This window comes from Papaver somniferum, unplaced genomic scaffold, assembly GCF_003573695.1.
Source record: "Papaver somniferum cultivar HN1 unplaced genomic scaffold, ASM357369v1 unplaced-scaffold_118, whole genome shotgun sequence".
NCBI lineage: Eukaryota > Viridiplantae > Streptophyta > Magnoliopsida > Ranunculales > Papaveraceae > Papaver > Papaver somniferum.
Window position 1 is genome coordinate 4,188,192 of NW_020620825.1, and position 72,089 is coordinate 4,260,280.

General features: G+C 37.8%; 1 protein-coding gene across 1 annotated transcript; it reads left to right on the forward strand.

The window, feature by feature from the left end:
* Positions 1 to 22,836: 22,836 nt before the first annotated feature.
* Positions 22,837 to 32,578, forward strand: LOC113330446 (phospholipase A-2-activating protein-like). The gene is made up of 22 exons (XM_026577256.1): positions 22,837 to 23,014; positions 23,111 to 23,445; positions 23,968 to 24,071; positions 24,139 to 24,207; positions 24,347 to 24,407; positions 24,538 to 24,677; positions 24,869 to 25,058; positions 25,610 to 25,671; positions 25,789 to 25,877; positions 26,001 to 26,073; positions 26,195 to 26,254; positions 29,290 to 29,436; positions 29,545 to 29,583; positions 29,773 to 29,810; positions 30,045 to 30,131; positions 30,366 to 30,531; positions 30,943 to 31,020; positions 31,352 to 31,488; positions 31,588 to 31,661; positions 31,824 to 31,893; positions 32,006 to 32,068; positions 32,159 to 32,578. The coding sequence occupies exons 1-22, from the start codon at positions 22,940 to 22,942 to the stop codon at positions 32,285 to 32,287; spliced, it is 2,286 nt and encodes a 761-aa protein (XP_026433041.1). The 5' UTR covers positions 22,837 to 22,939; the 3' UTR covers positions 32,288 to 32,578.
* Positions 32,579 to 72,089: the final 39,511 nt, after the last annotated feature.

Genomic DNA, 72,089 nt, shown 5'->3' on the forward strand with positions numbered 1-72,089 from the left:
GATGAGCTTTTGTTTACAAAGATTAAGTCTATTATATGTCATTGTGCACATGGTGATTAGAAATAAAATGAATCTTTGTTTATTTCACAGTATTGTTCTTCCCTGATCCATATTTCTTATGTGAATACTGTGTGGCTCCGTAAGTTCTCTTATGTGAACATTTCCGATTGAATTAATCATGGATTTTCTTGTGGTTAATTTAATTGAGATTTTTTGATACAAATTCATATTCTTATGTAGTTTGTTAACGTCAAAAGAAATCCTTATTTTCTTGTGAAAGTAAGGTCGCTCTTGTTGTTCTTTCGGGAATGGCATTTCATGGGGGAGAGTTCTTAATTGAACTTGTGGTTAATTGCCAAATCTTTTGTGGGGAGTGCGGTTGTGGAATATTATAAGGGTTATCTTGTATCTTTATAAACTCCTCGACGAATGCATTTAGTTTCGGCTATATGATTGCATCTAAAAAGTTGATATGTAATTTTTTTTGGTCATGAAGTGTCTCTATGGAAATTTCATTAGGATTCCACTAGTTTTCATACCTTTGCCAATTTTATTGACAAAAAAGGGGAGAATTAATGCGTAGTTCACACTACAAACACATATGGTTTTCGGATCATTATGTAAGGGGGAGTGGCTTTCATGTGAGATGAAGTATTGACTAAGGGGGAATGATACATATCACCATAATATTGTTGTCAAAGTTGTGATACAATTGAACTTTGATGCCGTGTAATAATACTATGACATTGTATAACAATGATTGAGAGTTTTTGTTTCCTCAAAGTTGTGATACAATTTAACCAAACTCTATAGGATTGATATCAAGTATATTCGGAATTAACGTTTGTGTATTTTACTTCTAATTATAATAAATCAATTATAGTTTCGGAAATAGAAAAGTAAAAAACACAACAAGATTTTGTTAACGAGGAAACCGCAAATGCAGAAAAACCCCGGGACCTTGTACAGAATAGAATACTCTCAGAATTAAGCCGCTATACAAAATCAAACCAACTTCGTATAGTTGAGACCAAGCAACTAAACCTATAGTTCACCTAGTTCCCTCATTATCCCTGCGCCTCCAACTTGTAATAAGTCACACACTTGTAACAATTCCTTTGGTTCGTATTCGAGACAGTAAAAGAACAACAAATCTGTTCGGAAACAACTCTTTTCAAACAACGTGATATGAGTTTGACAAAGGCTCTTCCTGTTCAACTAATAAACTCCTTTGTCGGGTCCGAGATCTATCTAAAAATTACAACTACCAAAGTAGTTGGGTTTAGATTTTTCAATCAATACTCTTAGTCACAAAGAAAATATATTGATGCCGATCTACACAACTAATCAATCAAGGTTATCACAAAGATAAACCAATTATAGTTGAATCCCTCCAGCCGATCAAGTTTTGTGCACACCAAATATTATGAACCCAAATGTCTTCTTTGTATTTAATCTTCTTAGATCTTCAATAAACACCTGCACACAAATAACTTGAATCTCTTGTGATCAATCACACACAGAAAGAAGTCTTTTGACGATGGATTATCACAAGACGTCTTTAGATCTAAAAACAGTCCAAATATCCCCGTCGACACTTCGATCTAGTTTGAGTGAATCTTATATCAGAAAAGAAGATTCTCAAGCATAAACAAAGTAGGTGCAATCAAAGTTCAACAACCGTTAGTCAATCAAATCAATCGAAAACTAATAATAAACTGTAATTATCTAGTTTCCCACCAACGGTACTCGTACAACTTCTCAATCCCAAAGAAGTCTTTAAAACGAGCAGTCATAAGAGATTTCGCCTAATTAGGGTACTTTCCTCTCTGAATAGACGGCTCCACCAGTAACAACACAACTAGGTAGTTTTGCTGGCTCTTAAGATTAGTTTGCTCGAAATGCAAACTTCAATATTTATAGACCAAGGAAGTTTGGACACCAAGGAATTTCCAAAACCTAATATTCTCAAAGATATGCAATAAAGCCAAAATCGGTTTTCATAATTCCTGGAAATGCACTGTCCAAATATTGACTGAAATCTCAGTAGAAAATCTCCAATTAGTAAATGCACATTGCCAATTTTTTATTTTCTAAAGATATGCATTTAATTGCTAGAAATTAAAAGCATATAAAAATTAAAAACCTTAATTAAAAGATTCTCAGTTTATTTCGATCCGGGATTCTCCTTTAGTTATTAAGGAATATCTTTGAACAATAAAAGATAAGAATTACTGCACATGTTCAAAGTATGTCGACATCTTTACTTTGTAAATCCTTTTTCATATTTACAATCTTGGAACCGATTTGCCACACTTCCAAATAAGTTTAGAATTGGTTGATCTGACTTCCAAGAACTATGTGATTGATTATCATATCAAATCACCATTAAATGGTTTCGCGGTTCTACCAAAACACAAAAGCTTCGGTTCTACCTCCATGTGGATACTAGGATCAGCCACACTAGCTTTCCAAAAATTGGTTGACTAGGTACTAGGATCGGTTACCACATTATTATGGTATTTACTTGTGATCGGTTGCCCAAGTCATAGGATCGGTTACCAATTACTAAGACTTGTTGTACCTCTTACAAGGATCGATTCCATATACCTGTGATCGGTTGCACCTCTTACTAGGATCGGTTACCCAATGTCTAGAGTTGGTTATAGCAATTACAAAATATCGATCGTACCATCTCATGTGATTACTTAAGATTGGTTTTACTAATAAAAGTCATACCAATAAAAAAGTCAGGCATTGTGAATAGTTTTACCAAGATACATAAACAAGTTATGAGCAGTTATACTAAACACACATATTGGTAATCCAAAGATTTGCAATGAATAACAATACCTATAAGCCTAGATATTTCCCTTTGATTCACAAAACAAGTTTATGAATTGTACTTCCTTTAAAAGAATGTAAAACATTGTTTCCAAGAACGGAATCTTTACCCATACCCATACATAATCATAATAGCATTGATACGATTATGTCAATGTCTTATACACGAAGTTCAAAAGATAGACGTTATACTTCGTATTGTAATTCCTTAATACTGTGTCTAACTATAGTATTATCATTCACAGCTTCGCAGTTATGTTTTCAATATGCACGACTTGAAAGATACGTTAGGAATGAAATAGTTCAAGTCAAATATTTCTAACCTCAAGAGGAAGAATGATGTCTTCGTTGTAGCTCTTTACTTCTTCACATTCTTCAAGTCTTCACGTAATACTTGTAAGTCTCATATCCTAGTAACTTTCTAGCTAACCTATACGAAGTTGACTCTAGCATATAATCAAGCGACTCTTTAAATGAATTTTGGTTCACTAAAATATAACAAACAAACTTGACATACCAAAGCTTGGTGGATTCAACCGAGCTATGCTCTAACAATCTCCCCCTTTGTCAATTTTAGTGACAAAACTCTTACAACATTGCCTTATTTTTTATTTTTGTTTATGAGGTCTTTCTCCCGGTCTCCAATCTATGAATATGAGTCACTCTGTTCACCAGTTACCGTAGTTGAGCACGTCTTTTCGACAAATCATACTGTTAATACCCGATTTCTTGTTAGGTTCTACCCGTCCTAGCTCACCAAATGACCTCACCTTTTCTAATAATAGTAAGAGAGAGAGTTGCCTTTCCATTATACCTTGTCCTTCTTTATATAGACTTTCCAAAAGCCCCTTCCTTTTATGACATCATGCCATGTGTCCTAAACTTCTTTAATTACTGTTAATGCCATTCCTTCTCTAATAAGACCCCCTTCTTTCCTATTAATTCCTCCCTTCTCCTTTTCATCTAATGGATACTTTCTTAGTAGACTTGGCTTTAGTCCCCAAGTCCCCATGTCTTCATATTGGGCTTGCCTCCCTTTTAGGGGCACACTAGCCCGGCTAAGGGGTAATATTTTTCATGTATCAACGTTAGTCCCCTGACTATTGGGTCGATTGTTAAATGACCCGATAGTCAAATCACTTTGTGTTCTCGATCACCACGCATCGTGAGCATCCAACCGGTTACTATGTCATTTATGATGACACTTCCTCTATAAAGGTATCATTCCTTCTACCCTATCATCCGTTTTGAGCACCTTATTTTCCATTTTTGCTTCTTCACGTCGGATACTTTGCTTTAGATGGATCATTCCCTTCATGGATACGTTTTGACCTTAGCGCCTGTCCATAAGCTGGTATCAATGTTCAAGGAGGCGGAATTGGGGCGCTTGTTGTTAGTGAAGGTCGAAGTTGAGGCGCTTCGCATACACAAACTAGCAAACAGGGACTCCATGCCCGCCCAGTTCACGGATCGTCATGCAGTCCATCAGGCGGCTCAGAGGGCCATACACATGACATATGCCATTCATCATGCCTTAGATGACGCCGTCACATCTCGATATGCTGCTGACTCGCTTCTCATGGAGTCCTCACTAATGACAACAACTATAGATCATGTCGTCGCTGATTTTCGTTCGTGTATCCCTAATCAAGTAACTTCGCAACTTCCTGGGTACAATCTGTCCCTAATGGCTGTCTCAGCGCTTGTAAACCTGCTCTATCCCAAAGATGAGATCGCGCGTCTACTAACATTAAGAGCAGATATGGAGGTATTGTGGGTCCTCAGGAGAATTCGCTTAGACAAAGCTCGTAAAGAGTGTGACGAACATGAAGGCACTCTCGCGCTCGCTCGTAAAGCCGGGGCTGAGGGTGAAGTTATTCAGGACATCCATCATTTAATGCATGAAGCTGATCAGGATCTTCGCTTGGCTATTTCCCAGTGTGATGACGAACGTTTGATGGTGGAAGCTTTGGATGTGGATATTGCTCGTTGTCGGGCGTTAATGGCTGATTAGGTTGCATGTCTCTCTGCAGGGTTGTATTTTCATTTTTGACGCTTGGTTTCCCTTTTATGTTTGTTCTGAATCAGTATAAATAGTTTTTGCTTTTTAAGTTGGAGTGTTATTTTCTTCCCTTTCTCTCTTCTTCTCTTATTTTTTTTTGAAATGTGCTCACTCTCTCCCTCTCATGTTTCTCTTTATTGTTTTGTTTTGTCTTTTTTTTTTTTTTTTTTTTGTGAGAAGGGTGTACGTACTCCCTCCCTCTTTTATGAGGGGGTTACCACTGATAAAAGAGGGTTAACACCCTAGTAAAACGCGCCTAATCCCCCCTATTTTTGTTGAAAGGATGCTGGGTGGGGTAAGCGTTAGTGAAACGCGCCTACTCCCCCTCTTTTATTTTTAAAAGGGTGTTAGGTGGGGTGGGCGTTGGTGAAACGCGCCTACTCCCCCCTATTTTTATGAAGGGGGTGTTGGGTGGGGTGGGCGTTAGTGAAACACGCCTACTCCCCCTCTTTTTATTGAGAGGGTGTTGGGTGGGGTAGGCATTGGTGAAACGCATCTACTCTCCCCCCTTTGGGCATTAGTCGATCGGGTGCCTTTGGATGTCCCGGGACCTCTGTGAATGTCAATCAATCGGGCGCCTTTGGCTGTTCCGAGATCTTTTGTGAGTTTGTCGGTCGATCAGGCGCTTTTGGGTGCCTGAGACCTTTTGTGAATTTCTCAGTCAATCAGGCGCTTTTGGCTACCTGAGACCTTTTGTGAATTTGTCGGTTGATCAGGCGCCTTTAGCTTCCTGAGACAGTTTGTGAATATCAGTCGATCAGGCGCCTTTGGCTGCCTGAGACCTTTTGTGAACTTGTCAGGCAATCAGGCGCCTTTGGCTACCTGAGACCTTTTCTGAATTTGTCAGTCGATCAGGCGCTTTTGGCCACCTAAGACATTTTATGGATTTGTCAGTCGATCAGGCGCCTTTGGCTACCTGAGATATTTTGTGAATTTGTCAGTCAATCAGGTGCCTTTGGCTACCTGAGACCTTTTGTGAATTTGTCAGTCAATCAGGCGCCTTTGGCTGCCCTGAGACCTTTTGCGGGTGCACCGTTTTCACAAACTTACTTTTATTGCTCTAGATGGGTGTTCACGTAATGTGACTTATGCGTAGAATTTTTTCACCCACTTGCCATTGATAGGCGTTTGGACTTTGGTTCCGTTCATACGCCTGATCTTATAGTATCCGCTTTCTGACACTTTCCTTATCATGAACGGGCCTTCCCAGTTCGCAGCGAACTTCCCAGCACTGGCGTTACTTTGTACATGCGGGGCGATTTTAAAACTAGCTCATCTACCTTGAATGTTCTTTCCTTTACGCTCTGGTTGTAGTAACTAGCTGCACGCTTTCTATAAGCTTCTGCGAATCTCTCTGCTCGTGTTCTCCTTTCCTCTAATGTGTATAAGTGAGCGAAGCGACTTATTTCGTCGGGTGTAGTATGGCTAGCCATTGCTATTCTTGCAGACGGGATCGCTATCTATGCAGGTAGTATTGCCTCTTACCTATAAACTAGTGAATAAGGTGATGCTCTTGTGAAGTTGCGTTTTGAAATCCTGTATGCCCAGAGTGCCAATGACAGCTGGTCGTGTCATTCTCTGTGATGATCATGCACTATTCTGCTAAGGATGCGGATGAGCGTTTTGTTTGTTGCTTCCGCATGCCCATTCCCTTTGGGATGATAAGGGGTTGACGTGTGAAGCCTTGTGTTGTATTGGCGGAGCAAGTCGATCACGTCTTTATTCACGAACGACTTAGCGTTGTCTGCTCTAATTATCATGGGCACACCGAACTTGCAAATGATGTGCTCCTTGATGAACGCGGCTATTGTGGCTCCTGAGTAATCTTTGAGGGGTATTGCTTCGACCCACTTGGGCGCATAATCCGTTGCTGTTATTATGTATTTATGACGCTTTGAGGAAGTTGGGTTGATTGGTCCTATGAGATCAAGTCCCCAACTATGGAACGTCCAGGGCGTTACTATGCTATGTAGCATGGCATGAGGTGCTTGGATCAAATTTCCATCGTGCAATTTAAGGACTTAAGCTGAACCCCTGGATTGGTTCTGTAAAACTAAAATATTCTCCTAATGTTGATGCATGGTAGTCCCTGAAGGACTCGTGTTGCATATTGTTATGACTAGTTTTTGGTCATGGTATTTGAATCCTTGAAGGATTATGGTTTTAACCCAGGCAGCCTCTTGACCTTGTGAGTTACGTCAAGCTTGAAATTAAGTCATAATCACCATTTCGAAGAATAGAATTTTGTGAACAATCCTTGTGTATGTTTCATGTTCTTGGTAAAAGGTTAAGATCCAGGTAAATTAATGATATCATTTTTTGCTTATTTAAAATGTCCTTAATAATGATAAAATCCACGCTTGAACTAAATTATGAGATCTCAGTAAAATCGAATATTTCTCGGTCTAAAACTTGTTCGTATAGACTGTTAGAGTATCCAATTTTTGACACCCGTGATACTTATTGTGTTATTATATGAACATTATTATTATGTGATCTTTGAAAGTGGAAGTGATCGATCTGTCTGATACGTACATGGAAATAATTTGTTTATGGTTCAGAAGTATCATATACAAATATAATGTATGCATTATCTTGTGGTCTCAACTTTTATATTGCAGGTACATTTTTAAAGGTTAAAATTGATTCCACGGTAAATATGAGTTTACAAAAGACTTTTCACGGTTATGCCTGAAGTTAAAGCGGAAAACTATTGTGCAATATATGGATGATCTAAATGCTCGGTGTACACTCGACGTAGAGATCCGGCAGTCAATCCTCCATAAACTGCAACCAGTAAAGCAATTTTCATAATTGCATAATGTTTGCACCACCAACCGCTTTACGAAAGTTATGCTTCGGGGTGGGGGAGGGAGGGGTAAACTTGTACAACATTCACCGGGCATGAACGCGCTGTCGTGTTGGGTTTTTCTTGCCAAAGTTTTAATGAGGCTGCATATGCGTGTCCATCACCATTAACAGGCGATGTCCGTTATACTCTTTTCCTTTATCTGGTTCTGTCCCATGTGGCTTTCCAAACGAGGTTTTATCGAGGTAACATTTAATCAACGTCGATATTAATTTGACATTTTGGCGTTCAGGTTTTGTCCCAAGTGGTTTTCCTGACGCATGTGTTAAAGTTTTGTCCCAAGAGGTTTTCCTAACGCAATAAGTATCTAATGGCAGTGACCAACCTCGCTCCAAACTTAGGCTTTTCCAAGTGGTTTTCCTGATGCAATTTTAACAAAAGGGAAAATTTGAGGCGATGAACAATCTCATTTTTGAGCTTCAAGCGTTCGGGATTTGTTATAACCGGTTTTCCATGCATAATTTTAACGTAGGGAGAAAATTTGTGGCGATCAACACCGTTTTAACGCTGCCAGTGTTGTACTCTTTTTCCTTCAACAGATTTTTGTGCTATTGGATTTTTGTGGCAAGGTTTTAACGAAGCAACAAAATTAATTATACTCTTTGCTTGGATCTTACCGTCAAAGCTTTAATGAGGCAATATTTTAATCTGTGATCACCCAAGGGGGAGTGTTGGATATGATTAGCGGTTGACCACCATCCAAAACAACCGACTAAGACTAAAATAAATAATTATTATTAATTAAAGGATAAGTATATAATAAAGGCACAATTGGGGGATACTCTCACAAATTGGGGGATACTCACGGTTATATTAAGTTAGATTTTGGATAAGGGGACAATTTTAATTTGGTATCCCCTACTTGTGCACCAAATAAATTATTTTTTTCATCATATCACCCAATAATTCCCATTGGTTCGGCTGATTAAAAGTTAGGAGTCTGCAAAACCCCCGATATGAGCGAAAGATTAACTTTTGTTTAAATTAATCAAAGATGAATCTCATGTGTACCGTGCAACAATCGTCACTTCAATCCTCCGTTCCTTCGACAGCAAAGACTATACCAACGTCCAATAAAACAAATCAAAAATTGATAGGAAAAAGACAAAGAATTTCTTCATATTTCTGATAATGATTAAAACCAACGATTGATTAAAATAATGAGGGGGCTTTAATTAGTAGTCTACTCAACTGTTCATCTTCATCGATGAAGAACATTAGGAAAGATTGAAAATCACAAGAAGATAAAATGTACGACCCTAAACGAGACTACTCGGACCAATTGTGCAACAACAAATCAAACATGCAGAAATCATGAATCATTAGGAGCTAAATCTCTCGTTTTTTTCTTATTGCAGTGAGAATAAACCAATGTTCTTCTGGGTGTTTTGTTGTCGGTATTGGTTTGTTGAAGTTGTAGGTTGAATGCAATACCGACTGTTATAGTCGATGTTGCTTTGGTGATGAATCCAATACCGACAGTGTTATTTGGATAAGGGACTCTTAAATTACTTCATAATTTTTTTTTCTTTTTCTTTAATATCCCCCAATTTGTGAGAGTACCCCCCATTTATGCCTTCTATATAATTTCATGATTTTTGTTATAATGACACCCATGCTATGAGGCGGCCTTATCACGACTAAGCCATATTTGGGGCTTTGGTCTATATATACCTTCTCATGGGTAGTTTATATTTAAGAAAGGAAACTAAAAAAAGCCTCCCATTTTTTGTCTCATTTTGAATCTTTTTGTTGCTTAATTAGTTAAGTTAGCTATCCATGTAAATTTAATTAAAAAGAAATGTACTAATCGTAATAAGTATTCTACACGATTCAATCCAAGATATAATTACAAAAAACACCCAACATAATATTAAATGCTTAAAACATATATATTTTTCTTTCCTATTCTTAGGGAGTGCGACTATGTGCACCCTTTCTAGCCCTGGGTGCACATTCCTCCCGTGGTTATATGTTGATTTTTCGACCATATGGTTATTTTTTTTTTTTTGCAAATTATAAATGGATATTTACATTGGAATTAGGATAAACAAAAAAAATCTGTATAAAGAATAAAAAGAAATGGGGAGTATCTTAAGTTTTTTAACAATTCAAAGAAATGGATACTGAATAAACAAGAAGAAGAGAGAGAACTTATGATACAATTTGCATAAAAGTTATCACTCAGAAAAATTTATAGAGATCCTTTCAGAATCAGTTAAGGTTTGGAACCAAGGAAGAGCAAATGCATAGCAAGCTCATGTAAATTGAGAGAGTTAACATATTTTTCTTTGGGATGTGATGTCAAATATTTGGAGTGCAACTTACAACCTTTTGTTCAATGAGAATTTTTGGACACAAATATAGCTAATTTACATAAACAAATACATGTAATTTCAGTTTACATCGGAAAACCTAGATTAAAATCAACCAAAAACCATTCAACAATAATACGAAAGTATTAAAGGTTAAACATCTTACAGGATATGCTTACTCAAATTGACATCATAAAGGAAAACAATAGCGCATTCTTATAACTTTTGAATTGTTTTATTATTATACATCTGCATCTAACTCTAAGAGCACTAAAGATGTTACTAGGCGATTTTCACATGATCATCTTTTGACTTTCGTAAAGAATATAAGATGAACTTGGTTAAATTGTAAGCGTACCAACATATATTTCGAGAAATACGTAAGCGAGTTAAACTCAGCTCGATATATCAAATGTGTATAATTGAAGTCTATATTGCTATATGACTTTTGACTCAAATAGGAGATCGAGTGGATAAAATTTTGAGTGATAGATGGGTTCAAGTCTCCACATACCTTTTGTTGATGAAGTTCCACAAGATCCCCTTAGTAGTTCTTCGTCTTCAATCGGTGAACGCCGTGAAGTATAAAGCTCAACTACACTTTCTATCCTAATCTGAGACTTAGCTATAAGTAAACTAGAATTCAAGACATATAGTTTTGGCAACTAAACTTGAGAACAAGCTTGAGATAGCAACGCTTGCGAGTTCGACCGAGCAGTGCTCTAACACATGCACTAGAGAAATATGTGAGATCTATGATTGCCAATTATTTACGATGGTGGTTATGTACCCCTCTGCAATAGAACATCGAAATTGTGATTGGTAGGCATGTAATTCAATCCCCTTGAACTAAGATAAAGACTGGAATCTCTCGAAAAATTGCAAAAGTTCGGATCCGACTCACACTGTAAAATTACGAGGGCTGAATGTTACTGGTTGATGTTTGAGATAAAGGTCAAAGATAACAATGTAGTCTCTCTAAGTGCGATTTTTAAGGACTTAAGCCGAACCCCTGGATTGGTTCTGTAAAACTAAAATATTCTCTAATGTTGATGCATGGTAGTCCCTGAAGGACACATGTGGCATATTGTTATGACTAGTTTTTGGTGATGGTATTTGAATGCTTGGAGGATTATGGTTTTAACCCAGGCAGCCTCCTGACCTTGTGAGTTATGTCAAGCTTGAAATTAAGTCATAATCACCATTTCGAAGAAGAGAATTTTGTGAACAATCCTTGTGTATGTTTCATGTTCTTGGTACAAGGTTAAGATCCAGGTAAATTAATGATATCATCTTTGGATTATTTAAAATGTCCTTAATAACGCTAAAATCTACGCTTGAACTAAATTATGAGATCTCAGTAAAATCGAATATTTCTCGGTCTGAAGTTCGAAAGACATGCCAGTATAAAACTTGTTCGTATAGACTGTTAGAATATCAAATTTTTGATACCCGTGATACTTATTGTGTTATTATATCAACATTATTATTATGGAATCTCTTAAAGTGGAAGTGATCGATCTGTCTGATACGTGCATGGAAATAATTTGCTTATGGTCCAAAAGTACCATATACAAATATAATGCATGCGTTATCTTGTGGTCTAAACTTTTATATTACAGGTTACCTTTTTAAAGGCTAAAATTGATTCCACTGTAAATATGAGTTTACAAAAGGCCTTTCACGGTTATGCCTGAAGTTAAAGCGGAAAACTATTGTGCAATATATGGATCATCTAAATGCTCGGTGTACACTCGACGTAGAGATCCGGCAGTCAATCCTCCATAAACTGCAACCAGTAAAGCAATTTTCATAATTGCATAATGTTGGCACCACCAACCGCTTTACGAAAGTTATGCTTCGGTGAGGGGGGGAGGGTAAAATTGTACAACATTTGCCGGGCATGGACGCCCTATCGTGTTTGGGTTTTCCTTGCCAAGGTTTTAACGAGGCTGCACATGCGTGTCCATCACCATTAACAGGCGATGTCCGTTATACTCTTTTCGTTTATCTGGTTCTGTCCCATGTGGTTTTCCAGACGAGATTTTAGCGAGGCAACATTTAATCGATGTCGGCATTATTTTGAGATTTTGGCGTTCAGGTTTTGTCCCAAGTGGTTTTCCTGACGCATGCGTTCAAGTTTTGTCCCAAGAGGTTTTCCTAACGTAATTTGACGGAGGAAGTATTTAATGGCAGTGACTAACCTCGCTCCAAACTCAGGATTTTCCAAGTGGTTTTCCTGATGCAAAAAAGAGAAAATCTGAGGCGATAAACAATCTCATTTTTGAGCTTCAAGCGTTCGGGATTTGTTATAACCGGTTTTCCACGCACAATTTTAACAAAGGGAAAAAATTTGTGGCGATCAACACCTTTTTAACGTTGCTAGTGTTGTACTCTTTTTCCTTCAACCGATTTTTGTGCTATTGGATTTTTGTGGCGAGGTAACAAAATTAATTATACTCTTTGCTTGGATCTTACCGTCAAAGCTTTAATGAGGCAATATTTTAATATGTGATCACCCAAGGGGGAGTGTTGGATATGATTAGCGGTTTTGTCCACCAACCAAAACAACCGACTAAGACTAAAATAGATAATTATTATCAATTAAAAGATAAGTATATAATTAAGGCACAATTGGGGGATACTCTCACAAATTGGGGATACTCACGGTTATATGAAGTTAGATTTGGCTAAGGGGACAATTTTGATTTGGTATCCCCTACTTGTGCACCAAATAAATTATTTTTTCATCATATTACCCAATAATTCCCATTGGTTCAGCTGATTAAGAGTTAGGAGTCTGCAAAACCCCCGATAGGAGCGAAAGATTAACTTTTGTTTAAATTAATCAAAGATGAATCTCATCTGTACCGTGCAACAATCGTCACTTCAATGCTCCGTTCCTTCGACAATAAAGACTATACCAACGTCCAATAAAACAAATCAAAAATTGATAGAAAAAAGACAAAGAATTTCTTCATATTTCTGTCAAAGATTAAAACCAACGATTGATTAAAATAATGAGGCGGGCTTTAATTAGTAGTCTACTCAACTGTTCATCTTCATCGGTGAAGAACATTAGGAAAGATTGAAAATCACAAGAAGATAAATGTACGACCCTACACGAGACTACTCGGACCAATTGTGCAACAACAAATCAAACATGCAGAAATCATGAATCATTAGGAGCTAAATCTCTCGTTTTTTCTTCTTATTGTAGTGAGAATAAACCAATGTTCTTCTGGGTATTTTGTTGTCGGTATTGGTTTGTTGAAGTTGTAGGTTGAATGCAATACCGACTGTTATAGTCGATGTTGCTTTGGTGATTAATCCAATACCGACAGTGTTATTTGGACAAGGGACTCTTAAATTACTTCATAATGTTTTTTTTCTTTCTTTTTCTTTAGTATCCTCCAATTTGTGAGAGTATCCCCCAATTATGCCTTCTATATAATTTCATGATTTTGGTTATAATGACACCCATGCTATGAGGCGGCTTTATCACGACTAAGCCATATTTGGTGCTTTGGTCTATATATACCTTCTCATGGGTAGTTTGTATCTAAGAAAGGAAACTAAAAAAAGCCTCCCATTTTTTGTCTTTTCGTTGCTTAATTAGTTAAGTTAGCTATCCATGTAAATTTAATTAAAGAGAAATGTATTAATCGTAATAAGTATTCTACACGAATCAATCCAAGATATAATTACAAGAAACACCCACATAAGATTAAATTCTTAAAACATATATATATTTTTCTGTCCTATTCTTAGGGAGTGCGACTATGTGCACCCTTTCTAGACCGGGGTGCACATTCCTCCCGTGGTTATAGGTTGATTTTTCGACCATATGGTTATTTATTTTTTTTTTCAAATTATAAATGGATATTTACGTTGGAATTAGGATAAACAAAAAAAACTTGAAGTTGTATAGCAATAAAAACAAATTGGGAGTATCTGATGTTGTTTAACAATTAAAAGTAATGGATACTAAATAAACAAGAAGAACAGAGAAAACTTCTGATACAATTTGCATACTAATTATCACTGAGAAAAATTTATATAGATCCTTTCAGAATCAGTTAAGGTTTGGAACCAAGGAAGAGCAAATGCATAGAAAGCTCATGTAAATTGAGAGAGTTAACATATTTTTCTTTGGTATATGCTGTAAAATATTTCGAGTGCAACTTACAAACTTTTGTTCAATGAGAATTTTGGGACACAAATATAGCTATTTTACATAAACAGATGCATGTAATTTCAGTTTACAGTGGAAAAACTAGATTAAAATCAACCAAAAACCATTCAACAATAATACGAAAGTATTAAAGTTTAAACATCTTACCGGATATGCTTACTCAAATTGACATCATAAAGGAAAACAATAGCGTATTATTATAACTTTTAAATTGGTTTATTATTACACATCTGCATCTAACTCTAAGAGCATTAAAGATGTTACCAGGCGATTTTCACATGATCATTTTTTTACTTTCGTCAAGAATATAAGATGAACTTGGTTAAACTAAAAGCTTACCAACACATATTTCGAGAAATATGTAAGCGAGTTAAACTCAGCTCGATATATCAAATGTATATAATTGAAGTCTATACTGCTATACGACTTTTGTCTCAAATAGGAGATCGAGTAGATAGACTTTTGAGTGATAGATGAGTTCAAGTCTCCGCATACCTTTTGTTGATGAAGTTACACAAGATCCCCTTAGTAGTTCTTCGTCTTCAATCGGTGAACGCCGTGAAGTATAAAGATCAACTATACTTTCTATCCTAATCCGAGACTTAGCTATAAGTAGATTAGAAATCAAGACTTATAGTTTTGGCAACTAAACTTGAGAACAAGCTTGAGATAGCAACGCTTGCGAGTTCGACTGAGCAGTGCTCTAACACATGCACTAGAGAAATATGTGAGATCTATGATTGTCGATTATTTACGATGGTGGTTATGTACCCCTCTGCAAAAGAACATCGACATTGTGATTGGTAGGCATGTAATTCAATCCCCTCGAAGATAAAGACTGGAATCTCTCGAAAAATTGCAAAAGCTCGGATCCGACTCACATTGTAAAATTATGAGGCATGAATATTACAGGTTGATGTTTGAGATAAAGATCAAAGATAATAATGTAGTCTCTCTAAGTGCGCTTTAAGGACTTAAGCTGAACCCCTGGATTGGTTCTGTAAAACTAAAGTATTCTCTAATGTTGATGCATGGTAGTCCCTGAATGACACATGTTGCATATTGTTATGACTAGTGTTTGGTGATGGTATTGAATCCTTGAAGGATTATGGTTTTAACCAGGCAGCCTCCTGACCTTGTGAGTTACGTCAAGCTTGAAATTAAGTCATAATCACCATTTCGAAGAAGAGAATTTTGTGAACAATCCTTGTGTATGTTTCATGTTCTTGGTACAAGGTTAAGATCCAGGTAAATTAATGATATCATCTTTGGCTTATTTAAAATGTCCTTAATAACGCTGAAATCTACGCGTGAACTAAATTATGAGATCTCAATAAAATCGAATATTTCTCGGTCTGAAGTTCGAAAGACATGCCAGTATAAAACTTGTTCGTATAGACTGTTAGAGTATCAAATTTTTGATACCCGTGATACTCATTGTGTTATTATATCAACATTATTATTATGTGATCTCTGAAAGTGGAAGTGATCGATCTGTCTGATACGTACATGGAAATAATTTATTTATGGTCCAGAAGTACCATATACAAATATAATGCATGCATTATCTTGTGGTCTCAACTTTTATATTACAGGTTACATTTTTAAAGGCTAAAATTGATTCTGCGGTAAATATGAGTTTACAAAAGACCTTTCACGGTTATGCCTGAAGTTAAAGCGGAAAACTATTGTGCAATATATGGATCATCTAAATGCTCGGTGTACACTCGACGTAGAGATCCGGAAGTCAATCTTCCATAAACTGCAACCTAAAGCAATTTTCATAATTTCAAAATGTTTGCACCACCAACCGTTTTACGAAAGTTATTCTTCGGGGGGGGGGGGGGGTAAACTTGTACAACATTCGTCGGGCATGGACGCGCTGTCGTGTTTGGGTTTTCCTTGCCAAAGCTTTAACGAAGATGCATATGCGTGTCCATCACCATTAACAGGCGATGTCCGTTATACTCTTTTCCTTTATCTGGTTCTGTCCCATGTGGTTTTCCAGACGAGATTTTAGCGAGGCAACATTTAATCGATGTCGGCATTATTTTGAGATTTTGGCGTTCAGGTTTTGTCCCAAGTGGTTTTCCTGATGCATGCGTTCAAGTTTTGTCCCAAGAGGTTTTCCTAACGTAATTTGACGGAGGAAGTATTTAATGGCAGTGACTAACCTCGCTCAAAACTCAGGCTTTTCCAAGTGGTTTTCCTGATGCAATTTTAACAAAAGAGAAAATCTGTGGCGATGAACAATCTCATTTTTGAGCTTCAAGCGTTTGGGATTTGTTATAACCGGTTTTCCACGCACAATTTTAACGAAGGGAGAAAATTTGTAGCAATCAACACCATTTTAACGCTGCTAGTGTTGTACTCTTTTTCCTTCAACCGATTTTTGTGGCAAGGTTTTAACTAGGCAACAAAATTAATCATACTCTTTGCTTGGATCTTACCGTCAAAGCTTTAATGAGGCAATATTTTAATCTGTGATCACCCAAGGGGGAGTGTTGGATATGATTAGCGGTTGACCACCAACCAAAACAACCGACTAAGACTAAAATAGATAATTATTATCAATTAAAGGATAAGTATATAATGAAGGCACAATTTGGGGATACTCTCACAAATTGGAGGATACTCTCGGTTATATGAAGTTAAATTTTGGATAACAGGACAATTTTAATTTGGTATCCCCTACTTGTGCACCAAATAAATTATTTTTTTTTCATCATATCACCCAATAATTCCCATTGGTTCAGCTGATTAAGAGTTAGGAGTCTGCAAAACCCCCGATAGGAACGAAAGATTAAATTTTGTTTAAATTAATCAAAGATGAATCTCATCTGTACCGTGCAACGATCGTCACTTCAATCCTCCGTTCCTTCGATAACAAATCCTATACCAACGTCCAATAAAACAAATCAAAATTTGATAGAAAAAAGACAGGATTTCTTCATATTTCTGATGAAGATTAAAACCAACGATTGATTAAAATAATGAGGGGGACTTTAATTAGTAGTCTACTCAACTGTTCATCTTCATCGGTGAAGAACATTAGGAAAGATTGAAAATCACAAGAAGATAAAATGTACGACCCTACACGAGACTACTCGGACCAATTGTGCAACCTAAATCAAACATGCAGAAATCATGAATCATTAGGAGCTAAATATCTCGTTTTGTTTCTTATTACAGTGAGAATAAACCAATGTTCTTCTGGGTGTTTTGTTGTCGGTATTGGTTTGTTGAAGTTGTAGGTTGAATGCAATACCGACTGTTATAGTCGATGTTGCTTCGGTGATGAATTCAATACCGACAGTGTTATTTGGATAAGGGACTCTTAAATTACTTCATAATGTTTTTTGTTCTTTTTCTTTAGTATCCTCCAATTTGTGAGAGTATCCCCCAATTATGCCTTCTATATAATTTCATAATTTTGGTTATAATGACACCCATGCTATGAGGCGGCCTTATCACGACTAATCCATATTTGGTGTTTTGGTTTATATATACCTTTATCATGGGTAGTTTGTATATCTAAGAAAGGAAACTAAAAAAGGCCTCCCATTTTTTGTCTCATTTTCTGTCTTGTCGTTGCTTACTTAGTTAAGTTAGCTATCCATGTAAATTTATTTAAAGAGAAATGTACTAATCATAATAAGCATTTCTACACGAATCAATCCAAAATATAGTTACATAAAACACCCAACATAAGATTAAATGCTTAAAATATATATATTTTTCTTTCCTATTCTTAAGGAGTGCGACTATGTGCACCCTTTCTAGCCCGGGGTGCACATTCCTCCCTTGGTTATAGGTTAATTTTTCGACCATATGGTTATTTGTTTTGCAAATTATAAATGGATATTTACGTTGGAATTAGGATAAACAAAAAAAATCTGAAGTTGTATAACAATAAAAAGAAATGGGGAGTATCTGAAGTTGTATAACAATTAAAAGAAATGGATACTGAATAAACAAGAAGAAGAGAGAAAACTTATGATAAAATTTACATAAAAGTTATCACTGAGAAAAATTTTTAGAGATCCTTTCAGAATCAATTAATGTTTGGAACCAAGGAAGAGCAAATGCATAGCAAACTCATGTAAATTGAGAGAGATAACATATTTTTCTTTGGGATGTGCTGTCAAATATTTGGAGTGCAACTTACAAACTTTTGTTCAATGAGAACTTTGGGACACAAATACAGCTATTTTACATAAACAGATGCATGTAATTTCAATTTACAGTGGAAAACCTAGATTAAAATCAACCGAAAACCATTCAACAATAATACGAAAGTATTAAAGTTTAAACATCTTACCGGATATGCTTACTCAAATTGACAGCATAAAGGAAAACAATAGCGTATTCTTATAACTTTTGAATTGGTTTATTATTATACATCTGCTTATAACTCTAAGAGCACTAAAGAGGAAATTTAGGAATACTAACTCATCCCAGTTAGGAATGAATAGTATCCCGTCATAGTATGCATGTTATTGAACATGCAAAATCAACTTACAACTTCTCGTCTCGTCATGTGTTCTTGATATATAACATGTTTTAATTAGAACTTAGAATTATATATATAATTGGTTGTCCATTGTATGACAGAGCCAAGGTTAGATTTTGGCTAAAATTAGAATTAATTGGATAAGGGTTCATATACTGTTATGTTATAGTATAGGGTTAATATAATGTTATGCTACATCTAGAAAAAACAGTTGGCTAGATAAGCTAAGTAATCTTTGTAATCAAAACTACGTACCTCTTCTTCCTTAGTTTTCAGTTTTGGGTATTACGGGATGGAACAAGAATCCTAACATGGAAGGATAACTGGATACTATGAGAACAAGCACCACCAGTTACAATCGCAGATTTGGATTTGGAAGTTCAATACAGTAAAGTTAGTGACCTCATTGATAAAGAAACAAATACTTGGAAAGCCACAGTTCTTCAACAAATTTTCTCACCTGAAGATGTTCGGAAAATTCTTTGTATGAGAATCCCTATGCACTCTCCAGATAGGTTGATTTGGACTCTAGAACGCAATGGAAGATTCACGGTTAAATCTGCATATAGGAAATTTTTGAAATCAAATCAAATATGGCGATTACCCATGATGAAGAAATGGCGGTTTTCTGGAAGCAACCGTGGAAGCTGAATACTTTGCCAAGGATCAAAACATTCGTCTGGAAGTGTGTACAAGATATTATTCCATCAAGCGAACGTATGAGGAGAGTGAAACAATACACAGGAGAAATCTGCAGCATGTGCCATCAGCACATAGAGACAACTAAACATATAGTTTTGGGAATGCGATTTTTCTCAGGCTGTCTGGACTTCAATCCCAGGTGCAAGGAGAAGTATGGTAGATGTGAACCATAGTGTGGCGCAGTGGATCAAAAGTTGGTTTACAAATGATTTTTTCCAATCTGGACCGGATAGTTAAAATGGTAAATACCTGTTGGGATATGGAAAGAGCGATGCAAAAGTGTTTTCGATGGAAAAAACCCAATTCGGTGGAGGTTATATGGAGCATACAGTATCTCAATAACATGAGGAGACACACGAATGATTAAAATACAAGCTGCTGTAGGGAATAGTTACAGCAGAACTAACATTATATCTTCCTCTTGGCTACCTTCTATTGCACCTTCCTTTTCAATCTGTTGTGATGTTTCTTTTAAAAAAGTTCTTTCTATTGCACATACTGGCATTAGACTAATTCTTCGTGACTCTACAAGTACCTTTGAACGGGGATGCTGCATCTATGATCATGGACATCTAGACTCAGAGCATGCAGAGGTGGAAGGATTGCTGCAAGCTATTCGATGGGAAGAGGAACTCGATATACAACATGCTTGCATTGAGCTTGACGCACAGAACGTAGTAGCAACAACAAATGGAGATTGCAGTAAAGTTAGATGGGAATTACAGACTCTCATCCTAGATATTATTGGTTTCTTAAGCAAGCACCCTTTCTTGACTTGCGAGTTTATTAGTAGGAAACAAAATAAATTAACCAGCAGATAAGCTGGCTAAACACTCTGGAAATTTTCATATTAGTAGTACCTGGATTCATTATCCACCAAGTTTTCTTGTCGAAGCTTTGAATGCTGACACAGCTTGTGTAACAAATTCCAGTTCTTAATAAAATTCACCTATTTGCATCAAAAAAAGAAAAGAATAGGGGGCCGAGGCATAATCTCTACCATCCAAAATTAAGAATGATCTTAACTGCTCTTTGACCAAGATACATATACACCACCGCATAATCCCTACCATCCAAAATTAGAAATGATCTCAACCGCTCTTTGACCAAGATACATGTACACCACCTTTTCTTGGACTGTCGATTCATATATCCTTTTACTATTTATATCCTAGTCTATGCGGCGTAGGGGTGGGACTTGGGTTGGTTGGTCGGATTGGAAGGCTTGGCCGAGGCAGATCCGAGGTAGAAATCCTTTGCCCAAGTCCCGCCCAAGTTATATTCCTCGGGTTCGCCGGGTTCCTCGGGTTGACCTATACTAATACTTTACAACACAAAAAATTTGGACAGTTGCAGGGGTTCAGTTAACTATCCACCAACGACCTTATAGGTGATGGTGTGTTCTCGGTGAAAATGGGTTAGTCAGTAGACTCATATATATATACACACATAAAAACCCTAATGACCTTAATTTAAGTCTTAAAATTTATTTTTCATTAATATAATAATAACAAATTTTAGTAATTATAAGATTTAATTGTTATATTTAGCTTAAATTTCCAAATAACTTATGATTATTGACAATAATATAAAAAAATTTCATTGACAATAATATAAAAAATTTTCATATTGAATTCATAATGAGATAGATATGATTTATATTTTCATTATTATGTTTGAAGATAATGGCTAAAATTGCTCTTAATAGATAATACTACTAATTATAAAAATAGTTTATATAGTTATACTGTAGTTCCTTGGGTTGGGTGGGTTCCTCGGGTTAGAAATATTTGTGCCCATGTTTGCCCAAATTTAACTCGGGTTTATTAAAATTGTGCCCAAACTTTCCCAAAATTTTAAAATATATTGCCCATGCCCGCCCAACGTTCGGGTTGGGTGGGTTGACCCAACTCAAGTCCCACCCCTTATGCGGCGAACCATGCTCCATATTCCCTGTGCTTGGGGCTTTTCCCGGGCCAAGCGAAATTGAGCCCAGCACATGCCGCAGTTATTTCAGATCCTCTCACCAAACTAGTCTGGAAGATCAAGAAGAACCGTTTTTCGGGGACTACTCAAAAATGGTGGGGGACTACTTTGTGATAGGAATGTCTACCCTATACTTATAAGGGGTGTCCTAAAGTGTGGAAATGACTAACCTACCCTTCACCTATATATATAATCACCTCCTCCCATCACCACCACCTATATATATAACCACCTCCTCCCATCACCACCTCCGATCACCACCACCAACCACCACCGACTACCACCACCACCGACCACCTCAAATCACAACCACCAGCACCTCTATATATATATCTTAATTTAAATCATTAACAAAAAAAAATCAAAGTCAAAATTATAACAAACCCATTACTTTTCATTCGTTTTCCATTGAAAAAAATGAGAAGTAATCATCAAAATGAGTTGAAAATGGAAGTTACAGAGAGAATTTAGGCTAGGAATTATGTGAAAATTTTTGTCGAACTACCCGAACTCAACTTTAATGGAGGTTTTTGTTTTCAGAGAAAAATTCGGTTAAGAGAAGGAAAAATGTCCAAGCCGAACTTATTGTTCGATTACTTGCAAAAAGTTCGGTTACATCGAAAAAAGTTCGGTTACGCCACAAAAAAGTTCGGTTACATTGCAATTTTTTCTCCTAACCGAACTTTTTTCTGGAAAACCTGCATATTGAGTTCGGTTACGTCGTAATTTTTTTTCCTAGACGAACTCTTAGTTCGATTACGTCGCAATTTTCTTCTCCTAACCGAACTTTTCTCTGAAAGAAAAAACTCCATTAAATCTGAGTTCGGCTACCTGTGTTTTCAGAAATATTAGCCGAACTACACATGCAGATGAGTTCGGCTACCTGTTCTTCAGATTTCGTAGCCGAACTTTTTTAACCAAACCGAAATCAATTTGTAAATTGTTCATTTTTGAGGAATGGTTTGGCCAATTCAAGCACCATTAACTAAATTTGAAGTATCTGTGAGTACCCAAAACATCATACTCTTGTTGTGGCTCTTAAAGAAAAAGATCTTAACTTTTTTTCTTCCAAAACCCTCATCTTCATTATCATCTTCATCTTCATCTTCTTCTTCTCCCTCTCAATAATTCTTCTTTTGAAAAAAATAACTTATTAATTTAATCTCACTAATCATTAATTAACTCACTAATCATTGTATTAATTTGATTAATAAGGAAAAATTTGATATTAAAAAAAACTTAGATAAGGGATGACTCATTATTACTTCTAATATCCACCCAAAAAATGGAGAATAGTCCCCACCATTTTTGAAAAACGATTCATCAAGAGACCTTCTATTTGCGTTTACTTCGTTCCCCTCCTATGTTAGATTCGCCTATTTATACGAAGAAAGTACCTATCCCCCGATTCTCACCTTAGCTACTCTCATTACAGTCTCACTCAAAGAAAAAGATGAAGACGGAAAATATGGATGTCGATTTTATCGAATACCGTATCAGCTCTGAACTAACTGGTCACGAGGACGATGTAAGATCTCTCTTTCTCGACCCTAATTGTACCGTAGCAGTTGATGATCGTCGAAGTTTTGATGTGGAATTTATCGATTTGCTTTGTTTTTTTTAGGTACGAGGAATATGTGTATGTGGTGAAACTGGAATTGCGACATCTTCTAGGGATAAAACTATTAGGTTTTGGTCAATTGATCCAACAGAAAAGAATAAGTGTAAAGAATCAAAGATTATGTTAGGTCATACCAGTTTTGTTGGTCCATTGAATTGGATAGCACCAGATGAGAATTTCCCAGCTGGTAGAATTGTATCTGGTGGTATGGATACACTTGTTCTGTTATGGGATTTGAAAACAGGAGAAAGTATCCAGACAATGAAAGGTCATCAATTGCAAGTTACCGGTCTTGCTGGTGATGATGTTTCAGACATTGTCTCTGTATCAGTTGATGGGTGAGTAATTGAAAAGTTAATGATTTTATTTCTAATGTGTTATGTTGTTTGTACCACATGAGCACCAGCACTGAGCAAACCAATGGATATGATAGTAGACATGTAAAGGGCTGGGGGGTGATGTGTATTGTACTAATGTTTACTGAGTAATAGGAATGTGATACTCAACTGCAGCATACTTATACACTGGTTGCACCAGCGCTGGACAAATGAAGGGATTTAAAATACTGCAGGTTAATGAGGCACTGTAAGACCGCAATGTCATCCCTTAATTGCCACTGTTGGGCAATGGATGGATGCGATCTTAAAAGCATGGGGCAGTGCGGTAGAGTTAGGATGGTATACACCATTATACGTTAACGGTTAACCGCAAATCCAGAAGGAGTATAAGTAGTTTTTCGTATGACATTAGCTCTTGTTAGGAGTTTCTAAAGTTCCAGCCTCTTTTTTTGTTGGTCATCTCTGTAGTAGGTAATGTAGTAAGTTGGTCACAGCGGTGAACTTTTTTGGCATGTGTTTCAGTACAATACGTCGGTGGAGGAATGGTCAACAATCTGAGTCATGGGAAGCTCACAAATCTGCTGTACAAGCAGTTATCAAGCTCCCGACAGGCGAACTTATTACTGGTACGATACTGCTTCAACTAACATTGTTCTTTACTTCTCTTAAAAGTATTAACATATATTTGTGCAGGGTCAAGTGATTCAACATTAAAACTTTGGAGAGGAAAGACTTGCGCACACACATTCGTTGGGCATACGGGTTTGTTTTCATGATGTTCCTTAATCGTGCTTTCATCATTCAAGTTATGCATTATGCTACTTGTGTGTTTCACTTGCTTGTCTTAGGCACACGCTAAGTTTCATGAGCCTTCTTCTCATGCCATTTGGGACTTGTGCAGATACTGTTCGAGGTTTAGCTGTAATGCCTGGTCTTGGGGTTCTTTCTGCATCACATGACAGGTGAGGGAGGAACAGAAGTTAATATTTTTATTTTTTTTTGGCCAGTCGAGTTAGTATCCGGAAACATTATTTTATTTTTTTGCATCTCTTCTTGTGGGGTTCTAAATTTCTGGTACTTTTGCAATGGCAGTTCAATCAGGTTGTGGGCCTTAGCTGGTCAAGTTTTGATGGAGATGGTTGGTCATACTTCAATTATTTACTCTGTTCATGCACATTCTTCTGGACTGATTGTTAGCGGCAGTGAAGATGGTTTTGCTAAGATATGGAAAGGTTATTATTGTTAAATGCTTTTCAGTTAGTTTTTCATTGGTTGAACAATCTTCAGTACCTCTTAATTCTCCATTGTTCTTTTACGGGCAGCTAACCTTGATTATACCTTCGAGAGTGCAATCTCTTATTGTTGCAACTGGTCTTCTTGACTTCGGCTTGAAGTATTTTCTTTTGAACTCTTTTTATTACAGATGGAGTTTGTGTACAGAGCATTGAACACCCTGGTTGTGTTTGGGATGCCAAATTTCTAGAAAACGGTGACGTGGTTACTGCATGTTCAGATGGAGTTGTTCGGATATGGACATCGCATAATGACAGGATAGCTGATCCAGTTGATATCGAAGCATTCACTACCCGACTTTCTACGTACAAAAGCAGCAGGTAAATTAATTTGCCTGTGTTTGCATTGTCGCTTTAAGTTTTGCATGTGAACACGTAGCTCTATGGAGATCGAAGGATAAATGTTTGAAGTCTGGAGTTAGTTCTTGGCGTCCTGGCTAATGATTAGTCATTTATCCACTTCCTTTCAAGGCTTACCCTTTGAATTTAGCAAATTCGTATCCATCTCGACCATAACCAAAGGCTTTGCACAAAACATGTCCAGATATACCCATGCCTTTTCTTACGTTGAATTACATTTTATCATCGTCATCGCCATCTTCACTGTGCTGTGTTAAAGCCTATTCCCAAGTATTTGGGGTTGATTGTTGAACAGTTCTTGTTTCTATGTACATTTACCAACTTCTGGCTTATCACTATGCAAAGGAATGACTGAAAATATTGATGTTTCTGAAAATATTCACCACCCTGTACAAATAGTCATCTATTTGAGTTGACTAAACAATTCTCTTATACTATATTATTGTTTCACCATATGTACGTAAACCTTTTCGCTTCATATGCTGTTTTGTGACGCATTCTTCACATTGTAGAAAAAGAGTTGGAGGATTGAAATTGGAGGAATTACCTCGGCTGGATTCTTTGCATACTCCAGGTATCATTCCTAAAATATTGTCTTAGTTATGTCATTTTAGGAGTTACGCAAACTTTTTCTTTATTGGGTATTGCACCCACTATTTTGCTGGTCAAACCCTTTTTTTTATGGTAACAGGGACAGCAGATGGACAGACTAAGATTGTAAGAGAAGGGGATAACGGTGTTGCTTACTCGTGGAACTCAAGAGAGCAGATATGGGACAAAGTATGTATTTTCTGTTTTGTTTTTGTATATGTATACATGTTATCCCTTATTATTCAAGTTGCCACGAGGATTTTTCAGTCTGATTGATGTGTGTATGATGATCTGACCCATTTTGTTGTTTAGATTGGTGAAGTGGTTGATGGACCGGAAGATGGGTTGAAGCGGCCAGTCCTGAATGGAACTCAATATGATTTTGGTAATTCCCAGTTTCACAATTTACTTTCTCACTTTTCACTATAAGGAAATGAAAAAAGGATTGCCATTATCTCTTTTACCTCCAACCTTGTTTTCTAATCTTCAACCTTCTGTCCACACAGTATTTGATGTTGACATTGGAGATGGCGAGCCCATTCGTAAGTTGCCTTACAATAGATCAGGTAATCTTTGTTCATTTTGAAGTCACCCTATTGTATGGTTGTTATAGGCCTATTTGCCAATACATTGCCTCCCTTTCTCTCAGATGAAAAACTAGTACTTGGTAACTTGGTTCTCAGAAACCCATAATCCCTTAGTTGATATAATCTATCACAAGTAGAAGCATACAGGTACTAGGTATCACCCCGGCCGTAGGCCGGGGCTCAACCTTTTCGAGTTTTATTTACTGTATGGTCGGCCTGTCAGTATCCTTCCACAAATATTTAGTTAGGTTGTATTGGTCTGGGATGTGTTTAGTTAGTCGGATTATAGTAGTTAGGGCCGTTACGGACGATCCCAGTATTTAATTAGTTAGTCATGTCATAGTATATTGTGTTAATTAGTGGGATCATAGTTGCGTGTTTAGTTAATCGGACCATAGTAGCCGTTCAGGCCGTAGATTAATAACCCGGCACTACATATCCTATCCTATGGCACGATTTTTTGTTGGTCTGGTCAAATAACCCGGTGCTTGCGGTCCCGACCGTGAATTAGAAAGTTTACAGTCAAATGCAATCCCTACATTAAAAATTAAGCTGGAATCTCGGGGGTTCAGCCTATAGCCGGAACCTGCATCTCCAGTGTTTTGTTGGTCGTGCCAAATTAGCCGGGGCCTACAGCCCCGGTCGTGGCCCCTCAAACATGTGTCGATGTTTTGTTGGTCGGACCAAATTAGCCGGGGCCTACAGCCCCGGCCGTGGCCCCATAAACATGTGCCGATGTTTTGTGGGTCGGGTCAAATTTATCGGGGCCTACAACCCGGCCATGACCCTTCGTACAGGCACCGATGTTTTGTCTATCGAGTCAAATTTGTCGGGGGCTACATCCCCGGCCGAGGCCCCTTAAGCAGGTTCCAGGTTGTTTTATTGGTCAGGTCAAATTATCGTTAGGAAATTAACTTAGGTTAGGAAATTAAGTTTAATTAGGAAATCTAATCACATATATTAGGATACTTAGTCACCATAAACATAAAGTTACTCGTGTTTAGGATTAATGGCTAGGTGCTGCTTAACTTTGTCCTTGAACGCGTTATAATCCTAGCCATCCAAATAAGAAATTTCAATTATTAGGGTGTTTACGAAATCCTAGCCGGTTCATTGTAGGATGATTAGCTAGTTTGGTCATAATGATCGCTACCATAAGCCGGGTCAAATTAAAATTATTGAAATTGAGATGCCACTGACCCACACATGTTTTGCTAACATCTCTTTTCTCTAGAAAACATTTAGTTCGGTACGTGAGTTGTTATATTTATATTATGTTACTTACTGTATGTGTGACTTCTATAGTTGCCCAACCAGTTCATAAGTATTCTCAATGTCGCCGACTCCTCTGCCCAGTGGTGTATTTCCCATCTAACCATTTAAAAGTTTGGGGATTCGTAGTTTGTACCTCACATGGCATTGGATAAACATCAGGTTTTATTATATTGATCGATTCATCTCTCAATCCATTTCCTTTCATAAGAGATAACAAATGCAAGGTCCAAAAAAAGGGTACATAACATAGGTTGTTTATGTTTCCGTCAACCAGCAACACACTGAAACTGTTAACTAAATGAGTGCCCTTCACGTCACTTGCGCGGGAGTCATACCCAGATCGGGCCATAATCTCTGATATTTTCTTGGAAGAGCAGCGACGGGTTTGAGCTTCCGTAGAAAATCACTAAACCAATTAGCCCAAAAAGCTAAACTCTGAGATTTTCTTGGAATAGCAGCAGAGGATTTGAGCTTTTTAACAAGATTTTGCAAACCGTGCACACAAAACCCAACCCAGGAATATCATGAAATCTACATAATTTAACGTTGCCAAGTTATCTAGCTCTTTCCAGATTCAAAACTGGCAATAAGGCTATCATCATCCACATACAAAACATAGTCATACAATATATATTATATAGATAAGGCTAGCTGACCTGCATTCCGTCTAAATCAGTGATACATGCTTCTGCTTCAATAATTTCCAGTTTTGATCTTTTTAATATTTAACATGTTTTGTTTTGTTTTGCATCGAGGAATTTTCCGAGCTTTTTAAGTCCGTATCTTCTTTAACAACCTCTTCAAGTGCGTATCTTCTTTACCAACTTGCTTCTCCTTTTACTAATAAGGTTGTCGGCAGTGAAGATGTGTTGTATTCAACCATGAACAAATCTAGGGTTTGCCTGGTTCTGCAGATGCTCGAGATCAGAAACCTTTAGTGAGAAGAATAGATTAAATCAATAAGCGGTTATTAGCATGAATTACTACTGATTCAGGAAACCGAAAGATAAGGCAATTCTTTGCGTGACCAGTCTTACCTTGGATAACTCGTTAACAACAACTTTTGTAGGTTGGACGTCTGTTGATAACTGGGAAGGTGGTCTAGCATAAAACAGATTGAAGTTTTCCAACAAATTACCAGAAGACAACAATTCTAAAGAATATAGTTCGAAAGAAGAAAAAAGAGCAACCAATATAAAAAAAAAATACACACCTCATAGTTTCAGTTGGATGAAATCAATTTCCTCTTCTAAGCCTTTTGGTTTGAACGTCTTTTGATATGAACGGTATACCTAAGAACAGGCATAGTCTTATATAGGACTTTTTAATACCAGAAGAATTAGGATACATCTCTGTTTCCGGAAACAGTACCAAATTAAGAAACCGCACGGCAGGGAAATCAAGTTATTATTAATGGGCCCCTAATGATATCGGGAAACCCAGGGCATCCCATGATCGAAAATATCCCTCGCCCAACTCCCGATCCCCGCTGCCGGATGACGAAATCGATGGTCGGATATATCCGGATAGACAGACACCACTTCTTTTTATAATATAGATAAGAACATTATACAGCATTTATAAATGAAGTTCAGGAATAAAAGGACGTAGATACCTTAGTTGGTCGGTCAATGTCATTTTTTTGATATGTTAGCCAAAAAGCTAAATTTCATTAATATTTATTTGACATGCATTTGTCTATCCTGAAAGTGATTATATAATCAGTGAACGGTTTCCAGATAGCCCGTATGATGTAGCTGACAAATGGCTTCTGAAGGAAAGCCTTACATTATCCTATAGACAACAAATTGTAGATTTTATACTACAAAATTCTGGGCAGAACAACTTCACATTTGATGCATCATTTCGCGATCCTTATACTGGCTGTGAGTACCGATGTTATATTGCATTATGTCATGCTCAATAACGTACATCAACAGGTCTTTCTCTGGATTTTTCTGTTAGTAGTTAATCTTCGTACTTCATTCTTTCAGCTAATGCTTATGTACCGGGAGCATCTTCCAATGTATCTGGTATGCAACTCCAATTTGAGGGCATCTTTCTTTAGTCCAAGATAAATTTCTGAATTCTTGGTGCTTATTTTGCTAAGAACATCGGCACGCTTGAATCTTGGTCATTCTTTGTCTATTTATTTAGACTCCTTGACATTAAATGTTCGACCAAGGCTAATAATAACTTTATGTACCACATGACTTAATCAGGTGGGGCTACAAAACCTGTTTTCAAGCATATTCCCAAGGTATGTCCATGTCTCTTTCTATAATCATCTTGCATCTCCATCAATGCGGGAGTTTAAGTATCCATCTTAGTTCTTACGAATTAGTAATTACTATGTGACAGTCATAACCGTCCTTTTCATGGTCATTATTCTTGTTATGGAAGCTGTTTTGTTCACATACAGTTGTTTATTGAGTTGGTTCCTCGTCAGTATATTTTATCAATTGTACCTTTTTGAATCATTTTGTGTTTCCAGAAAGGAATGCTTTTCTTTGACGTGGCCCAGTTTGATGGGATTCTCAAGAAGATAACAGAATTCAATTGTGCCTTACTATCAGACCCGGTAAGATATTTCTATATTGTAAAATCTAGATAGTTGATTTTCTGCGAGGCTTCTAAGCTATAGAAACCCCCTTATGTTCTTGCACTTCTGTTATTTAGTCTCTTGCTGTCTTTCTGTTGATTTTCGTTCTACACTTTTATATCGATTTTTCTCCATCAAGTGTTTTTGCTTCCCATAAATTGAAATTATATATCCTTGCATTTGGTTACATGACAATTTCCATCCGATTTACAGGCACAGAAGGATCTGGCGTTAACAGAGATTGAGATGTCCAGAGTGTCTGCTGTTAAGAAGATATTACAGGACATATCACACTATCATACAAGTACATTTGCAGATGTTGACGTTGCGTTGTTGCTGAAAACATTAAAATTTTGGCCAGTTGCAATGATGTTTCCAGGTTATACCCCATAGCTTAATACTCGTTGAACGCATTGCTGTCTATTATTTGTATGTACCACGAAGTGTCAAGTATGAGCAAGTTGTTGTTAGGGTTTTGTGAATAATTTATATATATATGTTCTCAATTATCTGGCCGCATCAGAGTCATCAGTTTTCCAGTGTCGGCTCATCTCATCGAGTTCATGGGTGGGAAAAGTTCTCGTTATTTTTTTCTTCTTCCTGTTAATAATTCCTCTTCTTGCAGAAATTATTCAAGGCTGTGTTAGTAGATATTTTGAATTTCAGCATATTGATGTTTGAAATGAATTACTTTTTAGGAGCATGTCTTGATTTCAAATTCTTCTTTGCTGTATGCCTTGAAGTATTGACATCATCAAGTATGTTTACAGATAAACTTGTTTTTGTGCAGTTATCGATGTCTTACGGATGATAATCCTTCATCCTGATGGGGCAAGGTTACTTCAGCAGCATATAAAAGTTGGCAACGGTATTCAGATATTTCGCCTATTATCTAGATATAATGTCTGCTGCCTATTGTTGATAAGTTGATGGGAACTAAAAAATTATTATCATGCTTGCAAGTTTGCTGTAGATTTCAGATGTTTTTACCAATATAGTCAATTTAAAGCACGTCTATTATAGCTGTGGTGTAGAATGTGCTTCAATTTTGTGTAAAGAAACACATAATATAATCATCCCTATCCTACTTTGAAAAAGTTTTGCTTTGTATAAATGTGTTTTCGATTTTGTATATTGTGTTTTGAAGAAGTTTTGCTTTGTATTTTACCAACTTCTGTGGGTTTTATATGTCTAATCAGATTTTCTGTTGGAGACAATTAAGAAGGTTACAAGTGCTCCTGCATTGGCAGCAAACCTTTTGACCAGCACGCGTGTCGTGGCAAATCTCTTTAAGCAGTCATCCTTCCATGAGTGGTTACAAAGGAACCGTAGTGAGGTTAGTGTTTTCTATGCTAAAATGATATTCGTCAGATTGAGTTTTACTGCAGTGGCGCTGTATATGAAATGGTGATTCATTTGTTCGTTGATCTTGCAGGTGCTTGATGTGTTTTCAAGTTGTTCATCGTCCAACAAGAATGTACAGTTATCTTATTCGACATTGATTCTCAAGTGAGTTGATTTCCTTTTGCGTCGCTTCATTTTCTCATGATTTATTTGTCAAAATAGCTTTTGGGTGCATTAATTAGATACTGATCTGGTTTCTGGTTGCTGCCATAACTATCAGTTGCACAAGCTAATATATGTCAATTTCATTTTTTGTTCCTTTCACAGTTATGCTGTGCTTTTGATTGAAAAGAAAGATCAAGAAGGCCAATCTCAAGTTCTTTCAGCAGCTATCGAAGTATGTCCTTTTCTGTCACAAATACCTTCTTTTAATGAATCATGTGAAGTATCACTGTATAACATACTGGATCTTGAATGAATTACAATGAACTCGTTTATATGATTTACAGATTGCAGAAGGCAGTGAAGATGTTGATTCGAAATTCCGTGCCCTGGTTGCTGTTGGATCATTGGTATTATTTCTGAAATTTCATACCTGTTACTTGATAGAAAGAAGTCTTATCTCTTGCAATTGTTATGCTAAAGGTTGTTCTTACAAACAGATGCTCGAGGGTCTTGTGAAAGGAATTGCAATAGACTTCGACGTTCAAAGTATTGCAAAGATTGCAAAGGCTTCCAAGGAAGTGAAGATTGCTGAAGTTGCATCGGACATTGAACTTTTAACCACATAATTTATAATGTGAGGGCGAATTTGAAACCAGGAGCTGGAATATAATGACTTCTTCTTGATCTGCATCTTAACACCCACTAATGAGTTTTGGTAAACATGAGATTGGCCTTCATGATTGTCGAATATCTATTTCCTCCTGAACATTTCACACAAAAATTATGATGGAAACGTTTTGGGTTGTAAATAATACCAATAGCTAAACAGTTTTAAATTCATTAGCAGCTTTCTATAATCAAATAATCTTTTAAACTTAATGACTAAGAAAATACAACTTCGGAATAATCTTTTATTTTTTTGTGGTTCCAAAATATAATTTTTGAGTGTTTTTTTTTTGTACCAAAAAGATTCTAACACCTTGTTTTGCCTGGCTAAATTGGGGATTAATTTAGCCATACCATTACAAGACAAAAAAATAAATAATTTGAAGTAAAATGGATAATTTTTTATCCAATTATTTTATTAAGTGGCAAGACTATCCCTGATTGATTAGTGTTAATTTGGATGATTAAATGATGTTTAATCAAATTAACCCCGAAATCAACTATCATTAATTCATCATCAAAAGCTTGATTTTTTTTTTTTTTTTCAAAACTCGATCCAGAATCGGTTGATGTTAGTGTATTTGTAAACCGATTCTGGGTTGAATTTTTTCAAAGGAAGTAAACCCAGAATCTGGTTTTTTCAATACATATATAAATCGATTGCAGGAATCGGTGTTTATATATGCCCACATAATCCGATTATGTCTTACTTTCATAAACAAAATATTCATTACATGGTTTAGGAAGTTAGCGCATTACATATATAGGATTCAGTATGGGTATTCTAGAATTTGACACATCAAATGTTCGTCAATGAACCTCCAAGCACGTCGTATATTCTCTGTGGTGAATGAACTTAGTTTCCCCATTACGAACTTAATTTCCCCATTACGAATTCTCCATCGCCCATTGAAACGTTCCAGCTGAAATTCAGTGAATTCTTAAATGTTAGTATGCGAACTTTTAACGATGACATACGTATAAATATTATCGGATTACTCACTTTTTCTCTAAGAGGAGCTTGTGGATGATGTTGGTACACCATATTTTAACTTTAACATACTCTCGCATTGCACTTTTTATGTAGTTGAATCGGAATGCCAAGTCTCTCCATTTGCGGTTATTGGGATTCCTGGTACGCCCGTAAAAGAACGCTTTAACTCTCTTCCAAAACATTGAATAGATCTCATTCGGACGTTCACGGAACGTATTAACAAACGATTTAACGAGACACAAATCTTCATGCGGTTCTCACTCCATTTTCTAGGCTAAGTGTGGGATGTGAGAGTGGCTCAAAGAGGTTGTCTTTATATAGATAAAGACTCAACGGCTATTTTTTTCAAATTCAATTCGAACAATCGGAGTTTAGGTATGTCCACATAGTCCGATTGTGTCCTCGCAAAATCATATAAATTATGCCTCTCAATAATCAGATTTTAATTTTGCACATGTAATCCGATTCTTGGCGAAAAACGTTACAGAAGAACTGCCACTTTTCCTTGCAAAAATCGGATTACAAGTGATGCCAACATAGACCGATTATAAAAGTTTTCAAAATCTGCCTCTCAATAGTCGGGTTTTAATGTGTCACTTGTAATCCGATTCTTGACAAAAAAAGATACAGAAACATTGTCACTTTTCATCACAGGAATCAGATTACATGGGATGCCCACATAAACCGATTGTGAAACTCTGGATTTTTTTGTTTTGTCAGAATCGGACTTTATAATTACCCTTATAAACCGATTTTGTAAAGTTAAAAACCAGGTGAAAAAATGTTCATAATCGGTCTATGTGGTGCAACTTCAAAACCCGATTCTGAAATTGTCCTCCTGGAGAATTGTCAGAATCGGATTTTATACAGGTACATGTATACTGATTGTGGCAGAAAAAACTTACACAATCATGCATTTTTTGCACACAAACAATTTTCAAAAAAAAACCAGATTCATTCATTCATAAACTAGGAATATAACCAAACATAATTCGACAATAAGTTTAAGACATAAGTTTTGACACCATAATTATCCATAGTTAAAGACATAAGTTTGAAACCATTCATTCATCAACATTCCCACCACAACCACGTCCACGACCACGACCACTTCCACGACCACGACCACGACCACGACCACGACCACTTCCACGACCACGACCACCTCGTCCTCGTTTAGCAGTTGGGGCGCTGCTCGATGCACCTTCAGAATACTTTTTTGGGGCGACTCTCTTCCTCTTTTTTTTGGCTCCTCTTCCACCTCTTCCCCAAATTTTTCACCCGCTTCTACATCTTCGAGACAGTTCAATTCATCAATCAGCTTTTCATTGGCCTGAACATTTTTCCCTTGCCTGATTTCTAGTTGTGCTTGGGATATCAAGTGCCCGATTCGTCTTCTCTGTTTCTATTTTAAACAACAAACATTAAACAAATAATGCTAAAACAATTGACAAAATTGTAATTGAGAAATAATATGCACCAGGAATTCGAGAGCTGTATCTTTGTCCTCTATCCGGGGCCTCTCATCTACTTGTATCACTCGAGTATGCGAAATATTGAGGTACCACGGAATGTAACCCAGAATTGCCTCATCATCTGTTTCGAATCGACCATCCATAGCACATCCGTTGAACCTTCTGTTATTGCAATATGTACATGATGGTAAAGGGTCGTGAACAATATCAATATCATTATCATATGACTTGGTTTTCTTCTCATCGATTTTAAACTGATTGTGCTCCTTTGGGATTTTTTGTATGTATCCGCATTGTCTTGCTACTCTCTTCGGGTTATACATTACATATCCTCTTGGGTGAAACAACGGTCCAAAATAATCAGTTTGCTCTTTGCACCCAACCGTCTTTCCTTTTCCTTTGGCCAAACCCCCCTTGTAAGGGTCAAAGACAACATCTTTCGTCGTCAAGTTATCCAACTGGCGTCGCAACTTCAAATAAACCGCATCTTGGTCTTTTTCCTTACTCTTGTAGATGTACTTGTCTCCATAAAAGTTGCCATCTCATTCCTTGTTCTCAAAAGCCCTTGCAGCAAATATTGGGAAGTGCAAATATATCCACGCCTGCAGAAAAACCATATTACTTCCGATTTGGTTCCTGTCAACCCTGGAAGCCTTTCTCAACTCGTTCAACGAGTGTGCAAGGATGGCATTGCCCCGAGAGTAAATTTCTAAAAGCAACTCACAGACAAGGCTGGTCGCATTGAAGAAATTCCATAATCAGATGATGGACCGCGCACAAGGCTAAGAAGCCCGGCCCATTTACTTCAATGGCTTGTCAGTCTGTCAAAACCGACAGCCCATTTCCTTTATTCCTTCAGATCTCCCACGGATACACTTCTTCTCTATTCCCTGAGTTTGCTTACGGTGATAAAAACTCACCGTAGCCTCATCTGAGTTACACTACGGATTGAAAGTTCCAACCGTAACCTGAACTGAAGTTGTCTACGTGCGGAACACCACGCCGTAGTTTGTCTTGAGTTTCATTACGGTGAGGAAACTAATCCGTAGCTTATTCCCGTCACTTAATCATTTCTTTCCATGTATCTCAAAATCTTATTCAGTAACTTCTCAGTCCCTAACTCCATTTGTCTTCATCCAATCCCTGTTCTTCAAACTCCGAGAAAATATCAGTCTATCTTCTTCTCTGTTATTACTCGAGCTTCATATTCATATCTCTATCAAACCATAGAAGCACATCATCAGATCATAACTCTTTTTGAAACTCCACAACAGCCATTACAGACTCGACTTCATCCTCTCTGCCAGGTTTCGCGTTCCATCACCATCAAGTCATCATTCCCAGCAATACAGACTCCATCGACATACTTCTCTTCCTTCGTCAACAACATCACTTCCATCTTCCCATGGTAACAACAACGAAGCTTTCCTTTCTTTGTTCAACTCCTCCATCGACAACAAACACCTACATCGTCTAACAGCCACAACACCACATTTCCCCATCACTGCCATGGTATAAATCACCCCAGCTACCATCTCGACTTTATCACTTCTTGGTGCTGTTATTAGCTTCGTAAAGATCTCACCAGTCGGGCTCAACCACCGAGAATCATCAACACTACTCCATTTCTTCTCTGCCAACTTTCATCATTCGCTGGCAGCAACCCTTACCACTATCGAGCTCCAACTGCAGCTATTCTCCATCTTCATCAACTACTGCGAGTAACACATCAATCCCACGAGCTCCTATATTCATCATTTACTGCCATAAGCCACGATCACCACCAACCACTGTTCTCAGCATTATTCAGTCGCTGCCAGTATTGGCAACAACTCAAATCGTCAATCTTCATCGTCACTGGAAATGGCAGTAATAGGAAAGTAAATCAAGTAGGAATTGTCAAGTCAAATGTGTTTGACTTGACTCAGTTTGGTTCATTCAGATTGAGTCCGTAGCTGAGTCTGTGGTCTGTTTTAGACAACATTATTGCTTGTAATAAATATGTTGAGAAAGTTATTCTTAGACATCTTGGTTTTCTGTAATACAATTTAGTATCATTCTCTTCTTCTCTATAATCAAATCTATTGATCTTTAGTAATTCATAAGTCTGATATTTCTCATGGTATCAGATTAGGAACGATCTTGATTTTCGTAGCTTCAATATCTCTTCTCAACAATTTTCAAGCTTTCATCAAACAATTTTCTCAAATAAATCAATTTAGGGTTCATCTGTGAATTCTTATAACAACATATTCTCAACAAAGAAAAATCTTGGGAGAAACAATTTTATGGTAACAACAAGATCTGGTAATTCTACAAGTCCAGTAATCGGTATTACTCACAACAACAACAACAACAATTCAAGTTCAATAAATTCAGGTTAAGAAAATTCACACAGAGAAATTATGTCTGCTTCCGTTGGCAATGATAATTCATGTTCTCTTCCCTTCACTAATATTACAAATTTTATTTCAATGAAATTAGATGGATCAGATTACTTGTTATGGCGTGATCAATTTGAGGGTATTTTAGTTTCTACTGATCTTTATGGATATGTCAATGGTGATCTAGTGGAACCACCACATAAAATTTCTATAAATGGTGTTGAAACTATTAACCCTGAATGGGTTTCTTGGAGAAAACTTGATAGATTTGTTTCAACTTGCCTTAAGGCTACTTTTACCTCAACTATTAGTGGTGATGTTCTTGTTCTTGGTCTTGGTACTGCTAAGGAAATTTGGGAGTATCTTCGTACTTGTTTTATAACCCAGTTCCTTGCAAGAAATAATATGCTAAGGACTCAATTACATGGAATCAGGAAAGCAAATCAATTAATTGTAGTTTATCTTCAAAAGGTTAAGACTATTGCAGATTCATTGGCTGCAATTGGAGAAAAACTAAGTAATGCTGATTTGATGATGTTTATCATGAATGGGTTAAGCAGTGATTATGATATATTTGTGGTTTCTTCACAAAATAGAGATACACCATATACTTTTGGTGAATTAAAAGCAAAGCTACTTTCTCATGAGCAGTTTCTTCTAGAAAGACAACAGCAAAACACTAGTGTTTATGATGAACAAAGTTCTAGTGCATTGTATGCAAGAAATGGCTCTGCTAACTATACTGGTTACAATGGAAACAAAATAGATGGTGGTGCACATAAATCTGGCAATAGTGGTAACTATAAGAATAGTCAATATCAGCATGGTTCAAGTTCTAATTCTTCAAATGTATCTAATTTAAATGGTGATATAAGGTCATATGTTGATCATTGAAAAGTGTTCTTTCAAATTTGCAAAAAGAATGGTCACACTGCCATAAGGTGTTTCTTTAGATATCATCTACCTCCAACTGAAAACTCCAATAATACAAGTCAAGCTAATTTTGCAACTTCTGATAGTCAAGCTCAATCTCAGAATGCCAATGTCTTTTCTTCTGGTCCATCTCAGCATGCTTTTACCAGTGTGAATGTCAACCATGCATCAGTCAATGATGATCCATCTTCATCAAACACAGTTTGGGTATCTGATAGTGGTGCTTCTACTCACATGACAGGAGACGGAACTTTATTACATAATACTTCTTCTTATAAAGGCAAGGACAATGTGATGATTGGCAATGGTAAGACTTTACCCATTTCTCTTACTGGTATTGCTATCATTAATACATCTCAGAGTTGCTTCAAATTGCATAATGTCTTACATGTGCCTGCAATGAAACATAACCTACTCTCAGTTGCTAAATTTACTAAAGATAATGCATGTTATATTACTTTTGATCCTCTAGGTTATGAAATCAGAGATTTATATAGTCATGTACCTCTAGCTAGGGGTAAGATGGTTAACAATCTTTATCCTATAACATCCACTATGATGCAGTGTGCTTTTACTTCTCTTGTTGCTTCTCCTAAAGTTTGGCATGATAGATTGGGTCATCCTTCTTCCAGAATAGTTCAGCAACTACATAATGATAAGAATATTATTGTTCAATCTTCAGAATCTTCATCTATTTGTCATCCTTGTCAGTTAGCAAAGAGTAAAATACTTCCTTTTGCACTATCAACTTCTCATGCTTCTTCTCCTCTAGAACTCATTCATTGTGATGTATGGGGTCCTGCTCCTGTTGACTCATTAACATGACATAGATATTACATTCTTTTTATTGATGATTTTAGTAGGTTCAACTGGATTTATCCTATGCAACTTAACAGTGAAGCTTTACAATGTTTTAAGCATTTTAAAAACCTTACTGAAAATTTCTTTCATACAAAAATAAAAGCTTTTCAAACTGATGGTGCCAGTGAGTTGGTCAAAGGTCGTTTTAAAGGTTTTTTGGATCATTCTGGTATCCTTTTGAGAATTTCTTTCCCAAAAACACCAGAGAGAAATGGTTTGGCAGAAAGAAAACATAGGCATATAACTGAAATGGGCAATACTTTGTTTTTTAATGCTTCTTGTCCAAAACAATATTGGTATGATGCTTTTTTAGCAACAACCTATCTCATTAATATAACTCCTACTCCTGTTCTTCAAAATCAATCTCCTTATCAAGTTTTATACAATACTCCCGATTATTCAATGCTAAGAGTTTTTGGATGTGTTTGCTATCCTTTCTTAGGCCATTCAAGAGTTGACAAATTGTCACCAAAATCTGTTAAGTGTATTTTTATTGGCTATAATATTCTTCATAAGGGTTATAATGTTATAATCCTCTTTCAAGAAAAACTTATATTTCAAGACATGTAATCTTTTCTGATTTTTTTTTTTATTTCAACACTTTACCATCTCTTTCTTATACTCCTACATCTTGTGATAATCCTGTTATAGTATCCACTTCTTCCTCTTGTGACTCTCATGTTACAAAATCTACTTCTTTGGTTCATCTTCTTCTTCCAAAATTATCACTAGATCTCAAAGAGGAATTTTAAAACCTAAAGCTTTTCCTGATCATGTTTCTTATGCATCTATCAAATATCCTTTATCTTCTGCTTTTGTTACTTTGCTCAATACTCCATCTGAACCAATTTTTTTTTAAAGAAGCCATACAGATTCCTGAGTGGCAATTTTCAATGAAAGAAGAAAATACTGCTTTACAAAATAATGATACATGGGATTTGGTTGATCCTGAGCAACATATGAATATACTTGGATGTAAATGGGTTTATAGAGTTAAGCTTAATTCTGATGGCACTGTTGATAGGTGTAAGTCTAGATTGGTAGCTCAAGGGTATAACCAACAAGATGGAGTTGATTATGGAGAGATATTTAGTCCAGTTGTTAAGTCAACTACAATTAGAGTGGTTTTGTGTATTGATATTACAAGAGGATGGTCAATTAGGCAATTGGATGTGTCAAATGCATTTGTGCATGGTGACTTAACTGAGAATGTCTATATGAAACAACCTCCTGGGTTTGTTAGTGCAGAATTTCCTAATAAAGTATGTCATTTAAAGAAGAGTCTTTATGGTTTAAAGCAAGCACCAAGAGCATGGTTTCAAAATTTAGCTATGCATTGCTTTCTTATGGGTTTGTGAAAACAGTTTCAGATTTTTCCTTATTTGTGTATGTTTCTGGGTCACAAATGATGATGTTACTTCTTTATGTTGATGACATTTTATTAACTGGAACTTCTGATTCTTTGCTTGATCATCTAATACAATTTTTGAGTTCACAGTTTTCTATGAAACAGTTGGGATGTCTGAATTATTTCTTAGGCATAGAAGCAAGTAGTAATTCCACTGAGATTTTATTGACACAAAAGAAATGTACTCTAGAATTACTTCATCATGATAAAATGACATAATGCAGTCCTTGTAGTACTCCTGTTGCCAAAGGGCCTAGAGTGTCTATAAATGATGAAACTTTGTTACAAGATGTGTCAGCCTATAGAACTATTGTTGGAAAGCTACAATATTTGTGTTTAGCAAGGCCTGATATTTGTTTCAGTGTTAATTATGTGAGTCAGTTTATGCATGCTCCAACAGATGTTCATCTGTTATTGGTTAAGAGAATTTTCAGGTATTTAAAGGGAACAATTGATTGTGGTCTTACTATTAGAAAAGGAAATATTCAAGAGTTAAGGGCTTATACTGATTCTAATTGGGGAAGTTGTCCTGAGACATCTAGATCTACTTGTGGGTATGCTGTATTTTTAGGAGACTCCTTAGTTTCTTGGTCTAGTAAAAAGCAGCAAACTGTATCAAGGTCAACTGCAGAAGCTGAATACAAAAGCTTATCTGTAGCTACAGTTGAATTGGAAGGGTTATCTTCTTTATTGTCTGAACTTCAGATCAATTTAAAGTTACCAATTACACTCTACTGTGACAATACAAGTGCAATCTACTTGACTCTGATCCAATTTCACATTCCAGGGTCAAGCATATAAAAATACATTTTCATGTGGTCAGAGAGCTAGTGGCTAGTAGATTTCTGAATGTACATCATGTAGCTTCATCAAATCAGTTAGAAGATTTGTTTACTAAGGGTTTGTGTGCTCCAACATTTACTTCTCTTCTGCAACAGTTACTTGGTTCTTCTGCAACATCTTCATCTGCTTCTGCTGTTACAACTACTACTTCATCAGGTTTATCTACTTCTGCAGCTGTCTGTCAAAATACTGCAACAACATATTCAGATGTTCTTACACCAGCAGAATGTCATTTAGTTGTTTCTGGAATTTTTGTTCCTACTAGTCATTCAAAACATGTTTTTTTTTTTTTTTTTTTTCTTAGCTGTTTTTCTTTCAAACTGATCCTTGTATCAATTATCAGTTTGAGGGGGGATAATAGGAAAGTAAATCAAGTAGGAATTGTCAAGTCAAATGTGTTTGACTTGACTCAATTTGGTTCATTCAGATTGAGTCGGTAGCTGAGTCTGTGGTATATTTCAGACAACATTATATGTCTGAGAAAGTTATTCTTAGACATCTTGGTTTTCTGTAATACAATTTAGTATCATTCTTTTCTTCTCTGTAATCAAATATATTAATCTTTAGTAATTTATAAGTCTGATATTTCTCAGGAAGCAGCCAAAGTTCAGTTCCATGCTCGAGTTTAATCGGAAGCAACCTATTATCTTCCATATTCTCTGCCAGATCGTATTCAAAGTTGTAGCGCCCCCAAAGCTAGAAGCTGACTAATCAGCTGACTAATCCAAAAGACCAACGAGCAAAGAGGCACTAAGAATCTAAATCATTTACTTAAACATTCAATTAAGAAATCTGCTACATAAGAACTAACCCCGCTTAGAAATAAGAACTCCTTTCAAATGATACATATATAATAGTCATTTGGTTTACAAACAGAATATACAACATAATAAACATAACAGAAGTTGACTAATTAACGGAGTCAACTCCTCGAAGCTTTCGCTGCGCAACTCTGGTATGTCTCTGAAACTGAAAGTGGGAATGGGTGAGCACATCATCCCTAAAAGAGGTGCCCATCAGGAATAACATCTAACTTTCAAGTAATCATGGCAAGATTTGGAAAAACAATAATGTTTTCCCAAACATTAAAAAGTGACCAAGTCAATGAAATAGACAAACATGTATATGGACAAAATCCTTCTTCAAACAATGTATACTATGGTTGTGCAATTCTGAACTCGCAAATCCACACCTAATTGTAAGTATTGATATCGACAATTCCGAACTCGCAAACTGCCGATCAATATATCATAAAAGCTCTAGGTATAAATGTGAAGGAGCGTATCCTATAAACCACACGTGGAAATTATCATTTCCCATAACGATTCATATTGACAACAAAACATTACAAGTCCTTTCCAAACCATGGAAAGATTAACATATCAACAATATTATCGTAATACAATTTAAACAAAGCATGGAATGCACAACTAGACAACGCATGAGTTTGATAAACATAAACTTTTGTAAAAGAAAACATCAATGGTTACAAGAGACTCAAAAATATTCCCACCTCTTTTGATGAAAAGCCACGCCTACCTCGAGATCCACGATCCACTGGTTCGTCCTTTGAATCGATCGTTGTTAATATAGTCTAACTGTTAATCACATAAGAAGTCTAAGAATCTAGCCAAAAGGCTCACACAAGGCTCATAACATAATCTCATACAATTCTCTAGTTATAGGCTAAGTGAACTACTTCAATTGTTCTAAGCCCATTTAAGGTTCTACACATCTTCATTATCCATCTCTTGCATATCTAATGGTTTACTAATTCAATTAGATTAGGTCTATAGTCTATTAGATAATACTTATGAACATCTACAACTTTGTAGAAGAAGCTAAACGCTAATTCTGACCATAAGTGGTCCAATTCAACTAATATGAACTCTATCTCTAAGCCCAAGTCCACTAAAATGGCCCCTTAATCTAAGGCCTAGTCCATCTGAGTCAACTAGCGGTCCCTAACGTTCAAAGTGATGGTCAATGGTCAACTAACAGTCAACGTCCATAGTCAAGTCAAGGTCCTGGTCAAATGGTCCACTGAGTCAAACAAGAATCGGTCAAGTTCAACTCGGTCAAGCCTGATCGAGTCTAGTCACTGAGTTAACTCAGTCAAAATACTCTAAGTCAGTTAAACATTTTAAGTCACCTAGACTGACTGGGATGACTAACATCCTAATCCTACTGCAGTTACAAGAATACATAATCTGATTCTATACATATGATCAAAACACAAACTATTTATAATAACAGAATTCTAGAATTCAACTACAACTGTAATTTAAGCTTTACCTGCAATTGCAGTACTAAGCCATAACTTCTTCACAATCAACTAAACTTCTACCAGTTCCTCTTAGCCTCAATAACAATAACATATCACAGCCTTACTCAAACTCAGTTCATATCATCACTACCAACATAACACATTCATTCCTGTAACCCGACTCTCAACGCAATCACCTGCACAATCGCAACTTCTAAACCATTCATCTTACTCCTATTCTCAGTTTAGACTCATCCTCGACTGCAACATTTCCATCTCAACCAGGTCATTCCAAACATGTCATCCTTAAATGCAATCCAAAACACAAACCTAATCTCTAACCACAGTCCCATTACCTTCAAAAACAATACACCACTGCAATAATAATTCTGTTCATAAAATAGAACCACCACCAACACATTCATATCTTCATTATAACCACATTCATTCTAACTCCACAATACTGACCTTGTATCTCCATGTCACTTCTCTTCAACCATTCACTAGTCCGTAACAAACCCATCAACACAACCTCGAACATCACCCACTACTTCAGAGAGTGCAACACTCACTATACTGATATATCCACCAGTTATTCATGACTCATGTAATTTAAATTACAAAACACTAGTTCAAAACTCCATTATTGCATTACTTGAATATCTATACCAGTTCCCTGTAACTTAGCATATATTAAGATCACAACCAAAACTCGCTCCATACTCACCTTGCAAACACAATTCCATTGACAATCACATATACAATGAAAGACTTTACTGAATCAACTTAGAGAAGACAATTACCTCATGATTGGTCTACTGAATCATCACCAATAATAATTCCATCACCTTCTTGATACGGAAATCAAACCCAAGTTCTTCATGAGATCCAATTTATCAACCTTAACTTCAGAAATACCTCAATTCACTAATTCACGAGCCCTAACCAACAAACTCAAGTAATTCTTCAGTCTTAAACCTAATTCATGACAAACCCATCTCTAGTCTTTCCCTTAACACCTCAATTTCATCTTTTAATTTCTCCTTATCCAAAATTCTCAAGAACAGAACCCTAATACCAGATTCCTCAATTACTCTTCTTCTTGTAGATAATCTTCAAAGTACAACTATAACCTTATTCTTCACATCCTGATCTTCAATTATTAACTCAACTCAATCTTTCACCAATCTAACAGAACCCTAACTTCTTCACAGATCGCCTCTCTTCAACTCAATCGAAGTTTCTAACTAAACCCAGACTATTAAATCATCAACACCACACTCAATTGATTGGTTTTACTAATTTTCGGTGAGGTTCTTCGACAGATATTTCATCTCTGAATCGACAGAGAAAAGAAGAAGAAAAAGAAAGAAATAATAGAAAAGAGAAATGAGGAAAGAAGAAGAAAGTAAAGACTTATCTTCTCTACCGGGTATAGATAAGAGCAAGATAATTACTAGGTAAACCACTTGCTTGGATAAGGGAAGCACAAGTCCATCGATGAAATGACTATTTTACCCCTTTCTACTCATTTGATGATATCTTCTTCGTCTGATATCTGAATGACACGTTCGAGTAGTCCATCTCGCATAACTTTTCGAGTTCTATCTAACAGTACCAGTTTCGTATCTAGATAGTTGTTAGATTAATTTCTATTAATTAACATTCGTGCTAAACTAATCGGATTATTATCGGCTAACACGTCTTCTGACTGGTCTAATAGCGTTGACGAGCTTGAGGGTCTTTACAAAAGTCTTCATTCTCTATCTTCTAAAAATATCATCTTTTCGACTTATCTTCCATCGCCCAAATCTCTGTTCTCATATCGAGAACAATAACATTAGGAAGATGATGTCGGGCTTCCCTGAGTAAAACTGCAGGCGCCTTTATAAATTCTGAGCTGTCTCTACTTTTCGACAACTTCAGCTCGCTTCAAATGCTAATAGATTCTTCATACGATGTCGGAATGACCCCGTTATTTAGCCATTGGCTTCGTTTTTTCGTTCTCTTCGAGATGATATGAAGAATTCCTAGATATGAACGAGCTCTACTTTGTCTATGTCCCTTCTCCACTTGTAGCTAACTTCTTTTATTGCACAATTACGTGCAAATTCACTTCTTTTGGACGATTCACCTAGCAAAACATAAATAAGAGAAAGCAAGAGTAATATAAAATAATTTGCAATAATATATAGCAATTACTAGCATGATTCGACACTAAATATATGCAAAATATGCACTTATAATAGATATGTTCCTTGGTCACCTCTGTTCCCTCAAAATGGAGTTTCTTTGTTCCACTGAAGAGTGCCCTCAACTTCGAGAGATGGAATATCCTCTGCTTTGTTTTGCCTACTAGCATCTGTTTCTCGGTCATGTCCTCATCCCATTGGAACACTTCCTTGGTGAACGCGTAAATCTTTTTCTAGTCAAGCTCTTGCACGTACTCTTTGTGTTTCACGGATTTACCATCTATGCTTAGCCCGCTAATGAACTTCACATCATCTGGAGTTATAGTCATTTCGCCAAACGGAAGATGCAAAGTATCCGTTTCCCCGTAATATCTCTCGGTAAAGGCGGAACAAAGAGGTTTGTCGTAACCAAGATCCAAATTCTCAACCGCAGGCAACAACCCCGTAGATTTGAGTAGCTCGATTACTTCATCAAATTTTCCAATGGTTGATTCTATTGCTAGCAATGGCCAATTCCTCATCATACTCATTGACGTTCCTGGTTTCATACGACGAACGGCACCCCTGTGGTCCTATAAAACAAAACAAAACCGATGGAAAATAATCAAAACACTACACGAAATAAATGTTTTATATTATATAGCATAAGATTTAGGTACTTACTATGGTATGGAAGACGACCGCGTCCCAACTCTCTTTTTACCCCCATAACACCCGTCCTCCATCACCGGGTAACCCTTTCACAGGATCATTAGGGACTCGAGGAAACATCTTATCCGGGTCGGGAGTGTGGTACCCTTTCTCTTTCTTCTTACCATCTTTCTTACCATCTTGAGCGTCCCCTCCTTGGACTTGTTGTTGAATTTCTCCTCCTTGGACTTGTTCTTCAACTTCTCCTGTCTCTCTATCACCTTCATCCTCACTTTCTTCTCCATCACCTTCATCCCCACTTTCTTCTCCATCACTTTCCTCGCTTTCTTCTCCATCACCTTCCTTGCCACCACTTTCTTCTCCATCACCTTACTTGCTACCACTTTCTTCTCCATCACCTTCCTTGCCACCACTTTCTTCTTCATTAACTTCCTCCTCACCACTTTCTTCTTCAGCAACTTCTCTATCACCACCTCCTTCTTCAGTAGGTGTATCAGATTTCAGATTCTTCTTGTGCTGGTTGCTCCGCTTGAGATGGTGGGTCATTGATGTGGATCGCTTTGGCTTTACTCCCCGAGCCCCTTCGGTGGGAATCATTTAAATTTTGATCACCCTATCAACGAGGTCCCAAACTCTGAGGAGAATCCAAATCATTTTTTCTCTTATATTTCTTTTTGGCTTGACGTTGTTGCTTGTCCTTGTTTGGCCTGTAAAATACGGAGATAAGCGACAAACAACAATGGAATTCAATGCATATTTTTGAATTCAAGGTATACAATCGGTTTATTCGATATACATATAAAGACCGATTCCTAACATAACACATCTATACTTGGTTTATATAAGTGTTACTGTAATCCGATTCTAACAAGAAAAAGTTACAGAAATATTGGGCATTCTTTCTTACAACAATCAGTTTACTCGATACTGTTATAAAACCCAATTGTAACATTACACATCAACAATCGGATTTTATATATGCAAATAAAATCCGATTATGGCTAAGCAGTGGCTAAACAACGGGGATATGTGGACACATATGTAATCCGATTCTAACGAAAAAAAGTTACAGAAAAACGGTTATCCCTACGGTTACATAATCGGGCTATGTTGGTATTAACATTGACCGATTATGGTTCAAATTTCTCGAACCAAAAAACACATGCAGCACAACCGGGGTATATAGGCATGAACAACAACCGATTTCCTAATACAATCGGTTCACAAGTACATGAACATAGTCCGATTCTGGTAAACCCATAAAAATTTGATTTCAAAATTTCTAATTTTTGAGCGATTGCATGTTACTAAAACCTAGTTTAGATTATTGGGTTGAGAGAAAAGTGCCTGATTCGGCCAATTTCCTCCTCTTGTTGTGCGATTAAAGATGGTTCGTCTCGAGCAACCGTTTTCTTCTTTGGTTTGTTTCTAATCGCTTGAACAATTCCTGGATTACTCTCACTAGGATAAGTAATTCCAGTGGCTTGTTTATATCTTGGTCGTTTCGACATTTTATAGAAGAAAAAAATGATTAATCGTTTTTGGATTGTCGATAATCAACGATGTTTTGGTTTCAAAAAAATGAAAAAAGAGGGAGAAGAAGAAGAGAAGAATCGGTTTATGAGGAGATGGGAATGAAAATATGATTTTGTTTTTAAGTTTTATTATTAAGAGATAATGGGGGTAAATTGGTAGTATTAATATTTTTAAGGGGGTAAATTGGTAGTTTCATCAAATTTAGACACCCCTTATCATTTCCTATTAGATAGACGAAGTAATTCATAGGCCCAAATTAATCACAGTAGGCCCCAATTTAGCCAGGTTGTTTTGGTTCAAGATTATTTTTTTCCATTTTTCTTTCAAGAAAACAGGGAAAACCCTGAAGATTACATGAGTTAACCATCATCAAGTTGGTAATTCAAATAACACAAAAAGGAATTACCGAACCATGTGTTCGTTAGAAATTCCATGAGAATTACTTTTGCCAGATTTCTGGATATAAAGTTTTCAGAAAATTTAAAGTTTTCAGAAGTTCGAATTAAGTTAAGCGTTCTTATCCCCTTCATACAAACATGAAAGTTTATGTTGTTTTCGTACAACAACCTTGTAGAGCTTTTCGTTATGTTGTTCACCATTTTCTTAGTAGTTTTAAGGACTTTCATGCTGTCACTCTCAATTTGTACCATTTGAAGAAGCAAATCGCATGTCCACTTGATCGTCAATGAAGCCGTTTTCCCTCTAACTCTTCTCGACTGGCTCCTGCGGCATTATAACTCCTGGCCCCTAGAGTAAGCACCTGTATGATCAGAATAGGCTAGAGCAATTACAGAATTATTATTACCAAGATTCCATACAATAACTACATTTATTTTCATAGACATAAAAAGTAGTTTTGTCATACAATCACATTTGGCAATTTTTATCTCTTCCTCTCTATCTGGTAACAACCTACTTATAACACTACCTTTAACTAATGAGGTGATACCGTACTTAGTGTTTTCTACATTAGGTTTGATTTCCTAAACACTAGATAACATCTAGTTTTCCAAATGGCGCATAGAATGGTTGCCATTGTTTCTGGACAGTTGAGTATACCTTTTTCTTTGATATCATTTCTAGTAAACCAGTTCCTAATCCATCCAAGGATAAGCACCCGATTATTCAAAACAAACTCAATGTTAGAACCAATACTATCAAAAACACTCTAAGTGAAATCATGGGTTAGAGTTTCTTCCTGATGTCCACACAAAGGACAATACTTGTTTATGGATGGCAAGATTCTTGCAATCCTATCAATGAGGGGGAGGATCTGTGAACACATTTCCAAAGGAATGTTTTAATCCTTGGCATTGTGTTGAGCCTCCAAATCTTGTTCCAAAAAACACCATCCTGATGTTGCTCTTGGTGACCACTAGTTTCAATTTGGTTGTATAGTGACCTAGTAGTGAACTTTCCATTGGCTTCAAGGTTCTGTACCAATTTGTCTTTGCTCCTGTTGTTGATCCTAACTGCACCAACTATTTCCACTACCTCTCCCTGAAAACAGACTTCCAACATATTTGTATTCCATTTCAAACTTTCACATGTACCTTCAATTAGCTCAGCAACAAATGTGAAACTCTTGCTGTGTTGGTCTGTGGTTGCAGATTACCCACTGTCTCAGGATACCATAAGTCCTTCCAGATTCCGATATTATTCCCGTCTCCAACCATCCAAAAGGAGTTATTTCTGATTCTCGACATTTCTTTATTGATGTTCTTCCAACCCCATGAAGCAGAGTCAGGGCACACATTTTCACTTTTTAAAAGGCTATGATGCCGATAATATTTGTGTTTCATTACTTGAGCCAACAGAGTATCTGGATCCTGCACAAGTCTCTAGGTTAGATTTTCTAGCATAGCATTGTTGAAACTCTGCAAATGCAATAAACCTAAACCCCCCAATTCCTTTGGTATACAAACGCTACTCCACACTTTTAGGTATACTCCTCTGGATATTGAAACATCTTTCCCAAAAAGAAATCATGTTGGATCATGTTAATTTTGTCAGTAACCGCAACAGAAATCCTAAAGCAATTCATTTGATATATAGGGACAATAGTAGTACAAGTATGAATTAAGGTAAACTTGCAAGCAGGCGACAAATTCTTATTCCAGTTTTGAAGTTTATTTTTAATCCTATCACTAACCTTTTTACAAGAATTCACCTTAGATGTATGTGTGAAAAGTGGTGAGCCTCAGTACCGAACATTCAAAGTTATCCTACTAACCCCAAGATGTTTCTAACACTGTCAATAGTGTTTTGGTGGGAGTTGGTGCTAAAACAAATCCCGGACTTCTCGAAATTTATCAACTGACCCGAGGCCTTACTAAATTCAGTGAAAATTTTTAGAATGCTCCCACCTTCAAAATTATTAGCCGACGAGAAAACAAACAGATCATCAGCGAACAACAAGTAGGAAATTGGTGGTGCGTTGCTCCCCACCTTTATCCTATAGATAAGGTTAGACTCTTCATCCTTAGATATAGAATGAGATAACACTTCCATACATATTATGAAAAGTTAGGGAGATAAAGGATCTCCTTGCCTTAGGCCTCTAGAAGGAATAAACGGATTCCCCGGCGCACCATTTACCAGCACCGAAGAAGAAATAATGCTGATACATTGGTTAACCAGCTGACACCACTGCTCACTAAAACCAAAGTTCCTCATGAAATTTAACAAAAAATTCCACTTGAACCTGTCAAACGCCTTTCACATGTCGATTTTGATACCCATTAGGAACCCATTTCCCCTTTGGGCTCTCATAGTATGAATGATTTTGTGTGCAATTAACACATTATCTGGAAACTGTCTACCCGACACAAAAGCGGGCGGACTGATATGGCGATATTAGTGTGGGTAGGATACACTTCAACCTATTATCAAGGGTTTTAGAGATAATTTTTATGAACAATGTTACTCAAGCTAATGGGTATATAATCACTAGAAGACTGAGGGAAGTCAGTCTTTGGAATGAGAGATATAAATGTGGTATTTATTTCTCGCAAACTGTAACCAGAAGTGAAGAAACTATTTACCATGTTAAACACATCATTTTTAACCACCTCTCAGGTTTTTTGAAAAAAATATAGGAGTGAAACCATCCGGTCTTGGGGAAGAATCAGGTTTCATGGAGAATACTACCTATTTTAGTTCCTCAAAAATTCGGAGAATGAGTGAGCATTTCATTGTCATATGGTTGATCACTTGATGTACCGTGTTCAGATAATAGTCACAGGCGCTGGAATTCGAGGTAGAAGCAACTTTACTGAAACGATCAATGATTACGAATGATATTCCTCCTTTGCATTCAACCAAATTGCCTCAGTTATCTTTTATTTCTTCATTTCTATTTCTTCGCCATCTCTTCTGAGTTTTCTTTTGGAAGTACTGAATATTTCTATCCCCAACTGGATCTCTTGTTCCCCACTTTTGTCCTTCTAGAATGTCTCCTCCACCTTGTACCAATGAGCCAAAGCTTCTTCACATTGTTTCACTATTTGTGACCTGTTATTGATGATAAGGCTTCAAATGGATTTTTCGATATTGATTTTGGATTTATTGATGTTGAAGACCATTTTTGTGGTGCTTAGTTTCTGAAAAATTCTGTAGGCGTTACTCCCTGTAACCGGGTTTTTCCATGTGGTAGTTATGATATCCAAACATGAATGTTCATTAAGCCAAATACCCAGTACCTTGAAAAGCTCATCACCTGAGTTTGAATGTGAATTAGTATTGAGCATGATTGGAGAATGGTCTGAACCCACTGCTACTAGGTGCTTGATACTTGAATTCTTTTTTTGACCAGAAAACTCGCCTGGCCTTTATCCAGTTTTGCTTCCGTCAACCCAATATCCCCTCTTCGGTTATACCATGTGAATTTGTACCCCACACACCCTAGGTCTTCAAGATTTTCAATATGTAAGAGTTTTTTAATCTTTTCAGCTTTAGAACTATTGAAACACTCAACCCCCTTTTTCTCCTAGGCATTTAGAGTAAGATTAAGATCGCCCATAACTACCCATTATCCACTGAAGTTGTTAGCCAAACTAGCTATGTACTTCCAGAAATACAACTTATGTGGTAAGTTGGAGGGGCCAAGCAAATGCTAATCCTCCCGACAGACCAACCGGGTCCACTATGAAATAAAACTTATAATCTAGACCCAGTATGACTCTACTCATAAATTCTCTTTTGTTTTTAGTTTCACTTAAGAATATGATGTCAGGGTCATGGCAATTAACCAAATCTTTTAAGTGAGATTGGGTAGCATCGTTACCCAACCCTTGAAAATTCCAACTAATGACTTTAAGTTTACTAACATAATGCATATAATGATTGTTAAACAAATGGAATTTGAAACAGACAATAAGATTATGGTTGGAGTTACGGTATGCACTGAGATTACCAAAATGATTTAGATAATTGAGAAAAAATTTATGCAATATAGAATATTTAGGATGAGAAACATTCGGTACCTGAATGCCATGGCTAGTGGGAATATTCTAGTGTGTCTGTTGTGAACCTTTCATACCATCAGTTGCTTTTCCCATCATAGTGCTCTGAGACCGGGTAATGGTTCCACCCGTCGGAGAAATTGTAACACCCGCAGAGGAATTAAGATCAAAAGAAGCTTTTTCTGGTTGTATGGATTTTTTGTGTGCCTTTGGTAACTGATTCGTGATTACGCCTATGTTAAACAAGGCCCCATATTCAATAGGCATCTAACCACTCCATTCCATGTTATTGTTATTCAAAGCCTAGGAATTGGATCAGTATTTCCAGAAGATGAGTTGTGAGAGAGATTTAAAGAAACAAGTGAAGTTGCATTAAATAAACGTGGATGGATTATGTTAATAAAGTTATTAATAGAGAGAGAGGTTTTGTAGAAATGTTAAAGCTCCTAGTTCAGAAGGTGAAAATGCGGGGGGTCTAACAACCACACCCAACAATTCGTTTGGCTATCTGAGAGGACTTACTGCAATACACTTTCTAGAGAATCAACTAGACAGTCAGACTCAATCTAGAGTAAAGTATATCAAAGAACTTAATATCTCTAACTCTTAATTCAATCCGCAATCAGCAAATAGAAATCTACGAGCCCGATTGAATATAAGAGGAGTTACTTGAACGGTACCAAAGACCAATGTTCAAGTGTCAATAAATGTAAATCAACAACTAAAAGTTGAATATTCTAATTGATTGATCTTAACACACAACCTGTGATAATTCAATTAACAAAATATAATGCGAAAAAGAAATAACACAGACACCAGAACTTTGTTAACGAGGAAACTGCAAATGCAGAAAAATCCGGGGACCTAGTCCAGATTGAACATCACACTGTATTAAGTCGCTACAGACTCTATCCTACTACCAATTAACTTCGGACTGGACTATAGTTTGACCCTAATGAATCTCACACTGATTCAAGGTACAATTGTGTTCCTTAAGTCTCTGATCCCAGCAGCATACTACACACTTGATTCCCTTAGTTTATCTCACCCACAACCAAGAGTTGCTACCACCCAAAGTCGAAGACCTGATAAAAAAATATGTCTCACACAGAAAAGTCTATAGATAGAATAAATCTGTCTCCCACAGAAATACCCAAGAGTTTTTGTTCCGTCTTTTGATAAATCAAGGTGAACAAGAACCAATTGATAAACATGACTTATATTCCCGAAGAACAACCTAGTATTATCAATCACCTTACAATAATCTTAATCGACTAGCCAAACAAGATATTGTGGAATCACAAACGGTGAGACGAAGATGTTTGTGATTACTTTTATCTTGCCTATCGGAGAAACTAATCTCGAGTCAATTATGTCAATCGTACTCAATACGATATAATCAGGCATGATCAGAATACACAACTACAAAGAAAATAGTTGGGTCTGGCTTCACAATCCCAATAAAGTCTTTGAAGTCGTTAACCTACAGGGTCTCGATAGAAACCTAAGGTTAAAGGAGAATCGACTCTAGTTATGCAACTTGTAACACACATGAGGTGTGGGGATTAGGTTTCCCAGTTGCTAGAGTTCTCCTTTATATAGTTTTCAAATCAGGGTTTGCAATCCAAGTTACCTTGGTAACAAAGCATTCAATATTCACCGTTAGATGGAAAACCCGATTCAACCAAGATGATATCTTTCAACCGTTAGATCGAACTTAACTTGTTACATACAAATGAAATGTACCCTCATTTAGGTTTATGTAACCATACCTAAACGTGTGCACCATGTTGGTTCACAAATAGTTAACCGGGGTTAGCCATATAATTACTCGCATGTCAACCTTATTCATCTTAACCACAACTAGTTCAAATGACTCAAATGAAACTAGTTAAAGAGTTGTTCAATTGCTATATTCTCATATAATTATACAAGAACACAATTGAAGCAAAATCGGTTTGATTCACTCGAATCAATCATGAACATTATAGCCACGGTTTGCAAAGATTGCATTCCTTATTATATAAATGTTTATGTTCATGTTTAAAACCGATTTTAGAACATTAACCTTCAAGTATGCAAACGGGTACGCATACTTGAAATACCCGGACTAAGATTGAGTTACGCTAGTATGCAAACTTCAAATCCCATCAGAAATTCTCGGACATGAACCTGTATGCCAATACGCAAATGGGTACGCATACTTAGGTTCCCGGATTTCTCAAAACAACAGGTACGTAAACGGGTGCGCATACTAAGGTTCTCGGACATAGATTACATATGTGCAAGAGTGCATAACATGACATATCCAATAATGGTTAAGTGTTCTAAACTCTTATTTCAATCATTGAAACTTTCTTAGAGGATGACAATAGCCGTTTTTCACATACTATTAGCATCAAAGCAATTTTATAAGTTATTGAAATAATCATTACGAAACATTCCAAGACAATACCAAATGATTGTATCACACAAACCATGTAAGATGTTACTCGACAATTTTCACATGATATAAGATGAACTTGGTCGAAGCGAAAGCTTGCCAACACATATTTCGAGAAATATGTAAGCGAGTTAAACTCATCTCGAAATCTCAAATGTGTATATAGAAAACTATATCGTAATACGACTTACGTCTCAATATAGGAGATATAGTAGAAATAGACTTTCCAAGTGATAGATGAGTTTAAGTCTCCACATACCTTTTGTCGATGAAGTTCCACAAGCTCCCCTTAGTAGTTCTTCTTCTTCAAAGGATGAATGCCGTGAAAACTAAGATCAACTACACAATCTATGTCCTAGTCCGAGACATCTATAAATAGGCTAGAAATCAAGACTTATAGTTTTGATTACTAACATTGACAAACATGCTTGAGATAACAACGCATGCAAGTTCGACCGAGCAGTGCTCTAATAGAAGGTATGGATTAAAACCTTTAGGAAGGTAAACTTGTGTAACTCTGGATATTACAAGTTATACCATACCACTTCCATGGAGTTTCATAAGACTCTAACCAAGGTTATAAAGTATGATATGGTCAGTTGTAATGGATGCTTTTAATGCAAGACACCATCAGAGTCGAGGAAACTTTTCCTGGAATTGAATTCCAAGGAATAAAAAACATTGGTTTTCAACTGATTCCGGTACCGATAGAATTCACCTTAAAAGTTTAGTGAAGAGATGTATAGTTGGGTTTGGCAGTGGGGCCATTTTGATTGGTTGCGTTCGGATATGGGTCTGGATCTGGCTTTCACATATCAAACAATAAAATAAAACACAATAAAGATAAAAATAAATAGTGTAAAATTGGGTTAATGTCACTTAAATACTCTTGTTGTTTGAAATTCTGATACTTAAACTAAATTAGTGTAAAACTTAAACTTAAAAACTATCTAGTATGCAACACTCAAATTTCAAACTACACAAACTAACTTGAATAACCTAGAAATAATACCTAATAGAAACTAATTTATATCACCAGTTGATATAAATAGGTTTTTTCAGCTGGAACCACTGAAGGAGACCATGTGCAGAAACATGGACAAGTATAGGCAATAAGAACAAACTGTTATTAAGTCAGTAAAATCTCATTATTTAGACCCAGTTATAAAATACATCGCTGATTTATACTTCACTACTGAGTGGTAAAAATTAACCATGGAATTTTGATTGAGACTTCACAATTGATAATAGACCACACTGTAAACTATAATACTTTATGATTCTAATCTTCACGTAGTAAGCCCACTTTTCCTTTTCCATTTCGAAAAACATTTTAGTTTTTACAGATGAATCAAATAATATAACTAAAGCGGCGTCTATTACATCATCTTCAATAAGACAATTGATTTTTTTTTTAGTTCTGCAAACAATTATAATATGTTATTTTATTTTTGATCCGTAGATTTTTTGGTGCTGGCGAGTTTCGAACTCAGATCACTGGCATCATCACACAATAACTTTACCACTGTACTACAGTGGTACCAGCTATTGTCACTATTAGCATGTTTAACTTTTTTCTTCCTACCTTTACCATTATCTCTATTGGGTTCGTTCATTGATCCAAACTGACTACTTTGTTCTTGTTCAGTTTCTTTTTCGTTTTCTTGTCCATTTTTTTTTGTTTATCTCTTCTAACTCGGTTAAATTATGTTTGAAAGGCACATCCGCAGGTATATTTATGTATGATACCACGGCTTCCAAATAGTTCACGAAACATACTACGATCTTTCCAATATACCCGAGCCGAATACTATCTAATTAACCAATGACGGATGTATCCCAAAAATGGCCGCACTGATGTCGCGTTTGGATGGGCCATATAAATAGGAAAAGCATACTCTGGATACCATTTTTCTCTCTCTCTTGAGATATGCTATGATTATCTCCCTGCGTCGCCTTCAAACCCTAGTTCATTTGGTACAAAATATACCCACAATAGTACAAGCCGTGGAATTCATTAAACGTGAGCTAAATTCAATCCCGTCCTTCACCGTTACTTGAATGATTTCAATGAATTTGGGTGTTTTCCTAACTTTTGCTTTTATTGTGTCCAGGGTTTGGGGCTTTCGGCACTGGTAAAAGCTTTAAAACTGGTAAATTCTTCTTCATTAAACTTGTTGATACTCAGTAAAGTGGTTCCATGGGTTTCTGATAGTTATTTCAATTCTGAAAATAATAAATTACTACATAGTCATGTTGGTGATATGCAAAATCATATGCATCGTGCTTATACTTAATTATTTGTTTATTTTACAATTGGAGACCCAATTAGGACAGGTAATTAAGGTTTTATCGCTGAATTTAATTTGTCAAGATCATGGTTTAGTTCAACATCTTGAAAAAGATAACTGTTTCTCCTTTCAGATACCGACCCTATAAAACCATATATCTTAAATACATATTTTTAGTCCTTTGACACCTTTGGGATTAAGAATCAGTAGATGCAGAATTCTTTGCAAACTTAAGTATGTGTAGTTCTTCTTTCTCGAAATCCACTGAAATTATGAACCTGATTTTTTATATATCGGCAGTTGAGTGAATTGCCGTGATGGTAAATTGATTGTTTGTCCATGGTGTTAGGGAAAGATGTCTGCTACTACAGCGGGAGGTTCAGATACTGACCTCCAAGATGATGTCAATTCCAAAGGATCTTTAGAGACGACTTTTGCATCTGTTGAATCGTCGAAATGTAATTCATCAGGAACCGAACCATAGTATGTTTGTTTCATTCGTTCTCATAAAGTATTTTCTTTCAGAGTGTTGTTTAGAGATAAGTTTTCAAGAGAGAAGATCCGTTACTTGGAAATATGTTCTCCCTATTATGCTCTATGATACTACCAAAGGAAACCGGTAATGAATTACCTAATAACACCACCATCTACCACTTGGTAAATTTTGTAGATGTGAGGTTTGCCATTTGGAGATGCAGTAATTTTTAATAGTAATGTAGATGATTGTAAGATGAATATATTACCAAAAGTTAGTTTTTTTTAGACTTTTTTGTGTTTTGCGCAACAAATTTCCATTTGGTTAAACTAATCTTGTTTATACTATGTTAAGTCGGATTAGTCTTAATCCGCATTAAGGCATGTTTATGGTTTTAATCATGCATTAAGGACTAGCTTAAGGTTAATGCTAGATAAGGTTGAGTCAAAGCATAAAATGTCCTTTAGCTTGACATGTCATATGTGCTATCCAGTGTAGCCATGAAGTGTCATCCTTCTCATGATGGAAAGTTTGGAGCTGACATATGGCAAGCATGACTAGGACTCACTTCTAGCCTCATATATGTTTTATAAAGCAAAATCAGTTTTCATCCATCATGAAGTAATGTGAGGAAATATAAGTTGATAATAAGTCATGAAAGGTTAGGTGTCTTGAGTGTTTCTATTTCCTTGTTCTCATATTGTTTTAGTATGAATCATATGTAGTGTTATAGCTATATGTGGTGCTTTTTCATGGAGTTGTTGAGTATGCTAATACTAGGTTCAAGTCTAATTTCAGCTTGTAGTGAGCTTATAAGTTTTCTAGTGGTAGAGCATAAAGGTTAAGGAGCTGAAATTCCAACAAGTTTTAGTCTTTTAGATTCATTAGCATTTGCGTTTTATATATACATTGGTGTTGAAATTGTTAGATGGTTTGAGAATAACCTTTTCAAAGAATCCTCCTCCCTTCAAAATATTGTAGTTGCTGCATATCCTTGGAAGAAACTGACTTGAAGCATCTCATGTGTATAGCAAGTTTGTTCACCCACAGAAGTATCGGGATAACTACCCGAAAGTAACAAATCAAGCATCTATGAATCTTATGTCCACGATCAAGGGTCGTTTGAGCGAAAAGGCTTACGCAGTCTTTGCTTCAACAGCAGTTGGCCACTTCCAGGATGTGCCTGGTACCCATAATAGTTGTACAATTTTGCATTATCTACTCTCACGGAAAATTGTGAGACAAGATGATGGTGATCAATTTTGTATGAACTTTGGGGTTGGAGGGCATATCTTGAGGCTTGGGATGAAATAATTTGCACTTATGTTGATGGTGGTTTTTAGCTTAGGGTTAAAATCGTAAAACCTTACATCTAACATGACGTCACTAGAACCACTAGCGCATTTATTGAATCATTCAACACGCCTACGTAAGAATTACCAGGGTACCTTTTTTTTACATATATATATGTCATGTTCCACGGTAGAACCCTTAGTATTGACCGACATCACCTTCGTACACCAAACCCTAAATTCTTACACCACCGTGCCAATGGAAAACCATGCCAGCCACGTCTCCGCTCCAAGGCATGCCAACCATGCCAGCCGCATGTGCCAATGGCATGCCGTGCCAGCCACATCTCCGCGCCAAGTCATGCCAACCATGCCAGCCGCACCACCGTGCCAATGGCAAACCATGCCAGCCACGTCTCCACGCCAAAGCATGCCAACCATGCCAGCCGTGCCACCGTGTCAATGGTAAGCCGTGCCAGCCACATCTCCGCGCCAAGGCATGCCAACCATGCCAGCTGCACCACCGTGCCAATGGAAAACCATGCCAGCCACGTCTCTGCGCCAAGGCATGCCAACCATGCCAGCCGCACCACCGTGCGAATGGAAAACCATGACAGCCACGATTCCATGCCAAAGCCATGTCGGCCCCGCTACATGCCGCTGGCTACCAAAACAAGGGTTGCAACAATCAACGACCACCCTTCCATCTGAGATGCAGATCTTAGCCGTCCAAGGTCGCCAGCCAACGCATGGTAACCTTTGGCCCAACGCCAAAACCCTATTTTTGGCGACGCCTAAACCGTGCCAAGGCATGCCGACCATGCCACATGTGCCAATGGCATCCCGTTCCAGCCACCTTGCCGCGCCTAAACCATACCATGCGGGCCTTCCCTTTACGGCTGCCAAAACGAAGGCGTGCGACAATGAACGACTACCTTTCCAACTTAGATGCAAATCTTAACCGTCCAAGGTCACCAACCAACGGATGGTAACCTTTGGCCCAACGCCAAAACCCTAGTTTTGGAACGCCTAAACCGCGCCAAGGCATGCCGACCATGCCACATGTGCCAATGGCATGCCGTGCCAGCCACCTTGCCGCGCCTAAACCATACCATGCGGACCTTCCCCTCACGGCTGCCAAAACGAAGGCGTGCGATAATCAATGGCCACCCTTCCATCTTAGATGCAAATCTTAGCCGTCCAAGGTCACCAACCAACACATGGTAACCTTTGGCCCAACGCCAAAACCCTAGTTTTGGCCATGCCTAAACCGCGCCAAGGCATGCCGACCATGCCACATGTGCAATTGGCATGTCGTGCCAGCCACCTTGCCGCGCCTAAACCATACCATGCGGGCCTTCCCCTCACGGCTGCCAAAACGAAGGCGTGCGACAATCAACGGCCACCCTTCCAACTTAGATGCAAATATTAGCCGTCCAAGGTCACCAACCAACACATGGTAACCTTTGGCCCAACTCCTAAACCGCGCCAAGGAATGCCGACCTTGCCACATGTGCCAATGGCATGCCGCGCCTAAACCATACCATGCAGGTCCTCCCCTCACGGCTGCCAAAACGAAGGCGTGCGACAATCAATAGCCCCCCTTCCATCTTAGATGCAAATCTTAACCATCCCAGGTCACCAACCAACGCATGGTAACCTTTGGCCCAACGCCAAAACCCTAATTTTGGCCACGCCTAAACCGCTCCAAGGTATACCGACCATGCCACATGTGCCAATGGCATGCTGTGCCAGCCACCTTGCCGCGCCTAAACCATAACATGCCGGCCTTCCCCTCACGGCTACCAAAACGAAGGCGTGCGACAATCAACGACACCCTTCCATCTTAGATGCAAATCTTAGCCGTCCAATGTCACCAACCAATGCATGGTAACCTTTGGACCAACGCCAAAACCCTAGTTTTGTCCACGCCTAAACCGCGCCAAGGCATGCCGACCATGCCACATGTGCTAATGGCATGCCGTGCCAGCCACCTTGCTGCGCCTAAACCATACCATGCCGGCCTTCCCTTCACGGCTCCAAAACGAAGGCTTGCAACAATCGACGGCCACATTTTCATCTAAGAAGCAGATCTTAGCCTTCCAAGGCATACCAGCTAACGCAGGGCAACCTTATGGATCGACGCCAAGCCTTAGTTTTGGTCGCGCCCAAACAATGCCAAAATCCTAGATTTTGGCCACGCCTAAACTAGGCCATATTAAAGCCATTCCGGCCATGCTTTCATGCCACTGACTACCAAACGAAGGGTTGCAATAATCAACGGCTACCCTTCCTCTCAAGATGCAAAATCTCGACCGTCGAAGGTCACCACCGAGCCGGCAAGTCTCCCAAGCTCAACTTTCCAAACAAAAGCAACATGCTACATGTTTTCCACGAAAACACTCGATACATCAACACATGTCACAAACTGGGGGATGCTCATTGGGTATTGGTTTGGCGGTTTACAGCGTGCGGCGTACACTATGCCCGTTACAAGACAGTGCCATAAGGATGAGGCGGTTAATAAATACATGGAGTAATAGTAAAATCCTTTTTTGATGGAACATCAATTCCAGGCGTTACTGGTTACCACCTCCTCCCATTCTCATCCGTTTTCCATTTCTTACGAGACCAGAATAAGTTTCACTTCGACTTGTATAAATAGGTCTTACTTATTTCCACCGAACAACGAATTCAGGTCAGGAGGATACAACACTCATAAAATATTTTCTAGCTTTCCATCTGTTAGCTTCCCACTTTCTGATACAAGTCGTGAAACAACTACTCTTCCAGAATCAACTATTCTTGTCTCAATACTCTCTTCGCTTTCCTCCCCAAAACCAAACCTTCTCATTCACTTTGTGACCGAAGCAAGTCTGGAACGACCATTTCTTGGTTTAGACCGTATTTGTATAGATTGATCTCTCGAATCTAAAGTACTCCCTTGCAGTACATTGTTTAGGATTTAAACTCGTTTCTCACCCACACACCCGAAATTGCCAAAATCAGCAGAAATCGTTTTCACCCTCACACAATTGGTGACCACAGTGGGAGATTGATCTTTCTGTTACAATGTCAAATTTCAATCCTCGATCTTATATTTCGACCCAGACGTCAGGTCGGTAGAATCCAAACGACCCTCCCAGGGATCGGCGGCTCAGTTACCAGACGACCCGGTTACCAGTCATGACACGACAAGGGATGACTAGGGACTTTCCACAGTCACGGAGGTGCTTCCCACAAAACTAGGTCTTACATCGGGGATATTCCTTTTCATTAGGATATCCGAAAAACCGAGTAAGTATTGCTAGACAAAATACATGGTCTACTACTTCAAATCTTCACAGGGGAGATAGAAAACTGATAGCCATATTTTTCCTGTGTTTCATGCATTCTACTATCGCACAACATTCACAATTTCATGACTTCCCTGGGGTACTCATGCCACTTATATTCATAACCAAAAACATTAATATCCTAAAACAGTTTATTCCAACTAATAATCCAAAACCCTCAGGGGTAATACTTGCCAATCAACCCAAAAATCCAGAAAATCAAAACCATAAACCAAGCGCTTTGTTTGCCTTTCAAAAACAAAAACAGTCACCTACCCATACGTGCCTACTTTGCATAATAATGATTACCCGTCACTATTCATGAGGTACCCGACGTTACTACTGTGATATTCGAAGAGGAATTGTTTATGACGAAGTGTTTCTACAAGTTTATGAAAGGCATACCCACGGATGGCATGCCGACCATGCCACATGTGCCAATGGTATGCCGTGCCAGCCACCTTGCCATGCCTAAACCATACCATGCGGGCCTTCCCCTCACGACTGCCAAAACGAAGGCGTGCGACAATCAATGGCCATCCTTTCATCTTAGATGCAAATCTTAACTGTCTTAGGTCACCAACCAACGCATGGTAACCTTTGTCCCAACGCCAAAACCATAGTTTTGGCCACGCCTAAACCGCGCCAAGGAATGCCTACCATGCCACATGTGCCAATGGCATGCCGTGCCATCCACCTTGCTGCGCCTAAACCATACCATGTCGGCCTTCCCTTCACGACTTCCAAAATGAAGCTTTGCAACAATCGACAACCACATTTACATCTAAGACGCGGATCTTAGTCATCCAAGGTTACCAGCTAACGCAGGACAGCCTTTTGGCTCGATGCCAAGACCTAGTTTTGGTCGCGCCAAAACAATGCCAAAACCCTAGATTTTGGACACGCCTAAACTAGGCCATATTAAAGCCATACCGACCATGCTTTCATGCCACTGGCTACCAAACAAAGGGTTGCAATAATCGACGACTACCTTTCCTCTCAAGATAAAAAATCTCGACCATTGAAGGTCACCACCGAGCCGACAAGTCTCCCAAGCTCAACTTGCCAAACAACAGAAACATGCTACATGTTTTCCACGAAAACACTTGAGACATCAACACATGTCATAAAATGGGGGATGCCCATTGGGTATTGGTTTGGCGGTTTACAGCGTGCGACATACACTACGCCCGTTACAAGACAGTGTCATAAAGAAGAGGCGGTTAATAAATACAGGGAGTAATGGTAAAACGCTTTCTTTTATGGAACATCAATTTCAGGCGTTACCGGTTACCACCTCCTCTCATTTATTCATCTGTTTTCCATTTCTTACGAGACCAGAGTACGTTTCACTTCGACTTGTATAAATAGGTCTTACATATTTCCATCGAACAACGAGTTCAGGTCAGGAGGATACAACACTCAGAAAATATTTGCTTTCCATCTGTTAGCTTCCCACTTTCTGATACAAGTCGTGAAACAACTACTCTTCCAGAATCAACGATTCTGGTCTCAACACTCTCTTCGCTTCCCTCCGCAAAACCAACCCTTCTCTTTTACTTTGTGACCGAAGCAAGTCCGGAACGTCCATTTCTTTGTTTAGGCCGAATTTGTACAGATTGATCTCTCGAATCTAAAGTACTCCCTTGCAGTACATTGTTTAGGGTTTAAACTCGTTTCTCACCCACACACCCGAAATTACCAAAATCAGCAGAAATTGTTTTCACCCTCAAACAACTTGCTACGGGACTTAACTTCGAGTTGACAGCGACAACAAAGGAAGATCTGGATAACCCACTCCCAAAATGTATCACGGATTCACCAATCATGAAACTCATTTCCCTGGGGAAAAAGGGTAGCAGTAAGCGAACTCCGGACGCGATTTGAGGAGGGAGATTTGACCATCTGCACTGACGATGAGAACGCTAAGTTGGCGCTTCTCCTCTTTTTGCACGTTTTGCTTTTGGGCTTCCAGGCGAGAGATGTAGTAAAGGGAGAATATTTCCATTTGGTGGACAACTTGAATAACTTTAACAAGTTCCCATGGGGTCATGTTAGTCTCAGAAAAACCATCTGCAGCTTTCGATCAGCTCTAGTTGTGAAGGATGGAAAGCAAACTAAGAAAGCCAGTGTTGTCAAGAAAGACAAGGAACCAAAGAAAAATGGTCTGTTGGGATTGCCGACTCATTACAGGATGTCTGGACTGTCATACACTCTGACAGTAAGTTCGCATATTCTGTTTAAATGGTTTTATTCATCTTTTATACTTCGGTGGCTTGTAGTTTGTACAGTTCAAGTTCTAAATATTGCTCATATTTCAGGCTTGGGAATTGGCAATTTTTCCTGCAATTAGGGGTTTATGTGGACGGGTTGTGTCCAAGCATACTTGCGGTCGGTGGTGCACTGTCATGGAACGTGTATCCTGCACAAACAAACCGAGATACAGTGAACTTGTATCCTTGAGACAGGGGATAATAGTGGATTGTGATGAGTACGATCTGTATAATGGTGACTCCCTTATATTTCTTGGTATAGTAGATGATGAGGTGTTGGAGGATACTGTGGAACCGTCTGATGTTCCAAAAGATCTAGCAAGGTATGAATCCTCTTGGTCGGGAACGACCAAGGAATTTACGCGGTAGGTTGGCGTAGGACCTGGGTCAGACACTTTATACACTCTTACGGATTCCTAACTAACAAATATGCTTGATATTTTCTTACGAGAGAAGTTGTCTCCAGCTAGCGTTAGTTATGTGGATAAAAACACCGCAACGGGGGAGACATCGTGTGATGGAGATCGGGGTAACGTAGCAACAACTTCCACACAGATGGACTCAGTCATTAATACTGAAGCATTTTTAAAATCAGAAGAGACGGTAAAGAAAGTAAGTACTCCAGATGATGACGGTAAAGGGATAAAACAAAAAGAAGAAGAAGAAACCGATATAGGAGATGAAACAACTAATTTTCCAGTGGGTACGGATATAGAAACATCTAAATCCCCTGACGTACCCAACTTAAAAAATCGTAGAATCGTAAAGGCGGGACCTCAGATCTCATCTCTGTATGCAAGCCTCACTTACCAAAAAAAATCTAAAAATGACTATGCCGGGGAAAATATTGAGGATCAAGGTATCTCAAAGAACTGTAAAAGGAATATGAACATTTATATATGGACAAGGAAAGTGTCTATCGCTTATTTACCGTATTTAACTCGAAAGTCATTGTCTCATGATCGTTAAAATGCTTAGGGAAAATGTGGATCCAAAGGAAACCAAGAAGGCAAACGACCCACGTCTTAAGAAATCTCCGGTGGAGAAGATTTTATAGACAGAAGAAAGTTTGAAATGGTATGAATATGTCAAGTTAATAAGAGGAACATCACAACCACGGTCCGACTGGTTATCAGACACTGTAAGTAGATTGTTTTATTATACTTTTTGTTCATAATATTTTATGAATTTACTCGCCAGCTTATCTATTTTGATACCTCTTGCATATTGTTAATTGTATATTGCACTCGATGCGCAAACACCCTGAATTCAAGAAGAAAACTCGGTGGACCACAGTTGGTAGTTACTTCGCTGTGAGCATTATATGAAAACTATGAAACTTATCACATTTGCACTATAAACATACTTGCATTTTGTACATGTTAAAGATGGCCTGTAATGTGCGGTTTCTCACGTTCTATTAAACATTGTCCTGAAAGATAGCGGCACGCTAGAGATCAAACATTGAGATCCAAGACCAAAGAAAATCAACAATTATATTATACAAAATTGCACATGTCGGGGAAATACAGCATTGATGGTAAACCATGGTCAGAGGTTGATGTGGTTTACGCTCCGGTGCTGGTGAACGACAATCATTGGGTAGAAATTGAAATACTCTTGAGGACACAAAAGATTTGTATCTACGATTCCCTATACACTCATCAAAAGCGTAAAAGATCCACCAGGACAGCATGGAACCCATCCGAGGTCATCGCTATCTGCGACGTTCTGAGGAAAATCCTAGAGAATGGAGAATGGAACTGCGACTACGCAGACTTTGATCAAGTGGTCCCTAAACAAAGCTCGAGGTTAGTTCTTTGAGATTTCGTTATATGGGCAGACCAACATCCTAGATGGTGCAATTGGTAATCTAAAATTGACACTTCTATTTTTATTGGTTTAGTTCCGGTGATTGCGGAGTGTATGCATTGTGCTTCATCCTGTGTTTGATAAAGGGAGTTTCTCTAGACCGATTGCAAGACAAAGATATTATTAAGGCTTATCGTAGGAGGTTTGCTGTTCGATTATACAACAATACAATTATTGAGGTAAGTGCATGTAGAAGTGAATAGCAACAGTGACGCTGATGATACCACTTACCTATTTTTTTGGTGCAGGATTATATTCCGTGAATCGGGTGGGAATGTTGGAAGAAACTTTTGTAAGTTTGCAAAAAGTTTTTTTTTTTTTTTAAAGGTTTGGGAGTGTAAAGTCACAAATTTCATTCAAGAATCCCAAATATAGTTAGGAAGGTGGATATAGTGGTTGGGTGTTTATGTGGGCAACGGATGTACAAATATAGTTATAAGCAAACTTTCTTCTGTGAGCTTAGTTTCTTGCTCGAAATGGTCCTTTTTTTCCTTGGTGTCTTTCACAATTCATTTATTTTTGTCATGGTTGGATCTCCGTACAGGTTTATTTTTCTTGTGGTATGAAGTCCTGTTTTTCCTGTTTCTCATGGTGTCTACAGGATTCAATGACTTCCGCTGTCTTTGGGTTTCTTCTTGGTAGCCGTTGAATCTAGTGGTAGCAATGTTATTGGTAGTAGTGCAGCATGTTGGAACGATGGGGGTTGGATGATGGCGGGTTTCATTTGTTGTTTTGTAACATTGATCTGCTGTTGTTTGGTTTTCTCATCCATACTAATTGATACCTAATACATTGTTGATTTTGGGTTAGCCTCAGATCAACAGGTTCGCTCTTGGAGAAATATTTCTTCAACCTTTGAACACACTTTCCATAAAGAGAATGGTGTTCCGTGTTATGGTCTTCAACCGATATTTTATGATTCATGTATTGTAACCTATTGACCCGTTTCTTATTGAATTAGGGGGGCGTGCTATGATTGAGTTGATTCTAATAGAAATCACTTGGATTGCACAAATGACAAACGTTTACACAAAAAATGTTATATGGAAAATATAATGTTATACAACGTATATGTAACTAACGAACTGACGATCTACATTAAAACAAAAAACACAACTTACAAAAACAAAAACAATAGGAAGAAAAAACTACATAGATAACCTAGATAGGGAATGTGTTAGTGGCATGGATATCATGAGTACACGTTTCTGATTGTCCACGAAAAATTCTTCAACGAGAAAGCGCTCCTCATGTGAGGAATAATTCCAACCCATGTTTCCCACGGTAATGTCCCCCAAATTTCCGTTCAAGTTCTAGTGAGTGTATTTTAACGCAAAAACGCATATTCTGCCATAATAGGTGGTCGTTGTTATTTACAAAGGTTATCTGGTCATAAGTCGGGCAATATCTTGCTGACAAACGAAAAATAAAACCATATGCGTACACACCTGAACCCCAAAAAGTATAAGGAATCTCCCGGATGTTCCTCCACCCCCTTTCGCCTACTAGAGTGTGTATTTGAACTTCACCATCTATGTGAATTCGAGCTACCTTGTACTCATTGGTACGTTGATAGTAGCCGAAACCCCAAATTACGTTGTATCGTGGATACCATGTTCGTACTTGATCTCGTGCAACTCGGATGCATAGTTGTGGCAGATGGAGGTGCTCTCCGGTTGATGGATTCATAATATAAACAGGATCTTGTATGCCATGGTGTGAAAATTAAAAACATACCAGAACATTGCAAGATCCAACTATTGGGTGTAAATTAGTCTATTCATAGGTTCCGTCATCCGGGACGTGGTTATTGTTAGCTGTTACGATCGTGTTGAAATATTACTCGTTAATTTTTTTCTCTAAAGAAGAGTCGCGTAACTTTGTATTTCCCAATTCTTGGTGTGACACAAAAAAGGAGTCCAATTCTTTTATCCTCAAGGACAGTATTCCACTATTTGCATACAGATTTGCTTGCTAAAACGCTTTTTGCAGTTTGGAGGCGTTGTAGAATATCGGTAGTTAATTCCGGCAACATATGACATATCATCCATCACTATTACTGATGAAATATTATCAAAGAAATTATAAGCATTTAGGATTTTCTTATTGTAGAATGCTACAAGGAGACACGAGTAAAGCTTATACAGACATCCAATACAAGCCAATGGTCGCGTCCTTAATAAGGATGCGTCATTTGAAAAAGTAACGCATAGCTGTAGAATTTATATCAAAAACGGTTATAACTATATCCATAATTGTGAAAAGAATCAATTTAGCCGTTCCATATCGCCTTCAAAGCAATTGTCTTTATGTTTTTGCATATAAGAGAGCTCCAAATGAAAAATTCTAATTGCTTGAAACACGAATTGTTTCAGAGTTGGTGTAAACTCTAGTCTAGACTTTCTGAAACTCTATAGGACATAGAGGTTTAATTTTCCTCAGCATGTGAGCAACAAAGTAAAAACCCCATCTGAAGTCTACTCCTGAAGTAGATAGGTTTTAGACTCGAGACTAGTTATTAAAAAAGGGCCGAGTGATAAGCAAACGTCTTTTCAGATGGATTTGTAAGCAGGAGTACAGATGGAGACTGGAAAGAAAAGCAGATGCCTCTTCTCGTCTCGAGAGTATACACTATACACCAACTAAACTGTAGAGTTAGGAGTTAATGAGATGTAACTAGGGCCAGGCGTACATCAGAGATTTACGATCTACGATTTTACATTTTTCCTGTCTAATTCTATAGGTCCGATTCCCAGTCCAGTGACTCCAGTCCAGTGTTTTACCTAAAATACATGTGAGAAATAGAATTCTTCCCTCGCACTAGAAGTGCAAGATACAAGCTAACACCGATGAAAGTGCAAGATAGGTGAAAACGCAAATTTTCAAGTGAGCACTGACGTGAAAAGAATAACTTCCACTTATCCCAAGTGTATTCCCTCACATAATATAATAAGGTATGATAATAATAATAAAATTTCTGCCCGGAGCCCCCCCATCCGCTTCTGCTCCCTTGTCTAGGTTACCCATGAACCTCGCTGGTAGGCTAGCACAACAACCTGTTCAATTAATGTAGTGGTATGTCGTCGGAGCTTAGCTTGTTAGGCTTCCAACTAGTTAATGTAATACTCTTTATTCCAGTAATTATAAAAATATATAATAATAATAATAACTGGATAAAGAGTACTACATTAACTAGTTGCAAGCTAACTCTACCGTCCAGAAGCGCATGAAACTTTGAGAAACGGGGATGACCAGCTGAGCTAGGGGCGCGTTCTTTTAAATATAATAATAAGAATTATAAATAAATATTATTATTTAACACTAATGACATAACTCCTAGTACCCATATGGAATAATAATAATGCTCCGGAGAGTGAAACTCCGGCGATAATATGGGCGATTGAAAACCCATATTAATTCTTGTATTATTTCACGACTCCTAGTACCCATTAATCACTTCATCATGTATATTACTTCATCTGCCATCTTTTTCCCTGCGTTTTGATACCATTTTTGTGTGAGTTTTGCTGATCCTTCAGTTTCTGTGGAACGGTTATTGCGGTTACTGTGGTTGCTGCAATTCCTAACACCAGAAACGCTTCATCTTCCCAAGAGCAATCACTCTCAGACACGGAGGAGGCTGTTGATCCCTGCACTGATTCAACAGACGGAAGGTTTGTACATTGTCCTTTCAAAAACTTTGAAGACTGCCAAGATGGATACAATGGTAGAGGCTATGCCAAAACCTCAATTCTTCGTCACATACGCGATCATCACTGGCCATCTTCAGCAATTTTGACAACCTGTAAAGAAAGGATTTGTACTAATGTTCATGTATACAACGCCTGGGAGAGACTCTTACAGAAATTGCAGATGTGGTTATGCGGCGATTGTATGACGGTTCAATCTCGGAAGCGTCCTTGTCGTCCCCATAATGGCAACATATTAACAGGGCCTTACAACGGTCGTCAGGCTGATTTTCTGATACATGGGATAAATAAACCCGTGTCAGATGCTTTACCCTCTGAAGTTGTTTCTGCAGAATCATCAGATATGCCTGACGATACACTTGTCTTGTCCCTAAAGTTGCTTGACTTGGTTTATCAGAAGCAATTCACTACAACATCCATTATACCACCACCGTGTAGATTGAACTTCTCAAGGGCTTTACAAAGTACGCTTGACAAAGTGTTGGCCAATCCAGGTGAGCTTTCCCTTTGGTTAGAATTACTGTTGCTACCTATATGTACCTTGAACCTGTATGTGCCAAATAATTCCAATGAAAGTAGATCAAGTATGAGGAAGAAACTCCAAATAGTAGCCATCAATCAATCTTTACTGCAATGGTGTAAACCTCACGGATGTATCAATATTGTTCGGCACCTTCTCGAAGTTGCACAGCAGAACCAGGCTACACAACAGCAACGTAAAGGACCCCAACGGAAGAAGTGAAAAACAAATGTTGAAGCCTGTCAAAAGAAACTGAGTGCAGGTCACTATACTGCAGCTATCCGCATATTATCCTCCAATGGTGTGGCACCTCCTACTCCTGACACACTCCACGAATTAAAACAGAAACATCCTCCTGCGAGATCACCAACTATCCCATCTGTGGAGCCTGCATCTGCTGCCATTTCAGTGGATACTCAGGCAGTGCTGAAAGCTATACGAAGCTTCCCGAAAGGCACGTCCTGCGGTCATGATGGCCTTCGTGCTCAACATCTATTAGATGCTACTAGTGGCGCAGCAGCTGCTGTGTCAGAAGATGTTCTTGCTTCCATCACTGGGGTCGTGAATCTGTGGCTCTCCGGCATTTGTTCTTCAGTTCTGGGAGAATACATTGCAAGCGCACCCTTAACCCCATTACTTAAACCTGGAGGGGGGTTACGTCCGATTGATGTGGGTACAATTTGGCGTCGTCTGTGTTCCAAACTCGCTGCTAATGCGGTCCTCAAAGACATGAGTCTACCTCGGCAACCACCAGTTTGGTGTTGGGATTCCCTGTGGGGGTGAAGGCATCGTGCATTCTACCAACCGTCTGCTCGAATTAAAAGGTAACCATGACAACATGACAATGTTGCTTATAGAATTTACCAACGCCTTTAATTTAGTCAGTTGGACTGTTTTAATCAATGAAGTTCGTGCAAGATGCCCTAGTATCTCGAAATGGGTCGAGTTCTGTTATGATAAGCCGGCCAAGTTATACTACAACGAACACACATTGTCGTCTGCACAAGGTGTTCGACAAGGAGATCCACTGGGACCGTTTCTCTTCTCTCTTGCACTACACCCTCTTATAAGTAAGATAGCTTCACAATGCACGCTTGATCTTCACTCCTGGTACTTGGACGATGGAACACTAATAGGAGAATCTACAGAAGTCGCCAAAGCCTTGCAGATTATAAGAGAAGATGGCCCAACAAAAGGGTTATGTCTGAATATCCAAAAGACTGAGGTGTTCTGTCCTACCCCAGATGTACGCTGCACTCAGTATTTCCCACCGGAAATTGGTAGGCATGTTGAAGGTGTCCGTTTGCTGGGTGGTCCTATCAGTTTAAACTCCGACTATTGCAGCAATACAGTCCTGGATCGTGTCGACAAAACTACCCATCTCATGGATTGTATTAAAAAGCTGAAAGACCCGCAAAGCGAGTTGTTACTCCTTCGTAACAGTGCTGGTGTCTCAAAGTTATACTTTACCATGAAAACAACTCGGCCTCAAGTCTTGGACTCTGCCCAGCAGCGTTTTGACCACAAGCTTATCCAGTTTTTGCG

Bases quoted from the DNA above. Each gene is read 5' to 3' on its own strand.
- LOC113330446 (XM_026577256.1), top strand. From the start codon at position 22,940: ATGAAGACGGAAAATATGGATGTCGATTTTATCGAATACCGTATCAGC. The intron at 24,678-24,868 runs GTTATTATTGTT...TTTTTATTACAG, and splicing joins TTTTGCTAAGATATGGAAAG to ATGGAGTTTGTGTACAGAGC. The intron at 31,489-31,587 runs GTTAGTGTTTTC...TTGATCTTGCAG, and splicing joins TACAAAGGAACCGTAGTGAG to GTGCTTGATGTGTTTTCAAG.